Source organism: Centruroides vittatus, unplaced genomic scaffold (assembly GCF_030686945.1).
Source record: "Centruroides vittatus isolate TY-2023 unplaced genomic scaffold, ASM3068694v2 scaffold_3315, whole genome shotgun sequence".
In the NCBI taxonomy this organism is placed as follows: Eukaryota; Metazoa; Arthropoda; class Arachnida; order Scorpiones; family Buthidae; genus Centruroides; species Centruroides vittatus.
The window spans coordinates 498,162-566,383 of record NW_027122703.1 but is presented as its reverse complement, the minus strand read 5'-3'; the positions used below and the strand labels follow the sequence as shown (position 1 = coordinate 566,383).

Below are 68,222 nucleotides of genomic sequence, written 5' to 3'. Positions count from 1 at the left end.
TCAGATGTTAAATTTGAATTGTCATTCCATTAAGTATTCTACTGGAAGAATGTTGTTAAAAGTTTACTTACTATAATATTCCAAAAACATTATAGTAAGTAAATTTTTTGCTGGTTTCAAGGTTATTTTTGTGTGAATTTATTAATAGCATAATATCCTATAAATAATACAGTAGAGCATCGATTATCCGACTTAATTGGGGACTGGGGTTGGTCGGATAACTGAAAAGTCGGATAACCCAAAAGTATGAAAAAAATACATTATTAGTATAGTGTATTAGGCCTGGTTTAAATACTAGCCTCCCTTTCATGGTCAAGCCAGTGCTGCCAGCTAAAACATGCAAAAATTTAACAAAAATAATATTAAAGTAGTCAAGACATAACCAAATATTGTAGCGCCACATCACTAGCGGACATTTGAATTTGCTGACTAGAACGCGGTCGGTTAATCGGGGATCGGATAATCAATGCTCTACTGTATATATTTTTAACTAATTTTAATAAAAATATGAAATTTCAAATTTGGAAAAAACAGTTTTTGAATGTTGAATTACTTTTAAACATTCATTTTATGGAAGTTTTTTAATTGATTTAACTTAAAGAAAAACAGCCTAGATTGGTCAACAAATCGACTCCTATCTTATTACACGATAATGCTAGACCACACACTGCACAAATGACTGTGGCAAAACTACAGGAATTGGAGTTGGAACTTCTTCATCATCATCCTCCATACTCACCAGACCTATCCCCACTGACCACCACTTCTTCCGCAACTTGGACAACTTTTTAACAGGAAAGCAATTTAATTCCGACAATGCTGTAAAACTGGCTTTCCAGGAATTCATTGACTCTCGTCCACCAGGATTTTGCGCCACCGGCCCGAACAACCTGCCTCTTAAATGGCAAAAGTGTATAGACAATATGGGTGCATACTTTGATGAATAAAATAATTCCTTATATTTGTAAGTTATCAACCAACTTTGCCTTTTTTCAAACAAATTTCATCCTTGACAACCTGATATTTGCATTTTTGTGTACAATCACCTGTGGATATGGATAACTTTTTTAAATTCTGTTTTTCTGGTTTGCCATATAAATAAAAAAAATTATAGTAATAATAATCAGAAAAATAATACATAGATGACTTTTTATTTATATTGCATTTCAGATTTTCAAACAAATAAAAACTGTTGAAACAGTAATAATATTGAAGCACTTGAACGAGAAATCTTTTCAACCTACTGAAAATAAAGATATTTTAAAAATAAAGACGTGGATTTATATGATTCTGATCAAGATCCTAATTTGTGTCCTCATTTTCTATTAATTTTCTGATTTTCTTCTAATGATGGGGCAATGATATGGACAAAGGTTATTGGCTGATTTGACCTTGATGAGTTTAGAAGAATAAAATGATCATCAAGATTTCTGTATATATATTGTCTACTTGGGCCTTGTTTATTAATAGGACTTATATGTTATTTTGTAGTTTTATGAAAAATCATTATGGCAGTTGAATGTGTGTGCAGTACACAAAGAATTTTTTGTATTTTCCTAAAGATGCTTTTAGTGAGTTTAGACAAAGCTAATTTGACGAGTTCAAGTTACGGTTTAAAATTGGTAAATAACTCACCTCATCACATAACTTGCACCATTTCAAAAATTGTCTTTTAACATAGTTACCCTTCAGATTCTCCATGTTACATCACAATACTCAAATATTTTATATTTATAGTTTTGCTTCATTAAAACATTGTGTTAGTGAATTTAATAAATTATGAAATTGCAAGCTATCATGTATAAATTAATTAATGTTTCTTGTCCTATCTTTTTAAATTGTTATTTATTATCACTAGTTTACTATAACTATAATTTATTAAAAGGACTTATTAGTGATGTAACCTCTGGATGACAGAGAGAATAGCTAGTCAATTGGTTTAAATAAAACAGTTGTGATTCAAAATAGTTTTATTTACATGGGCTGCAATTTTTACTCATATTTTTCATTTATTTAATTTAAAATATATTCTCTCCACCTCAAATTAGTAGTGGCTTGCCCCTCTACATCATACTTTTCCTTTAACAGAGTCATGCCTATCATCTATCTAACACCTTTCGGGGGAAATTTTTTGAATTGAAATACCATAATTTCCTGTTTGCATCATATAGTTAATTGGAGTAACCTGTCCCTAAGATTTCCACATCTGTTTCATCTTTCATCTATCTAACTCCGTTCTCGAGATTAAGGAAAGACAGACAGACAAACAACAGTGGAAATTTATAGGTCTACAATTTTTTCAAATTGCAGCCCAACGAATAAACTAGTTAATCTCTCTGCCATCCAGAAGTTAATAGGACTTATTACAGTGATCTATCTAATAGACTATAATCTTACTTGTTAGTACACTAATGATAGTAAATATGTATAAAATTTATAAAAATGACTTTTACTTTCCAGCTTACAAAAATGTAAAAACACATTTTTAAACTCAGGGAACCTTGAAACATTGAGAAATGTAAAAAAATTCAGGGATAATTTCTATATGTATGGATGTTTGTTTGTGTGCACGCGTGGCAGGATTTCGTTAACTCCCTTTGAACCTTAATAACTCCTGTGCCTTTTGTCAAAAATTTCTGAAATTTTGCAGGTTGATTTATTTATTAGGGGAATCAATACTATTAAATTTGATTATAAATTATTTCCCCTTTTTAAGAGCGGCATACATACATACAGGCATACATAAGAAAGCGGCCAGAACTAATAATCTCCAGATTGTATATCGACACAACCCAAGAATATTCACAATTTTACGGAACAATAAAAAACCGTATAACCATAATTTGAATGCGGAAATTTACTCCATCCTGATAATCGACCAACATTTCGAATCAAAACTGGTGTACATGAGTGCCACTAGTTGCAACTTATAGCAATGGCTCAAAGAACATCAACATACAATTGATAAAAATCTCGATAGCATGATGCTGGCAGCTTACGCATAACATTATGACATTCAAGTGCAATGGGAGCAGGCTTCTATCATCAAACCAACATCAAATATAAATACTATGAGATATCTAGAAAGATTGGAGATTTTTAAAGTGCACCAAAAAACTGGTTGCATCAACCATAGAGACGTAGACAACTTGGCTACTGCATGGCAGTCTTTTTATGAATGTTAATTTATTAAGGGACTTTTATTTGTCTATTTTTATTATTTATTGTTTAATTTATTTCTGTAGTTATTTATTTATTATTCACAACTACAATTTCAGTTATGTATTTATATACAGTAGAGCATCGATTATCCGACCCCCGAATAACCGGCTTATCGGTTAACCGACCGCATTCTAGTCGGCAAATTCAAATGTCCGCTAGTGATGTGGCGCTACAGTATTTGGTTATGTCTTGGCTACTTTAATATTATTTTTGTTAAATTTTTGCATGTTTTAGCTGGCAGCACTGGCTCGACCATGAAAGGGAGGCTAGTATTTAAACCAAGCCTAATACACTATACTAATAATGTATTTTTTCATACTTTTCTATTATCCGACTTTTCAGTTATCCAACCAACCACTGTCCCCAATTAAGTCGGATAATCAATGCTCTACTGTATTTATTTTAGAATTCTGATTAACATTTATTTTTAAATTTACGTTCTATTTTCACAATCTATTTCATCTTAACTGAGGAAGATCAGTAAAACTGTTCGAAAACGTTTTTATCAGTAAAATTATTTGCTGGATTTTTAAACGTGTGTTTTTCTTATTTTTTATAAAACTCATCCCTACCTTCAAAATTAAGCTTTTTGCCATTTTATAATAGTTATATTTTCATTAAAAACTTTTTATTTAACAGATGGCACGACCAAATGTTGCCAGAAAAGTTAAGCAATTTGTTGCTGGATTTTTTATAGTTTTGCTCTGTAGTATTTTAATTACTTAAGAAAGAAAATAAATTACAGTTTATTGTTTTATTTGCAAAAAAGTAACTTATATAATCACTAATTCAATTTAATTAACATATTCTGACATTTACACATCAAACGAAACCTGGTAACATAAGCAAATACACCAACAACTGCTGTAAATCATTTACGGCAGTTGTTGGTGTATTTGCATATTCTGACATTTATAATTAAACCTCAATTTCAAAAATCAGTTCTTGACTATTAAAACATTACATGAAAAATTTATTAAATATCTGCTACTTGACAGTATCTTCTTTTATTTCTATAAAAGTGATTCAGATGGTGTAATTTGAGCTTCTAAACCTTTTCAAACTTATACACTTTTTTCTATAACTAAATTTATCGTTTCTGTAAAGATTATATATCTTGAAACGTCTTGTTTAATGTTTTTTCTATAGTAAATAAATTGAGAGACGTTTCTCTTCTTTTTGACTTCTCATACCATTTTAGTTATTCCTATCAATTAGCTCTTCAGTTCTAAATTCAATGTCATATAGCTATATAAATTTATCAATATTTGTTGCAACATATCCTCAAAATTTTTATCTCAAGTAATGACAACTTGTTAAAATTTCAACATTGATATCACTTCAACATTTGGATTAAATATCCATCCATAAAACATTCATAGTTGGATCTTTAATAACAAACAATCACTTTTTGATATTTTTTCTAATTGCAATATATAATCATTATAATAATTTTACCAAAATTTACAAGATGTAAATTCTTTTTGGTCTAAAATGCATCAAAAATCTGTTTAAATATATTTAATATTTTTGTCTTGCTGTATTTTTGGTAATTTTATCATCATAATAACTAGAATTTGATGATTTAATAATTAAAAACTATTATATATCAATACATAATAATACAATCTAAATATATAAAATTACTTGTCCTGACTGACTGACTGATTTATCATCACCCAGGGCAAACTACTGGACCTAAAGAGGTGAAATTTGGTACACAGTTGGGGTACGTCATGAAAAAGCACACTAAGAAGGGATTTTTCGAAATTCCCTGTGGGGGAGAGAGGGAGAGCATTAAGGCTTAACCTGAAGAATGGCTTCTACTGTACTATTTTAGATGCAATTTTTTGTTTTAAACTTTAAGTAGGGTACGCCATGGGAATGCACACTAAGGGTCGATTTACACACAACAATGACGTGCCGGCACAGAGACCGTTTGGTACATAAACATCGATAAATATCATACATAGCCAATCAGAGTTTCATCTACGACACGTGATCTGTATTCTGTCAATCCTACAAGTGTTGTACATGAAACACTGATTGGCTATGTGTGATATTTATCAATGCTTACTGCACTGTGCTGGCACGTCACTGTTGTGTGTAAATCAACCCTAAGAAGGGATTTTTTGAAATTCCTCTGCGGGGGGGGGGGGGAGCATTAAGGCTTAACTGGAAGAACGGCTTCTACTGTACTATTTTAGATGCAATTTTTTGTTTTAAACTGCATTTAGTCTTCATTGAGCACTTAGGTATATTAAATTGATAACATTGTTATAAATATTTTTATGTATTTTGATTTTTTAACCAAATGTTCGAAACCATTTTAGATTCAAATTTGTTATTGCATATTGGTTCGATTATAGAACATTCCAGAAAATTGATCAAATTGAAAACAGTTCTGTTTGATTCTCAGCAATTCTCATCATTCTTAGCAGTAAGTGTTCCATAACAATTACTATGGTAATTGAAATACTGGATATAAATGGTGTTTGCTTGCAAAATCTGCACGGGCAAAGTCGTGGGTAACAGCTAGTTATCTATAAAGTTTTAACTATAATGCTCACTTCATTTAAATAAGGGAAAAGATATATAAAAGATTTGGTCATAATGCCATTTATGTAACTCATCAGTCATGTTCGAATTCATGTCAATAGACATAGAATCAATAGACAATCAAGATAGCACTATAATTTATTATTATACTTTAGCAAATATTCAGTTCACATGACAATCTGATATGACATCATCTTTAGTAATGACAACTCTTGGGAACAATCTATCATCATTTTCACATTGTGATCTAATATTATTACTATTTATAGTAGCAAGCTTCATATTATATATAGGAAATGAGGATTTATAAATTTTTATATTTACTGAAAACTATATAAGAACTTTTTTTAGTTTTTCATTGTATTCTTTAATTTAATTTATGGAACAAGAACAAATTTCAGTAAAAGTTTAATATTGCTATTAAATTACCAATGCTACTTTTTTTAATGTAATATTTACATTAAATACTTTACAGATTTTTGTTTGAAAATGTAACTATATAGAATGATTAGATATGAGAGAAGTCAATGCAGAACACAGAATAGTAAATGTTACAAACACACACGTGTATAAATGCAAATATTTTAAATTTTATTCAATTGAATTATATACAAGAAGCTTGGCACTAAAGCTAAATTCAAACTGTCATAAAAACCACAATAAACAAAAAAAAACAAACAGTAACCAAAGCAAAATTTTGTTCACATTTTGACATGTTTTTGAATACAAATTGAGTTAAACATGATTGATTGAAAAGATTTAACACTAGTTGTGAAAAATTGATTGGTTGAACAAACACAAGTTTGCCAACAGTCGAGATATTTTCAACTCTTAACGAACTGATGAATAGTCACGAAAAAGAAATAAAATGGCAGTTTGTATCTACTTTGTAGTGATTCATATGGAAATACAAATCTAACTTGCATATAAAAACATTATTGTAGATATCATGTGAAATTGAAACAAGAGACTAGCAGTACCTTTTATGAATACACTACTTATAGTAAGCATATACAGAATATATGAGTTATCTTTACAGCTCATTTACAGCCCTATCTTTTTTAATTCCGCACACTTAATATAAAATTATTACACAAGAAAAAAACTGATTTGTAAGTTGCTCTAATTATTGAAATCATAAAAATTCATTAATTACATTACATTTGCTATTACAAATTTATAACATTTACTTTAAACTTGACATTTAAACAAGTATAAATAACATCAGATCAGCAGAAAATGCAAGGCGAGACATTAATCACAATTAAAAATAAAATAATAATAAAGCAGAATTGGCCACGAAAAAGAGAGAATCTATTCTTTGCATAATACATCTGTTAATTCATAATGTCAAATTTATTTGAAAATATTTCATATATTTAATCAATCTCTAAACATAATAATTCCTAAATATTCTCCATACAGAATTAATCAGATAATTATATTTTCATATTTGTGTTTTTTACATAATGAACAAGCAATTTAATTGAGTAGTTTACTTTGTAATGGCATTGGCCATTATCAATAATAGTTTATGCATTTTGTGAATACACACACACACTGAATGCAATACATACATACACACTCATCAAAATTTTTATATATATATATATATATATAATTTATAATAAAAACTAACCTTTTTTCTTCATCTTTAATAGTTTAACTGTACAATTATATCACGATAAGATTTATTGCAGAAAAATATATTTTCAATTAAAACACACTCGGAATAGAATCACACACTACACGAATGATCATGTGATTCAAAACCCGAAGGAAATTTTGGTCACGTGAATCACATGATCGTATGCAGAATTATTATAAATGTCATTTATATATTACTGATAAATACCGTTAAAATTATATTAAAAATAATTTAAATTTTATAAAAATTATTAATATAGTAAGAAAATTCGTAATAGTTAATATAATTTTAACAGTATATATAGCATCGTCTTTAACGCCGGTTGTTCAGTCAAGGAGTTGGTTTGGTTTGGATTGTTTAGCGTCATGGCGTCCGGCGGTGATTCACCTCGTAAGTTTATTTTTCCATTATTTTTTGACGTTTATTTATTTATTAAATATTCAAATTAATCTCATGAAAGGTATTCTTAAGCAATTTATAATAATTTAAAATACGATTATATTTTTTAGTATATATATTTTATATATATATATTTTTTAAAGAATTTATTCAGTTTTTGTCATTTTCGTCGGGAAAATTTCCCATTATAATTTTTAAAATTGTCTAAGTAGATTTTTAGCGATTTACATTACAAAAATCTGGGTCTCCATTTAGTTTTATTGATTACCATAATAAGCGATAGGGCCTCGTGTGTTCCTCCGATATTTAAGGCACAGAAAATCAAATGGTGAATGCTTTTTCTAACAAGAAAAATGGAATATTTACGTTAATAAAACGTAAATTATAATTTAGAAATTCTTCGAAATGTCAAAAACTATTAATTTATATTTTTAAATGTCACTTAAAAGCTTATTGATGTGCGCGATTTTTGTTTTTCTAGTTTTTATCATCGGACTAACGGGACTTTTTTGTTTTGTTTTTTTTTTGAAGATTTGAGATGAAGTTCGTGACAAGAATTGTGGAGAAGAATCATTTGCCGGTTCGCGTCGATTTATACATAAATAAAAGAATTTATTTTCTTAAGGATCCGCTTGGGTACCTCTTAGACTAGCTTTATGTCGAGTATTGATTGAAGCTGTTTATTATGGATGATATTCAGACGCCATCAATACATAAAAATGATCGCGTTAGGGTACATTTGGGTCCTGATAGTATCGGGAAGTCGGTATGATTCAGGATGAGATAGAAGTCACGGGTTAGTGACCGTTCACACAATCTCATATCTAGCACAGAGTCGAAATGGTAAAGATCGATAGTTCCGTGCTTTGGCGCCACATGCCAGCTACTGGGGCGGCTCCAAATCCAAAAAGCTGGTCGAAAATACCATGGTGATATAATATACATACAAAACACGCTGTTACAACCTTTTCTCAACGATCTTCCCAATCCACCAATAACGTTACCGATTACTAAATGGGTCAGGCCATCTCGCTTTCTGTATGGCAGAACCGATTAATCAGGGAATTCGCTAGGAAGTTGGACTACATGTTAGTCCGCACGAATTTATAGTTCCCCACCCTTGCGGCAGCGGTGACCTTGACAGAGATAGGGTGGTCTTAAAAACCGCCTAGTAACAGAGGGATCGGACGTTTTTACAGATGTTTCGCCCTTTTAATCTTATCGAGAGTCGGCCGGCTACGAAATACTTTAATATTGATTTATTTCATTGTGCGGTCAGCACACGATGACTAATGCTAAACTACGGTCACGTGACGGGGGTAAACTGTCACATCCCGCCTCTGGTCGTTACAGAAAACTCGCAGAATTTCTGGCGCCTGCGATTGGGAACACGTCGATACGACATGCAATTTTCTAGAACTATTATTGCGACGATACACGAATTCCGAGAAATAATAATAATGAAAAGGGCTAATATAGAATTCTTAATTTCGCAGAAAAATTTTTTTAATATATTTGGAAAAAAAAATCCCAACTTTAACTCATAGGTGTCGCTATGGTTACCGTTTCTTAATGGAGAGCGGATTATCTAAGATGCGATCTTCTTCCTCCCCTATTACAACATCATTGGTCGTTGCGAAAAACAAACCCTGAGCATTTGGTCTCTCGGGAATATTCTAGCAGTCAGCCATGACTCACTCGGATCCTGGAAATCGGATCTTTCCCGGATCAATGTTTATTCACGGACTCCAATTTCCAAAGAAATCAGAAACTTATTCGGATAGATTTTTTTTCTTTTACGAGGGTTTACGTTTTGACCGTAAACGATAATTTAATTGATAGTTAATCAATACAGTTGCTTTTAAAGGTCATCAATCAGGTGTGAAACAATGAACATTACAAGAGAAGATAGCGCGAAGGCAATTGGATGAACGCGATCGATAATGAAGTAGCGCTGCTCCGTTGAACTCGGTTGCTTTGCAGTGAAAGTAGGTCGAGCCGTCTGCTGGTCTGAGCTCTCTGCCATTGTCTAGACTACACTCGCTGCTGTTGCCAGGGCGACATATAGAATCCTGGACAAATGTCACGTGTTTATTGGATACTTTCCTTATCTTATCCCCACCCAATTGAATTAGTTTAATATCTATGCATAATTTTATTTTTCCTTTGTAAATTGAATTGGTTTCTTCTGTGCTAATTTTCTCCCCTTCCTCCTTTTTTCCATATTCAATTCATTCTGCTTTATTTGGTATTAGTCATATGTGAATTTTTATTATGCACTATTTATTAAGTGGTGTGTGTGTGTATATATATATATATAGTAACCTATATATTAACTGGTTTAATCTCTTATTTCTAGCAGTACATTGGAAAAATATAATAGATATTTTTTAGGAATTAATGTATTTAAAAATTGGCTGTGTATTACAATATAGTACTGCTAAATATATTAATATCCCAATTTCTTTAAAGGATACGTGCTAATAACATTTAAACGAAAGTAAAATTGTAAATTATTGTATCTAAGAACAAACTTTTATTGATTTATTTCTAAATCTTGTTGAATTTCTTTCCAATACTGCAAATTTCATATTAAATTTGATTATATTATATATTAAATTTAATGACAAAATTGTCTTACGATATAAAATATTAGCTTGAATACACGATATTAAATTATGTTTGTCAACAAAATTATCTTAGGGCTAAGAAATGTTTCTTGGATATGTTCCAGCAGTCTCGTCTAATAAATCACTAAAAATTAGTTCGGTAGACATTTGTATGCACGTTGGTTGAGTCGAACATATTTAAATTAATAATGAATTATTATATACAGTTATTTGATAAAGTATGATTTTTTTTTAAATGAATTTAGACATTTTTTAATACTTTTATTTAGAGAGTGTAATGTTTCAATGAAATAGTTTTATATAAAAAATATTAACTTTTATTCGTTTTAAATAAACATATTGATTATTTCTGATGAATCTAATTTGTGGAAAACTTAAATATTTTAATCTAAAAATAGAGAAAAATGATTTTTTACTGTGTTCTAGTTAAATTATTGATGACTTTGTTTTATTCATATAATGTTTACCTATAATGATTGATAATTTAAGCAAATTGTTTGTTTATAAATTTTATCGTGCATTAAATTCCCAATTTAATAAATTCAATGTTATTTTTAAATAATAATGTTGCATCTCAATGGAGTATATATTACATAAACATCTTTGTTCATAATAATCAGTTATGATGTTTCTAATATTTTAGGTAGTGATGAAAAAAATAATAGAAATTTGAATGACAGTTACACTTTTTGAACATAAATATCCAAACTAATGTCATTTTTTTTTAACTTTGAATAGTCAGAATGTAAGATTAGATTGACTTTGTCTAATAGTATGGATACTATGGACTGGATACTATGATAATTTTACTTTTGGAAAATTATATATCTTTAGTTATTTTATTTCAAAATTAACAAAGTACAGTAATATCTCGACTTACGCGAACCCGGAGTTACACAATTTTCAAATCTTGACGATTCGTCTTTTGTTTGCGCGCCACACAACTCTTGATTACTCACCCCCCAACTATTGTTCAGCCTCATGTTTAGACCTATCGCATGGAATCGACGCATAGCTACAATTTATTTTGTGTTATTTATTTCTGTGTTTGTTATATCTATGGAGACTTGAGAGACTACTATGTCATCCAAACGAAGTAGAACTGATTCTTCTGCATCAAACAAGAAAAGAGAAACTTTAATAATGTTAACTTTACATTCCAAAGATAAAGACTTCAATACAAAAATGAAAATTTGTGAATTGGCAAAACTTGATCCTTTAGACCCAGTTCAATCAGATGATTGAATGACTGTTGGAAACTTGACAAAAGGCCTCAGTTTAATTGAAAAGGGGTTACAAATTTTAGAAAATATAGAATCCAACGAAGAGCGCATTTCTTCTACAAAACGAGAAATAAAAAAATTATTAGCATGCTACGAGGAAATTTTGTGGGAGAAAATAAAATCTTTGAGCCATCAGACAAATTTTAGATTTTATGAAGACTTCTACATCAAAATAACTTCGATTTACGATTTTAATAGTATAATTTGTTATACATATGTATTATCTAAGATTTTATTAAACATTTTTTTCTAAATTATTGTTTTCTTTAATCTCCGGCCCCAATTAAAAATAATTTGTATATGTATTTATATGCGAAGTTATACCCCGACTTGCATGAATTCGACTTACGCGGTTATCACTTGGTCCCACCTATCGCACAAGTTCGGGGTATTACTGTACTCAGGTTTAGTTCTATAAAAATTAGTTGAGTTTAATAAATGTAATTTTTTTTTCCTGATGATTAAAATAATCAAAATCTAAATACTGTTTCAACTTTAAATTAAGCATATTTTATCATATCAAATCTTTAAGATTCACAATAGAATAGAATTTATTTACAAAGCTTTCAAAATGTAGTTCAGGTTTTATTTTACTTAATGTAATCAATGGGTACATGGAGCAAAGTTATTTGACAATGAGATTAAAATACAGAGCAAAATTTTACAGTAAACTTTGTTCTGTGTGCCCAGTTGATTGAATTTTAAGAAAAATAAAACCAAAATTGCAGTTTTAAAATTAAATAAATTCTATTGTCATAAAAATTTGACTTTGTTACTGATTTATAAAGTCACTTTCTAAAAATATTAGAAATGAAGATCTTTAGTATAAAGTATTCTGAGAAAAACTTATCAAACTCTCAGAATAGTCAGTACTAAGATTTCAAATTAACGTATCCCTAAATATATTTGTTTTTAGTAGTATTTAAGACTTTTTTCAGATCAACTCTAAATTATTTTGTATTGATATATGCATAATTAAGACCACCCTGTCAACAAATATTGACAGGATGGACTTAGTTATTGACAATTTTTTCAACATGTGAACAGGTCTTTCAACATTAACAAAATGTTGAAAGAATTGTCCCTATGTCACTTTAGTGTAGTAGCCTGTAACTTTTCCAATAAACTTACATTTTTTCATTTAAGATATTGACATATTTTACCAGAGTAAGATATTTATGTAGACTATTTTAATGCTATTAATAATATAAAAATGATGTTAACTCTTCAATATTTTATTATATATTGGAATTATTCTGTTGTTATTTTTTGTGCACTACTTGAAGAATGTTGGTTAAATACAGCACAAAATGTTAGAATCAAAGTTTTTGCTGTGATTTATGGTTTCCATGTGGTTTGATTTTATTCTAAAGATTACAGAAATTATGAAAATAATTTAGTTTTTCAATTCTTATTCATTTTTTCACTTTAAAATATTCTGAAATCATTTCAAGTTTTGTTTTATATTAAATGAAATTTATTACAATGGAAATAAAAATTTTATTTGACATTTAAAAACTTAGATGTTTTCAACACTATTACAATTATTTTTTTGTTCAGTTCCAGAAGCTCGTGATAAGCATTGCAGAACTGCAGCATCCAAGAAAAATAAAATCACAAAATGTCTTGATTTTTATTACATACTAATCATATGAATTACTGTACACGATTAAAGTTGTTTTTTACTAATCAAAATCATCACCAATAAACACAAAAGAATCATTTTTATTTCATATATTAAGACAGTTTTGTTCCACATGCTTACCTATAAGAGTCTTTTTAAACAGTACAGTGCCATCTTATGTCATCTCCCATTCAGAGAACAGTTATTTGTGTGACCACAATGTCTCATGGTACAATAAAATGCTTGAAATAACACCTTTGAACAGTGAGACTGAAAACATTAGATCCAAATATTTCTCACTTGTGTAAAGATGTTTGTTTAATTAAAAAACACATTTTAAGAATCAAAGTACAATTCATTTTACTTTACATAATAGCATATATATACCTAGCAGCCAAGGGCACTGTATATTGGGACATGTGCCCTCCCTTTTCATCTTGGTTTGCTTTTCCTAATCTCCAAGAAGGACCCAAACAATAGAAAATTTGTGACTTCTAGCCTATTCTGCAAATATAAAATAAACTAATGAACAATATTTGTCCATTTACCCATGAAACTGTCGTATGTTGACACATTCCTTGTTTTCAAGGCCAAGTTAGCTCAAAGTGCAACCAGTGTCACCTTGTGAGAGCACTGACACAACATTGAATCATCGAATTTGAAGCTCCTTGTATAATTTATGGTGCCCTTTTTTAATAGCTTGTGCCCCCTTTTTCATAGTCTATGGGCACCACTGCTTGCAGAATTCCCATATTAAACAACAATGATATACTGTTCAGTTCTGTATACTGTAAACTAATTTCAAAAGTCTCAAATATACATATGAATTGCATGTCTTCATTTGATAATTGTTTGATATCTACCTAATAAAATATTGACTTTTTTTAGAATGTTAATTTTGTAATATATAGTATTTATAATACATAACCATTCTATAATTAAAGTATATATCTTAATAAACCAGTAAAATAGTCAAGTTTTGAAATTACTATACATGAATAGTAACAAGTTTGAATAATATCTGCATGTTTTGTTATGTGCATCACATATGTTTTTTTGATCTTAAATGTTAATAATAATCAAATAAGGAGTAAACATGAAGTTTTTGAAAAAAATTGGATAATAAAGTAGTGTTAATTACTATAGTTTGCAAATAAATGTTTTTTAGTATTATCACATTTAACATTAGCTTCTATTGATTTTTTTTAATCAATAAAATATCAAAATATTTTGAGCAAATATCAATAGAAGTAATAATAGCTTTATAGTTTAATAATGATTAAAGCTATTTTTGTATTTTTTGTTGAAAATTACATCACTAAACTACTAATGTATTTTTCTGTATATACCCCACAGAAAATTGCTGAAACAAAATAAAACTTTGCATAACAGTCTCATTGTATATTTTGTATCAAAAGAGCAACAGCTTCTTAAGTATGTGAGTTTGTAATAGTAACTTAAAATTCATGTATATAACCCATCCATTGTGTAACCAGCACTCTCAAATAGTCTTTTAAACAAACATAATGTGCAGGTTAGTAAAAAAAAATTTTGACATATATCTTACTCCAAAAATTTATTTTATTTTCCCATTTCGATTCAGTTTAATAATCTTCTATGTAAAGTTTCACAACATGTAAAAAAGGTTCAAACACCCATTAATGACACCTTACCAAAAAGTAAGGTGTCATTAATGAGTAGTGTTATCACCCAGACAGTCTGAGAATTGACTCACTGTCTGGGCGAACTATTAATTTTGTCCGGGAATTTTGTAGAAATTGTGAAATTACGACGAAACAAAGTTCTTACAAATATTGTTATAAATTTACACCATTTGAACAACGAAAGATCTCGCGCTCACCGAAACTCATTTGCCATTCCACCATGTTACTCTGTTTATGCTGATGTGTGACGTGCAACCTGCGTCTCAACGTTTTTTTTCTTTTGCTTGTATGTTACAGTTAGGGACTAGGGACTTGTATAGGAGTAACTGATTTAGAACCAGCATGCATGATATTCTTTGCATTGTAAAATGACACTGCACGTGCATCAGGAACTTCTGTTTGAACAAACCTGACCTCCCATCCGGATCAGCGATTTTTGTAAAGGTGGCAACACTATTAATGGGTGTGTTTCTTTCTCATCCTTTTCTGTTTTGTCATATTAAATTTCTATTTTCCTGTATAACTTAATGGTTAAGACTAGTTTGTAGCAGGGTGATCATAAAGTTATCAGTTAGTTGCATTTCAACAGCCACATTTAAGAACTGAAAATAAGCAAGATTTAGGAGAAATTTATATAATTATTGTAAGATAAAAATTTAAAACATTCAGGGTGGAGTATATCATAAAAATAGTAAAAAAATTCTTTTTGGTTTTTATTTTTGTAAAGTCTTCAAGTCCATTCCAACTGTTGGAACACAGTCTACACCAGCAGAGCAAATTTTTCTTTATAGGCTCTTCTTTGCATTATGCAAATATGTTTAAAAATCTTTCTGATATTGGATACTTATAAAAAATTTTAAAAATCCAGGATAGACTAATACAAAAACAAAATTTTATAATATATTCTTTATTTTTGTAATTGCATATGTACAATTATACAATATTCAAATGATGCAAATAAAATACATGAAATATTACCCCTTTTTTAATATTAAGCTTATTTACTAAAGACATTGTGTTATGATCTAATGGAACACTTAATATCAATACATCCTTGCAAAAGGATTTTAATTGAAATTTAAGTGAAAAGAACTGAAAACTATAAGTAAAAATTCAAAGATTTTAAGAACTGCATTTTGATTTCTGTTTTTATATGTAGATAGTCCTTGGTTAATGTGGTTGATACATACTTTTTCAATATAACATGGTCCAATTCTGTAAATTGTGTGTTGTAGTGAGAATAAGACTTAATGAACTATTTTCAAGTAACTTGTAATATGAAACTGCATTAACTGTAATTAATGAACTACATTAAAATGAAAATGCATCAATCTGTACATCAAGTATTGTTTTCCTATAGTACTTGCCTTAAAGCTGAACTTCCTTAGTTTTTTTGAATATAATCATTGGGTTTTGAGATGTTTATATATGTATCTAAGGAAGTTCAAACTTTTTCAATGCACTATTTGATATTATCACATAATCAGTTCAGTGGAACTTATGTACGATAACAATATGAAATAGTGTTCCAGTCACACACACTGATCTTATCTATTTAATGCTGATGAAATGAAATGAATCAGTCTGCGGTACTAAATCTATTAGTTGAATTGATTATATGTCAGTACTTGTGTGGAACATTTGAAACAAATCGACAATTTAATCATTGAATAATCATTGAATTTTTTACTTACTTATTAGACTATTTATTTTAAAATATTACAAGTATAATAAATTTTTAGTATAATACTGTGGATTAAAATTATTGAAGCACTTTATTTCTTTTTTTTTTTTTATGTAAAGAAAAGTATGGATGAAGCCGTTTAGAAATGAATATACAATGAATTAATAATACTATTTTAGCTTATTGAAAATAGTCAATAATAGTTTATTCCTTCACTTTGAGAACAGATTATTTTTAAACCTGTTGTTAGTTTATAAATATACTGAGTATCTTTGCACAACTATTTACTGGATGATGATAGTCTCATTTAAAAACTGGATAATTATGTCCCAAAAGCCCAGCTGATTATATATTTTAATCCCAGAAAATCCATATCTATTTGTTTCCTTCAAATGAAACAGACTCAGACATCCACTGTATGTGATTTATTATATGTAAAGATTTAGACACAGTAAATTTGCCATACAGCCCAAAGAATCTAAAAATAGTCCCATCCAACAGATATACACACCTCTCTCCACTTGTTTTATTTCTGAGTAGGTCACCACTCTACAACTTTCTTGCAGAATTACTGGGAATGATAATCTAGCCACCTATGCCACGGACCCCATAATATAAGCCGACCTCCATAAAGCCAAATTGGTAAGACGGTCACATCAAGTAGAGCACCTTTGCAACCTGGAAGCATTAGAAATATACAAGACTAGCCTGGCCAACAACTGTATTAACACAAAGGATGCCGCTAATATTTCTTATGCATAGAGGTGGTGCTATGAAAAAAACGAGCAACACTAGCATTTAGCTACCTTTTCTACACCATTAATTATATCTTATTATTTATTGTTTGTGGTGTAGGGATATTTTTATCACATAGAAAATAATTTTTAGTCGTATGTGCTAACATTTAAATGTTTCGGTATTTTAAAATAATTTTAAACATGTTTAATGCATTCCATATTTGAATTGTACTGGTCAAAAGCCGGGGAGACCATGATTATGGTTGAAAACGTTAGTTTTAATTAAAATTTAGTGTTACTGAGATATAATAAGGTTCTTGTGTGTAGGTGTCCTATTCTCCTTCAATATCATCAATGTTGCTATTACAGTCTGTTTCATTTGAAGGAACCAAATATATTATATATTTTTCTTCTATGAATTTTGATTTCTCACTTTGGATGGTTTACATTAGTGTTTATACCTTGGTTGTAATGTTAGTTAAAATGTGTTTTTTGTTTTGTGCTGCTATATCCATTTTTCTACATAATTATTTCTGACGACAATTAAATGATATTCTAAAAATTAAAGAATTGCAGTTGAAGTATGTAAGTAGACAACACAATTACCTTTTTTAAATAGATATTTTGAAGTGTTTTCCTGCAAGCTGTATATTGTGATGATCATAGTTAATTTGAAGAATGTAGCACAATTTATAAAAGGTAGATTATTATTATTTTGCAAAGATTAATTAAATTGATTATACAAAATAATAGAATGTCACCATAATATCATTAAAATAAAATTTAATTTGTGTTTGTGATGAAAAATAGTTAATAGAACAATGAAGATAATAATGCATTTATTATTATCAAGAAAATTTTTATCATGCATATGATCAGCTTGCTAAATTTTCAAATTTGTAGTTCAGCACAAAAATGCCAACATTGAGTTTGGCAATTTTATCATAAGCATACAAAACATCACAAAACAAATAATAATAATAAATGATACAACAGAATATTAACTAGAAATTTCTGAAGCTCCATATTAAGAATATGGATCCTCCAAAGTGACAATTGAACAAAGTTTATGCAGAGCTTAACAATACAGTAACTAGCTTTTCATGTGCTCTATGCAAGATTATATTTTTCTCTTAAAAAAGGAAGGCAAAAAATTTAAAACTGTAATAGAAATGGTCAGTTAATTTTAACATTAATCAAAAACATTATGGAATCAACCTCCATGGTAGAAAAATTCAACTTAGAAAATATAATACTGATAATTTTTTTGAAATTTCATTTCAGGGTCATGATTTTGAAATTAAATTTTAAGTTTTTTTTTTTTACAAGAAAAACAAAATCTTTAAAATAAATTTTATTAAATAACAATTTTGAAAAGCAATGCAAATGTCAAGAATTAGATATTGTTTGTTATTTTCACTCTTCTGTGCAAACAATAAACTTTGCTCTTTTAATCTTTACTGACTTTTCTTTTTACTTCATAATGTTGTTTTGAAGCCATATTTTTTAAATGCTTGTAACCAGCAAAACTTATTTGAACAGATGTAATTGTTAAGCAGTTTAGCTGAAAATGGTGTGTTATGCAATAATACTAATTTGTTTACAATGGCTGCTGATTTGTTTTGGATTGAAAATGTAAGATGCATTTCTATTTGAGACAAATAAATATGCATTTTTAAAAATCAATTTTAGAATTGAAGAAACATTTTTTAAAGAAATAAAGGTGTAATAAAACTTCACATAACAAAAATTCAAATATATTCAAAAGTCATAGCTTAAAAATTGATTAAACCAAAACGCCAGTATGAGAGAGAATTATTTAACTCATTTAAAGTATTTATTTCAAAAAATATTCTAAAATAATTAAAGATCAAATCAAATAATTTAACTTATTTTTTAAATCGATTCATCTAATTTACTTCCATATTTCCTGTTATTTGTACAGTACATCTGATCCAAATTCAATGCATCATCCAACAAGGAAAATTGGACTCTTATGAACTTGTCAGTGCAAAAAAGGAAAAAAAATCTATAGGAAAAATATTGTATTCAATCTTGATCAATGCTCCCTCTAAGCTGTGTGGCCGTGCAGGCGAGAATGCACACTGATTTGAATTGTTGTTTACTTATTTCTCACTCTGTCTGCAACATGATTATTGCTACGCACATTTCAATTAAATACATTAAATCATTGACAAAAGATGATAATTTGTATGCAAGTATGTTTTAAAATGAATTTTAATCTCTACTTTATAATTAATTATTTTAATTTTTATAGGAAAAAATAAGATTTTATATATATATGCTCAGAATCTGCTCAGCAAAAATTTTTTTTTGCTTGAGAAGTATAACGTTCCACTCATCTACAAAAAAAAATTGAGGGAACATTGATTTTGATACTTAATACACCTTTGTTCTAAGAGTTTGAGACAATATGTATAATATAGATCTATTACCAATTTTCAATTCAAATTTTTTAATTGAAAAATAAACATTTTTGTTCTAGACCAGGACAAAACCATTTCTAATTTTTCAATTAAAGATCTGGCTTCTTGAAGTAAACATTTTAATATTGATGATAGTATGGTGCTAGGGATCTATTTTTATTTACCAAATATGTATCAATTCTTTTAAAGAGATATTGAGAACTTTAGTTTGTTTTGGGACAAACAGTGATATCAATATAGCTTCTATATATTTTATTGACAATCATTTAAACATAGAAATATTCAACTGAAAATGCTATTGCATTTCTATATTATGGACTCTATTCCTCTATAGGACCTCTATTCCCAGGGTTGGATCACCTTGGTGATCCAACCCTGTCCTTTTGTTCATATTCATGTTGCAATTTTAATAATACTTTATATAAGCAATATTAGTTTTATATATATAGATTAATTGTTTACAGTTATTTAAAAATACTACAATTTGTAACAAATTCAAATTTTGCATCAACAGATCTTAAACTTCCATCAATAAATACTTTGAAAACATTAGTGCATGCTATTAATATTAGTCACTTTTAACCACCATGATCAGGTGAACTGAACCACAAATTAGAACAATTCATATGGAATGTATCAGGAAGGACATGTAAGTTGTTCTAATTTGTGGTTCAATTCACCTGATGATGGTTGTTTAAAATAACCTGAAAATATAAATGTATGCTGCTAAAGCTGTTTACTGCCAGAACTTTAAAAGTTTAGTGTTTACATGATACACCTTAATTGTTTTTTCTTTCCACTAATTATCTTACCCCATCACCTAATGCTAGCTGAGAAAAAATTTTATTTATTGAATGAATGCATTCAACCCATTAACATAGGTATAATTAAATTTTAAACCTGAAGATTAAACTGTTACAAAAATGGAATATTCAGATATTCAAATTTTACATTTGAACTTAAAATTCCAAATACAAATTTAAACTTAAACATACAAAATAAGTATATAGTGAACAAAACTAAGATTAACAAAATTTAATAAAAATTAAGAAATATTAAATAAAAATTTTAATGAAATACAGTATAATATAAAAATAAAAAACAAAATCAAAGTTGATGCAGGCCCTAAAGCATAAAAACCCTTAATTCATATATTTTCTATTGTGTATTTTCATGCTGAAATAATGCTTTTGCATTGGTCATTAATTATTAAGGACATGAATCCTACCAGACAAGATTACATCAGATGGAAAACAAGGTTTAGATCCGCAAATGAAAGAAATTCTAACTTAGAAGCAAGACGATTCCACAACTGCATTGAAAGGTCAAGGCAATGGCTACAAATGAATGATGTAGTACTTATTAAAGCGGATAAGTCTAAAGGTGTGGTCCTTATTAAGCGTGATTCCTACAACCATAAATTACTTGATTACATCAGAACCACCGAATGTCAACATGCTCCCGACAAATACATGGAATCGCTGCAACAAAGAGTCAAGAAATTCTCGTTAACCCCATTGGCTCGTATTTTGCGGTTGCATAACTCAGTGTTACAGGCTCCAAAAACGCCTAGAATTTTCGCTTTTGGTAAGACGCACAAGCCTAATTGCCAAATACGCCCGGTAATAGAGAAATGCGGGTCCCCTACATTTGCCCTTGAGAAGCAGCTTGTCAAGTTTATCCAGCCGAAGATTCAAGAATACCCCTTTGCTATACAAAACGCAGTACAACTAGTTGAAAAGCTCAACAGCATTACACTCAAGAATAACGAATATATGACAGTGATGGATTTTAAGTCCTTGTTTCCATCTATAAGACTACCACCGTGTTTTTGTGAACTGAGGGACTTTCTTTTTGCTAATATAGATAATGCAGCGAAATACCATACCAGCATTTTGGAACTTGCAGATTTAATATGTTACACGTCGTTTTTCGAATTTGAAGATGATACATATTTGCAAGAAAGAGGGGTGCCTATGGGGAGCCCTATGTCCTCTATTTTATGTGAACTTGTATTACGGCGTTTGGAAAGCAAGGTCATACCCATCTTTCAACATCAGATTGTTTTATATACAAGATATGTAGATGATGTTTTCATCCTTTGGAAAAATGATTGTAGCGCTCCGCATTTCCTGCACGAAATCAACAAAAACCCATATGGTTTGACCTTAGCGCTAGACCAAGAGAGTGCTTTTAACGTAAATTTCCTTGATCTTTCAATCACATGCAAGGAGGGTCAAATATGGACTGACATTTATAGAAAACCCACCTATCAGCCCATTATTATACCAAAAAATTCTGTCGATCCGATGAATTTTAAATACGCAGCGTTCCATGCCTGGATCAAGCGTGCTTACACGCATTGCACCAGTGTTATTGACACCTATAAGGAACTAAGTTACATTCGTGCTACAGCATTACAACATGGGTATCGGAGTAAGGAGATTGATGGACTTATCGACAGGTTTCAGAGGACAAAAAATCGGCAGCTTCCTCCTATGAATCAAGGGAGAAAAGTGATTCTCAATTATTTTCCTTTCTTACACACGATGATTAAGAAAGTGGCCAAAAATAACAACTTAAGATTGTTGTATCGACGTAATCCTACAATATATCGATTATTAAGAAATGACAAGAAAAAAGAAAACCATAGTTATAAAACAGGGGTATATTCTATACCTTTAAAGGATCGTCGGTTTAATTCGGATCTGGTATACGTTGGCGCAACCATGAGGCATTTAAAACAGAGGCTTAAGGAGCATAGATACTCCATTAATAAAAGCTTGGATACTACTGTGCTAGCAGCTTTCGCTAAACATCAAGATGTTGACATTTATTGGGATAAAGCGTCTATCATTAAGGCCACGACCAACAAACAAATGCTGAAATATTTAGAAAAACTAGAAATCTACAAAGCCCATGTTAACACCGGTTGTATTAACCATAGAGACGCTGATGCTTTGTCCACGGCTTGGAGATCGTTTTACCGCAGTACATAACGTTTTTTCTTGTAATAGACAAGTTTTTGCGGCAATATTTTGTTATTTGTTTTATTTTTTATTTTTATTCTCACTGCGATATATTGCGCATGCGCAATTTGTTAATTTCTTATTCAGAACGGCATTTTTACTGTGGAATTAATTTGAATTTTAAATATTTGCTTGAGTTCTTTTTCTGCATTCTTTTGTTTTTAAGTTCGTTTTAACTGATGAAGGCTGTTTAAAACAGTCGAAAACGTTTTTATTAAATATTTTTTGCTGGAATTATCAAGGTTTTTTGTTTTTTAATCATTAATTTTACTCTATACATTTCTATTTTTTTCCATTTTCATTGCAATAGATGGGGAATGTAATCTATTTGTCACACGAGTAGAAGGCTTGATACACAAAGAAACTTCACAATACATCTCAAAAACATAGTAAGGCCTTTTTCAACACTTTATTTAATACAATGCTTTTCCTCCCACCTACTCTTTATCTGTGGACTTTGCCAGAGCCACAAGCTCTAGTCAGGATACAAAAAGTTTAAATATAAAATGTAAATTTGTTACTTTATATTAAATTGGTTCATTTCACTGAAATTTATCATACAAAATTTCTTTAATTTTATCTAGAAGTTTATGAAAAATTTAAATAATAAAAAAATGAAATTTTTACAATAAATTTTTTTTTCAAATAGTGGTCCTAGTCACTGGTGCCTCAGGTTATATTGCTGCACATATTATTAAATTACTACTGGAAGAGGAATATCGTGTTAGAGGGACTGTCAGAAGTTTGCAAAATGAACAAAAAGTGAAACCTTTACAAGAACTTTGTCCTGATGCTCGATATCCATTAGAATTAGTGGAAGCTGATTTAACTAATCCTGATTGCTGGAAAGAGTAAGTATATATAAAGTCAGTTTTCAATAAGAAAAATACAGTGGAAACTCAATTACCCGAATGAGACCAAGGGTCTTTTGGATAAATGAAATTAGATAATCCCGCAACATGTTTTTGTGTTTTGGTTCCATTATGCACTGTGCATTTTAATGTTTCATGAACAGTAAATGCTATAATGAAATTACTATATTTGAAGATAACATTAAATTTTGAGTTCATTAATTTATGTACAGTACAGTACATGACCTAGTTTTGCAGTGCTGCAACTGACAGACGATGTGACTATTTCCAGACTATTTCCACTGTAGAGAGTGATGTGTGTGTATTTTCTGTGTACTCAGTTGTATGTACTGTACAACACTACATGTTCTGTTTTCCCTTCCCTTCTTACTGAAAACTGTTTTGAATAATTGAGTTTCCATTCTATATTTTCTAATTTATTTATAAAAAAAATAAGAAAGTTAAAATTTTCATAAATCTTTTTTCAATGTAGAAACTAGTTTTAAATTTTGATGTAGTAGACTTGTTTTATAGCAACCCTTGATTTAGCAACTTATGATGATAGTAAAATGATTTCTTACTTAGGTTTCAGTTTTCCTCCCATATCAATGTAATTATCTTATAAATAGAAATAGTCATAATCCCATCAGTGATCTTTCAGAACATTGAATCAACAAACCTGGGAGTAAAAATAAACCTCAGATGAAACTAATATTAAAAAAATTAATCAAAACTATATTTGGTACATTTTCTTTATTTATATACAATAATCTTATTGTGTTTTGCATGTAGTTTTGAAAGTTGTCATGTTACTAACATTTTCAGTCCACGTCTAGGACCTTCCTCAGGTAGATCTTTTTGAAAAAACGATCCCTTCTGGTGCCGGTGGTGTTCTATTTTGGAATGCATTTGACTCTGACCTATTCGAATTTCAAACATTTTCTTTTTTATGAATTTTTCTTTTGTTATCTGAACATGTGTGTCTGCATTGTTTGTTATAACGTCAGGTCATACATAGCTTACGATGCCTTTGAGATTTGTTTTTCATCTTTAAAATTGATAGAAAGCCCTTGTGGTCAGCTTTAAAAATCTCCAATGCCTCCAAATTCCTAAGTTTGTTTATATGACAGGTTTGTCATATTACCCAAATGAGACCAAGTGAAGTCTGCCACAACTTCGGAGTTGGTGGCGTAAGTGGAGAGCGAGGTGGTGCATCGATTGCATTGTATATTGGAGATATGCTCCTTTAACCTAACCCCCAATGAACGTTTAGTTGATCTTATGTATATTAAATCTCTATTAAACTGGTTATCCCTAAGCAGGATGCTATAGATGCCTGGTAGTCTTTCCATACTGGATCGGTCTTTCCCGTTACGTAAGGTGTCGAACAGAGTAGGGCATCTCCTGTAGGCAAGGGTACACATTACATTTCTTTATGATGGTACTGTATAAAGACCTCAAGAGGGGGTTGAAAGTAAGAGGTATCCTCACAATATCCATCCTCTGGTTACCGCTTTGTGTTACTGCAGTAATACTGGAAGAAGCCTGCATCCGTCTGTGGCACTCAGAGATTTTCCGTATGATATTGTGGAAACCATGGGTCCTGGCAATCTCTTTTAAATGTTTTAATTCTTCTGCGAGTGCCTGTTGCGTAGACGAGTGTGTAGGCTCTTTTAACCAACGCCCTGAAGGCTGCCATCTTGTATTGGAAGGGATCACAAGAGGTTATTGGTATGTATGTGGATATACTAGACGGTTTATGATATACAGATGTGTAGATGCCGGAATTCTGATATCCAAGTCAAGGAAATGGACCCTGCTGCTGCTATGTTTCTCCATCTCCAGGGACAGCCCATAAGGATTGTCGTTCATTTCGTCTAGAAAGCTGGTTAGGTTGGGAGTTGTCTTCCATAAAATAAATGTCTTGTTGTAAAGGATAATGTCTTGGAGTAAGTTTGGAACTTCCTTCAAAACATTATCTTTTACAACAAGACATTTATTGACATGTCATATACAGATGATAAGATGTCCCATTTTTCTTCATTTTGTCCTGCCAATGTTTCATGACAAATATAAAATAAAGAAATACAAGTGGTATGTTTTGCACAATTTAGTATGATAGTTTTAGTGACTTGTGTTTTCATGAAATCAGCTGCGAAAACTTCATGAAGACAATTATGCCTCTATAACCTCAAACCATTTTATGAAAATTTTTATTGATGACAAGTGTACTTTAAACAGTGTGCTACAACACCAAGTATGTATTACTGTATTAAAACTTTTATTGTTTTAGTTTATCTTAGCTTTATTACTTATAACCATGAGCAGGGGTGGATCTACATAGTGACTAATAGGGCTTTTAAGCCTTGGGCCCCCAATTGTAAAGGACCCACAAAAATTGAATTATCATCATAAATTTTTAATACAAATTTTTTCATTAACAATGAGCACTTATCATATAGTAATAAATATAATAATAATAATGATAATAATAATAGTTAATACTATAAATTATTATTTCTATTAACAAAAAATGGGGCCCCACTGGACTTCAATAAGCCCTAGGCTCCGAAAAACCTAGATCTGCCCCTGCCCACGAGAATATAAAAGTAAACTAATCACAATAAACATACTTACTGTAATCACCAGTTCAAAACAGTAAAATCCACTGCATTTTAGTTGTTTATTAGTATCATACTTTCAGATATTAGACCAGTGATTCTCAACCTTTTTCTCATCACTGTGCACTTTTAATAATTTAAAAATTTGGCAGCACACACGATTACTTTGGTAAGTACCACAAGACGATCAGTGATGTCATAACAGTGGTTTTTAAATGCAGTTGGTTATTTAGGTCACGTTTTCTATACGCCTTGGTAACTACTGGAAGTTACCGGTTACAATTTCCAAACGCACCCTAGGAAGTTAGAACTGATTGAACTACTTGTCCGATGTTGCTTATGTATGGGTATTTGCAGTGGCAGCACACTTCAAAAATCTCGTAGCACACTAAAGTGCCATGGCAAAGTGGTTGAGAATCACTGTATTAGACTTAGACGAATTTCAGATATTTTGGCATTTTCAAGGCAGGTGGTGGTGATATATTTTGTCTTGAAAATAAATGAATATTTTAAATATGTAATTTAATGTTCAATAAAAATTAGCCACAAAATGATATTTTCTTATTATAACTATTATTTTTCCCAAAAAACTTTGTCTCCCATTTTCATATTTTCAATATATGGTCACCCTAACCCTACAGCACAGAAAATTTTGTGACAAATATTGCAGTTTTATCCCTATGGGATATTACATAATCATGAGTTGCTTCTTGGTGATTATGCTCATTGAAATCATTTGTCATGATTTGATGAAGTCCAAGTTTACATGAATTGTGTTGTGAACACTCATAACTGCCATGTGTAGTGTCTCCGGTATAACAAAATATACAGAGTCGGTGTAGAATGGGTAATGAAATGAAGACCTTACAACCTTCTCTTTATAATTAACACAACAACACTCAGTTTATTAGATTCCTTGACTGTTAAATGCATCCGTTCTCTGTTACATGAATCATCATGACCAAATGGTACAGTTATACAACGAAGAGAACAAGCTAATCCGAATAACATCACAATTTCATGAAATAGGTAATTACAAATATATACAAGATAATAAATACACGTGCTCTTGCATGGCATCTCAACATTAACCATATTTTGAGTGTCCTATTCAGCTTATAATAGTCCATTGACCAAAGAGGTGGTCAAACACGTGTCCACTAAATTCTTTAATGACAAAATAATAGTCTTACTAATATCTCTTGGAGGTTCTCAGGCACGATGCACATATCCCAAATTAATATGTAGTGATTTCACAAAGATGGACTTGGATTCTTCATTCTAATAAAACTGTCCCTTCTCCAGCAACGATCTCGACGGTCATTTGTAATCCACTTTCTTTGTCTCTTGTCCAAACAGGAATCCAATGAAATGAAAAGGTCTGAACATGTGAACACACCTGCTGTTTTATAGCTCCCACTCACCAGAAGTACACTTTCTGCACGTGACCCCCTTCCTGACCAATTAGCAGGTTCTATTCGAATCACCACAGAAAGGGTGACATCAGGAAGCACAACAGAATTACAATGTGAAGTACCATACAAAAGTATAAAAACCCAATACAAAGTAACGGAAAAAGTTTGCATAATAAAATATAGAACCAAACAAAATTATATACATATAGTAGCATAGCACTACACATGTTTGGTCTGGAGAAAATCCACATGTTTAATCAACAGATTTCCTTGCATCAATCAAAAAATTAATGTAGTGCAGATTTACAACATTTTTTATCAATGTACTGTATTTTTGTAGTTTGTTCTTGAAATACATTTGCATGCCTAGCAACATTTGTACAATATACAAAGGCCTGACAATGCACCATAAGATTCCCAGCCTTCTTTTCTCATTTCTCAAGTGTTTATTTATATAACATTCTCTTGTGTTTTTTCAAAAAAATAAAGTATATCATTTGGGTTAGTGTCATGCCATTTAGGTATGGACACACCCTTCAAAAACTTTATCATCCCTGCAATTCAGCAACAAAATTGTTCAGATATCACAATCTTTATGCAAGATGGATCATCCTCTCATATCAGTGTTGATGTGCAAGGTTTACTGCATCAACATTTCACAAATGAAAAAATAATGAGTTGATTACTTCCAGCAGCAATGCTACCCAGTCACTTGACTTGCAAGTTTTGGTTAAGAAAATACTTGAAGAGTCTTTATTGTCATGATGTTCCTAATTAGTTGTCTTAGGGAAAATTTTGCTACATGTGAGACAACTGCACCCAAGTCTGTTTTATTCTGCCATCAAGTACGTTGTTCATTAAATGCATGCTTCAATGAACAATGCACAACAAATGAACAGAGATGGAAGGCACTTACAGTAGAACCATTAGTCTGGTTTAGTGGTTACTTGAACATTTCCATGTGTGCAATTTGATATGTGAAAAATTACCAATGTAACATTGTAATCTATGAAGAGTTACAACTCAGAATCTGTAATTACAATACTAAATTTCAGTAAAATGATTGAACTTTTTTGTTTCAAGTTCACTATTGCCTGAATTTTTTTACAACCTATCTAAAATCAAATTGTAATGACATTAGTGCAATTTCCCATTGGGAAATTTTGGAACAAATTTCTTATTTGCAAAATCAAAATCTCATGGTTGAGGAGGAGTACATACCAAATTTGGTTATATTTGGTCCAATAGTTCTTTTCACACAGAGCTCTAGCACTTCCTGTTTAATTATAACCACTCTATAGAATGGAATTGCCATTTTATTAGTTCAAATTTTTTCATAAGATAGGAAATTTATTAATTTTTCAACTTAAATTTTCTCCATACTCTTAATAAAATAAAAAAATTCAAAGTAACAAATGATTTTGAATGATGGATAATTCTGTTATTCAGTTGAATATTTTATATCTAAAAATTTTATATAATTTAAGTTTTTCAATGGTCTGAGGCCTAGTACCCAGTCTATGAAATGTACAGTACCAATCCACAGAAAAATTAAAGTGGTGCCTCATACTTTGAAATTAATTCCTTCCAGGAGGTCATTTTGTAAACAATTTTAAAATCTGCTACTCAAAAGAACCCCTCCCCATTAACTCCACATCTGCATTTGTCAAGAATTCAGAGAACTCTGGTCATGAAGGGAAAGGAATGGCTTAGTCTGGGGATAGAGGAGAGAGAGGTTCTCACATTTCACCCTAGACGTGTGTGGAATGGACGTAAAATTCATCTGCTCTTGTGGTCACCTTTCTTTTTAGTTCTATTATTGTATTCATAACCTTTGGTGATATTACAATTTGGTACAGTCGACAGGATTTCAGTACTCTGCTGCATTTATGTAGTCTTGAAGTAGAATCGTGCTTTTCAAATTCTTTGTTCAGAAGGTTGAAGACTCCTACATTATCTCCTGATATCAACTGGAAAGGGAAGACAAATAGATGGAAGTAGACCAAGAGTTTCAAAGAATAGTAAGTCATCCTGCAATTTTGTCCTCATTGGTTTTTCAGACTGTTATCTGGACAATGATGAATTATTGGACACTATCTATTTCTTTATTGAAGACAGAGCTCACCTTCTATCTTAATAAAACTTTGATACAATTGGCCGCCTCGGACAGTTTGCTGACCCAGAGTTGGATGTAACAGCGCAAATAGTTCAGTTGTAAAAGTTATACCTGAACCAACAAGCTGAGATGAAGTTCATGAACTCTTTTCAGCAAACCATCGAAAAAATCTCAGTAAACTCATTTTGCAGTATAATCAATATAGAAAAATATGATGATAAATTGGAGGAAGCGCATATTTGGATAATTTCATATGAACATGCATGTGAATCTCACAATTTGTTTACAGATGAACAAAAAAATCCATAACATTGGAATTATTTCGAAGGAATTGTTGTGAAATGGTACAATTCTTGAGTATTAGATAACAGTCGGTGATAATTGGGAAGAATGGAAAAACTCCTTTCTTTAGTGCATTCAGACAGAATCAGATCCAACTCTTCATATTAGAGGATATGTGGGAATATTGTGGTGTTCCACTATTAGAATATTATTTTGAAAAACAATGGCATATTCAACTTGCATATCCAGATATTGGGAAACAGCTTTACAACTGTGGCAATGCATGGGCTACCAGAAGATGGTCAAGCTGCTATTCTGCAGCAAAATTTAAATAACAAAGAGAACTTGTGTGTCGGATTGAGCAAATTCGTACCAACCAGCATCGAAGAAAATTGAAAAAAAAAGGGATAAAAATATTCATGGTAACCGAAGTTTCACCACTGTCAATGAAATTGATAATGGTGCCCCTTTCAGTAGTAACTATTTGGATGAGAAGTTGGGAAATATGGAAGATTCAAAAAATGAGTAAGGAAGGGTTTACTGATCCCTCTGACAAATTCGGACCATTGCTTAGTCACGGTTCTTAATGATCCCCAAATTTTCTCAATGGAAATGAATAACGTGCATTGCTTGGCTTTTCTAGATCTGGGATCCACGGTCAACCTAATTAGCCAATCCATGGTCAACCTAGACTTGTGAATAAATGCAAAATAAAATCACATCAGATACATATAGTTTTAAAATCATTTAATTGAACACTTACTCTATAAAAAGGTGTTTTGGTTTCTGTAAAGTTTAGAGATCGTATCCAACACACAGAAGCTATTATTGTTAAGGAAATGGACTACACTCTTTTGATAGGAATTCACACATTGGAAAAACTTAATATATTCTGGAATTTTAGTAAGCAGGAAGTATTACTAGTTAAAATGGAGAGAGTTATATTATAAAAAGAAGACATTTTGTGGCATTTTCTGGGCATTCATCAACTTGATTATACAAGAACCTCTAAGTTCATTGTTGATTTCAGTATAATGGACACGAAGGTGCTTGCTTAAATGTAAACCCTATTGGTTGTATCATGATAAATATCAGTGGTTAAGGGCCAAAATAAAATACCTGTTAGCCCAAGGCATAATTGAAGAATCATCATCCCCTTATGCTTCCCCTCGTGTTGTTCTTTCTGAAGGGAATGGAGATTACAGATTTGCTCATAACTATATATAAAAATCAACAAAGTGACTGAATTGATCCTTATCTCTTTTCTTTAATATTCATCTATTAAAGAAAAGGGAAAGAAAGAGGAAGTAAATGTTTTATAAAATTGGACTTAAAAGATGGATTTTGGGAGATTGGAATTAGTGAGGAGACTAGAAAGTATGATTTTTGTCACTCCATTTGGATACTATCAGTACACTGTTTACCTCAAGATTGGAAGAATTTACCAAAGAATTATTCCAAAAAGTTATGAATAAGGTACTGGGAGATCTCTTAGAAAATGAAAAAGTCCAGAATTATATTGACGATATAAGCACAAGGGGCAGACAATGAAATAAGTAATGGAAAGCTTATTTATCAAGTATTAGAGAGGTTATACAACACAAACTTTGTTTAAATTCTGATTTATTTAGATTTAAATGTAAATAAAATCAAATTCCCGGAAAGAGTTATAGACAGTTTTAGCAAAGCTATGGCAAAGTGCCAATCGAAAAAGTTCATAATATGCCTCAGCCCCATGATCTTCACATGGTAAGATGTTTCACAAGACTGAATGGACACTTCTGTGCCTTTATTTCGAATTATGCTGCAATTTTTTGTCCTTTAGATCAAAGGGAATATCTTTCTGTTTAAGTTGAGTGGACAAGAGAATGAGCAAGCATATCAGAATTGATTCAAAGAATTAAATCGAATCCTATATTACAAACTTCTGATTGGAGATTGATCTTAAAGCTTTGTACCGATGCATCCTATTATGGCAGCTGCTCTATATTATATTAGTGGAACTCCAATGAGATTCGGGAAAGGCAACTACGAGTTATAGGATATCAATCATATACTTCTACACCAGCAGAGGTTAATTACAGCACAATTGAAAAGGAATGCTTAGCCATGATCAAGGTGATTAAATATTTTCAAAGTTTCCTGGAGGGAAAGAAATTCCACTGTGCATACCAAACACTAAGCGCTTACCTTCTTAATGGGTTTAAAAGAACCTAAAAGAAAGTTAGGTTGGTGGCAAGTCTTTCTACAAATATATGATATGAAAATTAGTCATTGCACTGGAAAGGAATTAATAGATGCAGATGGCATTTCCAGATTATGTCCCCACCTAAGGCCTATGCTAGTCCACCAAATCAACAAGCACAAGTGGCAGAAAACCAAGAATGGCCGGATGATTGTCCCAAAAGATATTCAAAACACCATCATTACCCCCCATTGTCCAGATAATCATGAAGCAGTATCATGATTATCTGGACAGTGGGGTAATGATGGGTTTTGGAAGACCTATTACAAGTTAAGGGAATGGTTCTGGTGGCCTAACATGAGACAAAGTATCCAACTTTACATTCAATGTCTGATATGTCAATCCATCAAGTTTAAATACTGATCCCATCAAGACCTATGCTATTTGCCCCACAATCAAAAATACCCTTCGACACAGTACACATTGATTTTGTGGAGCTTCAGAAATGCAGCAAAGGAGTAGGAACGAATAAATCATTTCTGGTGGTCATAGACTAAGCTATGAAAGATGTTCATAGTGGCATTCGTTATTTGGATAATTTACCATTATTCAGTAAGGTAGCCATGATCATCAGTGATTGTGGATCTATCTTTAAATCTGACAGTTTCAAGCAATGGGCCAGAGACAGGAATATTACAATAAAAATCATGTCACCTTATCATGCTGCCAGGAATAGTGTGTGTGAGACAGACAGACAGACAAAATAAGCTTTATTTTATCTGACACTGCTAGGCACAGTTGGGGTAGAAATATAAGGAGTACAATGGTGTTACATGCCGAGCAACAGAACCAACAATGTGTATAAGAATGAAATAAAATAAAAGTAAAAGAAACATGAAAATACACATTAACTAGAAAACATGTCAGTCAAATGAGTCAGTGAGAGCATGTGAGAGAAAGATATGGGATCTCAAGAAATTCCTTAATTACTATCCAGATTTCGACAGTGGATGAAAAAGTTGCTTGGATGCTGCAGTCTGCCACAGAAATTGTAGTTACAACTCTTATTTAGGTTGTTGTCCCCATTATTCAAATGACAACATACAGTTGTTAAGCTGGAGGCTGACAGTGAATTCGGTATTATAGATTTACACTCATATGAAAAGGAGCATACCTAAGAACAACAAAGGAAATATCAAGACTTCAAAAAATATGATAGGAAACTTATAGGACCCCTGGTAAACATTAAAGCTGGATCCTGGATTTTAGTTCAAAGTGGCATGAGGAAAAAACATCCAAACATTAAAGCACTTAATTGGGTCAATAAAGTAATATGCTATGACAACATGCCTAAAAATGTGATGTATGGAATGGAAAATGGTACTAAGAGGATAGCTCACCTCTCCAATATAAAGTTGTATCATCAAAAGGGTGATGACAAGACTAAGAAAGTTGGTGAAAGCAGAGTTTAAAATCTGCTACTCGAAAGAACCCCTCCCCATTAACTCCACATCTGTGCTCACCAGGAATTCGGAAAACTCAGGTCACAAAGAGGAAGGAATTACTTGGTTTGGGGATAGAAGAGAGAAATCTTTCACCCTAGATGTGTGTGGAATGGATGTAAAATTCATCTGCTCTCGTGGTCGCCTTTTTTTTTAGTTCTATTATTGTATTCATAACCTTCGAAGTCTGAAGCAATTTTTCTCATTAGAAATAATGGAAAGTGAATCAATTCATTCCCCAGACTCTAAACAATACCCATTTCAATAAACTTAAAATAGCAAATACATATAATTTAAGGTATAAATAACACAATTAAATGCCTTAAATATGAAATTAAAACAAAAATAATACATAAAATACATACAGTATTGTAAAATAAAATTCCATTTACTGGTTGCACACCATTGACTTTGGCATCTTAAACTTGACTGACATATCCACCATGTGTGTACTGCTTTCAACGTTTGCAATAAGTTCGTTTTTCATCTCATTCATTGATATTCCAACCTTCCTCTCAGGCTTCGTTGCTTCCACACATTTTTCGGATGCCATGGTTAATAAGTAAAGATTATGTTGGCAAAAGTGTGTATGCTAAGTATTTTACATATTGAATGGAATATTGCAATAAGTGACAAAAAACAATATATATAAAAACACAATTTTTGTGAAATATAATATATTATTGCTAATTTGAGATTGTATTCTTTGGACTCACAAATGCAAGTCGTGTTACCATTTCAACACTTGGCGGGCGGTATACCGCCAAGTGTTGAAATGGTAACATGACTTGTGTTTGTGAGTCCAAGAATAAATTAAGAAAACACTGTTTTGGAAGATTAAGAATTGTATTCTTTGTTTAGAAGCTTATTTTACACTTCAAGTGCATTTTTCACTGCATGCAGTTCAAACTTTGAGGCATCATTCAAACTCCAAAGTGAAATTTTGTCAAATTGAGTTTTAAAACTCTGAAGTGTTTGTAGTTAGTCATTTGAAGTACAAGGTACCACTATAAAAATATTGAGAAAGTAATAAAATTGTATTAAAACTAAACTTGATTTCTCAAGCTTTATTAGAATGTTAAGTTTCCATTTTATTTAAATTATGATGCCTTTTAATATTTTTTAGTATTATTAATTATTAGTTGTCATAAAAATTACCTTGTATGTGCAACATATTTATATATTTGATGGAATCTCAAAAATTCTAGAAAGTTACTGTAGTCTGTGCAGTGAAAGAGTAGACATGAGTCATTCTGAGTGGGAAGGGCCTATTCAGATGAAAAGAGACATATGGGGGTTGGCATGTGGATCACAGAAATAAAATTTGCAGATAAAATGTAAAACAATAAAATTATTTATGCAAAGATAGTATAAAAACATTTTAAAACGAAAAAAACCAAACAGCTGAAAGATATCAAATCCACATGGTCAACTTTCACATGTCTCCTTCCATTTTTTTTCATCTGATATCGATCCTTCCAGCTAAGGCCAACTCCTATCTACTTTTTTGCTGTGCAGACTATAGTCCCTATCTAGAAATGTTTACTGTATAACATCATAAATAAGTCAGTTTATGTTTGTTTGTTATGAATTTGAAATGAAATTCTGGTTACAATAAATGTTTATATTAGATACAATAGGAAAAATACCATATTAATTCTGATTTTTTTTTTTTTATTCTTGGGCTGCAATTTGAAAAATTTGTAGACCTATAAATTCCCACTGTCATCCATCTTTCCTTAATCTCAAACAGAATTAGATAGATGAAAGGTGAGACTAGATATGGAAACCTTTGGGGCAGGAAGTCATGTTATTTCTGAAAGCAGTTAAAAGATGACCAGCATGACACTATTCTTAAAGGGAAAGTATGATGTACATGGGCAAGCCACTACTAATTTGAGGTGGAGAGCGTATATTTTAAATTAAATAAATTAAAAAATATGACTGTCACAATGCTGGGCTCCAACTTTTAATGTCACAATAAATAATTGTTTGTTATTGTTTTATCAAAAATAATGACAAAAATTAATATTAACATGAATATTCACATATATGTGTAAAATATGCAAAAGCTCATACAGGATATTTCAGGTAGTGTTACAAGTTAATAACTTTACAATAACTTGACTGTCGACCGATTTAAACCATTAAACAAAAAGAAATGGTTTGTAAGGAGCTTTGTAATAATGATGAAATTACATTACTTATCCTCTTTCAAGGGGGCAAGAAAACTTTGAAATTTCAAGTGGAACCCTAGTATTTCTTTTTATAACATGCACCTATTAAAAGTTATGGACAGTTGAAGAACTGAAGCTTTGAGTTGATTCAAACTATTGATCAGATTTAACTGATGATAATGTAATTATTATATATTCAAAATTATAATTATTCAAATTGTTGATCATTTATTTCTAAATATTTGTTTTTTTTTTACAAATCTGTCTAATTTTGCACAACATTTTGGTGGTCATTATAGCACAACTTCATATACAGGTATTTCTTGTTTAATGTCGGATTTGATTAACATGTGAAATTAATTGCAGCAATCTCTTTATATATGCAGAAGAAGTTTTAATTAATATGGCTTTACAAGCTGTCTTTACTTAACATAGATACTGTATTTCATTAACACGATTTTGATATATGCAATAGCATTGAGGGATTAATTAACTGCATTAATCAAGGGATAACTTGTATTCTGTTTTATAACTTCTTCTCTTGTAGTTGGTGGTAGGAACATCTTTTTTTTCTTACTTATTTCTACAGAAAGTAATCAAAAGACTATATATCAGGCAAACAAGTTCTCTACAACTATTCACCTTGAAATCCTGGCTTAATAGCATATGCAAATCTCTGACAAAATATGAAAATTGGTGCCAAACAATTGCCAGATTATATCAGACTACATTACTACTATTGATAATTAAATGCTAAGTAATCTTGCACTAGAGGTAGGCATTAGGTGACATTTCTTGCTAAATTTAATAATTATAATTAAATTAATATTTTAATAATTAATTTAGAAGGTTATGGAAGAAAAGAATCGGCCCAAAGTGGGACTTGAACCCACAACTCCTGCATTTCCAGTTATTCTACCCAGACCTTCGTCTGATCTTTGTTTACAGAACTATTAATTTAGATATAACTATACTTAGTTACTTATGGCATCGACTGGAGATGACTTAGCACCCACAGCCTATAACTCCCACTAGTAATTGTTTGGCTTTAATATATAACTATCAGGTTTTAGATATTGATTATTTGAAAATTGGTGGACCTTCATCTTGCTGAAATCATCTCTGTTCAGATTTAGTGGTATCTCTATGTTGTGTGATTGGAAGGGACAGACTGAACAATTTGAATCAATTCAAAGCTTCAATTGTTCATAACTTCTAATGGATGTATGTTATAAAAAGGTGTGTGTATACAAAAGTTTTTTGCCATTTTTTTCCATAGAATCCAAAAATATAAACTTTTTTCTAGGATTTCATTTTATAGTTGTCACCTGTCCCTTAGGACCGAGACTAGAAGTGACATAATTATGTCATTTTTATGAAATTTATTTTGAAACTACAAATTGAAAAAAGACAGCTGACATGACCAGCTTTTCAAATTATTAACTTATAACACTTTACATGAGACAGTCTGTATATACAAAAATGCTTAAGTATTTTGTAGAACAATTTAAATTTTTTTTCTACTTTTTTTATTGTAATTAATTGAATTATTTGTCCCATAGTATTAGTTATGGGACAAATACTGTTTTGATGCTTCTAATATTTTTGTCATTTAAATTAATATCAGATTTACAAAGTTAAACAAAATGCTTTTCACATATACTGTATAATGCTTATTGGTTAATGTTACCTATGGTTCCAAGATGGCGGCTCATCTCTGATTCCAGCAAATAGAAGAAGGGAAACAGTAGGGGCGCACGTTCTAACCTAACCTATTCTAATAAATTACCATAATTATTACCAACCAAATTATTAGAATAGGTTAGGTTAGGTTAGAATGTGCGTCCCCACCGTTTCCTTGTTGGAATCAGACGAGCCGCCATCTTGGAACCATAGGTAACATTAACCTGATCATTGTGTGTTAAATGCTCAAATAATCAGAAATATTACTCAATGTAAACAAGTCTATAAGGTTTATATAATAATATAGATAAAAAGTTTTAACTTAAAATTTAAAAAGATATATTTAAAAAAAATGATTGAAGATTATTAATAAACATAAAAATTTGTTTATTTTTAGTGTTGTAAAAGATTGCACATATGTTATTCATGTTGCCTCACCATTTCCAAATGCTCCTCCATCTAACGAGGAAGATGTAGTTAAACCAGCAGTTGAAGGTACAAAGAATGTACTTCAAGCATGTGCTGATGCAGGGACAGTGAAGCGGGTAGTTTTAACAAGTTCCATTGTTGCTATTCATGGTATGTGTTCTTTACTTATAAATTTTAAATATTTCTGAAATGTCTTCTAGAAAGAGGAAATTTGGCTTGAATGCAAAACCTGATGTCTGAAGCTATTCATTTATGTTTATATTCATTAATTTTTTTTAAAGATTAAATAATTCATGTAAAGTTACCTCTAATTAGATATTTGGGAGTTTATATATCATTTTTTAATTTTAAAGATAGGATAATAAAAAAAAAGGCAGAAAATATTCAATGAGAATAAATGTTGGATCTGTTTCCATGAATATAAATTAACATTAAACATCCAGCTGTTCCTATTTTAAAGTGATAAACATATCAGCCTACCATCCTGGGGCTTAATTTTTTGGGTAATTTGACCCAGATAATTCAGTCCCTGTTCATCATCATCTGGATGCCTTGTTTTGAACTTGACAATCTCTAATGTCATGCAGAGAGACACTCTTAGTGTTCATCAGACTAAAGTAAAAGAAAATATATAGAAAATTCTCATTTAAGAGTTTATTTAAATCGTGTAAAGTATTTGAAAACAATAAATTTAAACTTAAAACATGTAATTCAGTATTATGCTGCAAAACAAATATTTCTTTTATTTTTAGGAAAAAGGTCTTAATGGAAAAGAAAGTTGCATAAATAACTGTAATACTATCATTCAATTTATTCACATAAATTTAGATAAAAATTGATAGGTAATATGTGAAATTGCTATCCAGGTATGTCATGTACTCCTCACTTTACGACCTATCTGCTTAACGACCACGCGCACTTACAACCAATCGAGTTTCGACCTGCAATTCGAGGAATCCCCTTTCTCAGCTTGAGTGTCGATCAGTGGCGAATGGTGACATGTGCACTAAGCATACTATAATTGTCTTATAGTACTATAATAGGCTAATAGCATACTATAATAGTCTTTTTATGAATAAATTTTAAGTTTGTTGCATAATTTGTATAATTTTACAATGATCCTATATTCCTGGTGCAAGTTCCTCGCTTATCGACCAATTTGCTTAATGACGTAGTCATCGGAACGGAACTCGGTCGTAAAGTGAGGAGTACCTGTATAAAAACTTGATAAGAATGAAATTAGAAATATTTACATTTTATACAAAGACAGTAAAAAAGATTGCAGGTAAAAAGTGAAAGGATAGGCTTTCTATATTTCAAGAAAATACTATAAAAATAGTTTTTATCTTTATCAATTTAGTTTAGTTGTTTTTACCTTGAAGCTAAATAATCACATTATACAGTGAAACCTCCATTAATGGACTCTCCCAAATAGCAGACACTTCCACTAGTTACAAATAGGATATCTATAACTAAAACAAAGAATCAGTTCAAATACTCTTTCAGAGGATGAATTTTGACCATAGGCATGGAATAAAGACTGGATTAAAATAGGAATAGGGATGGAGGGAAGGTTGTAGAAAGCCAAACAATATTTTATCTGTTACAGGAGACTAATTTAACCAGATTAGTCTCCTGTAAGTTGTCAATTACCATTTATCATCATACATATTAATGTTAAACTTTGGTCTTATTGTTGGAATTAAGCTTATGGTATCAAGAAACCTTAAACCTTTTCAAAGTTATTCATTCATTCAACATGAACCATAGTACAGTAGTAATGAAAAAATAAAAGGTTTTTAAGGTCAAGACGACAGCACTTATTTGCTGAAAGTTCAAAGGTTGTGTTATGAAGGCAATTTGCTGACCACTGTAAAATGTAGGAAGATATTCAGTTTTCTTGCATTTATGACTTTAATTATGATCTTAACAGCTTTATTAAAAATTACTTTAGCCATCACAAAGCATTTATTGAAAAAAACAAAAATGCCGGAAAAATTACACCTACTCAATAACTACAAAGTAGACAAATCCACTATATTGATATATATTCTTCAATATAAAAAAGAAAAATGGACAACAGATTGGCAAAAGTTACGAAGACGGCAGAAATGTTAGAGCATGACATGAATTATTTAAAGTGTTTCCTAAGGGAGGAATGTATTGTAAGTTTCTCTCCGGATGTTTGTAAACTTGTCGTAGTTATACATTGATGTCATTTTTAGTTAAACATATTACTTTTTTGTTATCATTTTTAGCACTGAAGAGGGGCTGGAAAACATTAGACCAGCCCGAAATGCATATGATGTAGTCTTTATAAAATAAAATCAATTTGCCAATGAGATTGCTGTGGGATTGGTCTACCAATAATAATTTGGATTACAGAGGCTAAATTCGTCATATTATCATATTATCACTATATCGATTTTTATTAGTTGCTTAGATCATAAATGACATTATAAATGCAAGAATACTGAATATATTTTTTACCCCTTGAAGTGGCTAGCAAATCATCTTAGTAACTCGACATTCAAACTCTCACCACCTAAACCGACCTTCGTCCACCCTTCTGTTCATAATAACAGTTTCATTTTTCTTTTTTGTTACTTCTGCTCAGGTCATTTTTGATGAATTAATAATAAATCAACATTTATATTTTGTCATAATTTTTATGATTCATTTAAAGTATCCTATACAATATGTGTGCTAATTAGAATAAAATTAAACTGTTACTTTTACAGCTGAAATGATAAATAATATACTGTATTTCAATTATATATGCTACATACACTTTTTGGTATTTTCACATTCCAAACACAAATTTGATGTTTTTGTAATCCATCGTATTCTTCACTTTATAATGACCAGGTTAAAATACAATATGGTCACCAACATGTACAGTACTTTTGAATAGCAGACAAACTTCTCAGTCCCAACAATGTCCAGTATTCGGAGGTTATACGTATTTAAAAATAAAATCAAATATAAAGCAAAACTAAAGCTATCAAATCAACACAAACAAGCATTACAGACTACAGACTAACAAAATCAATGATGAATTTGTCAGAAAAAATTGAAAACTTTGATATTTTCTGATAAGAAGAAATAAACAAATATTAATAATATGACTATATCAGAAAATAATGAAAAAAATTCTTCAGTTGACAATTGGAGAAACTGGTTCTCTTGAAATGCAAAAACATTTTGATCATGATTATTACAAGCTTGTCTTAATTTGATAAGAAAATGAATGTAATAGCAATCAAAATTTCTTTACACAATCTTATTTCATTTTAATATCTTGTTAAAATTGAAAATTTACTAATCCAATAAGATTGTGGAAAATTTACTTTGTACAAACACTATGATTTCAATGAAAAAGTTTAAAGTGTAAACTAGTTACCAAGAAGTCCTGATTTCTGAAAAATACGTATTGAATTAGCAAGACATCTACAATAACAATAAAATTGTTTTTTGCATAACTGTTTATACAATTTTAAGAGCATGAACTGAAATGAAATCAAATAAGCTAAGAAAATATTACAGAAATGAATGGAAATTGTCATTTAATCTAATAGTATTTGCACTGGTGAATCAAAGGCAAAAGCATTAACATTTCTCCTTAAGTAAATTGAATGATTTTTTTAAAAATATTAGTTTTACATTTTAAATTGCATCTTAATTAGTTTTTGATAAATATGCATTTTATTTACATTGAATTTGATGATAATCTACCAATTCCATTGGTAGATAATCATCGAACCTGAAGCAGATCTTGATAGAGATATAATAATATTTACTTGCTGAACAAATGTTTTCATAACACTTTCCGGAACCTTTTACTGGTGTTAGATGCAAATCAAAAAAATTTCCGTTAATGTTTTCGAACTTGGTAGTTCTTCTTCAGACGGTAAAAAACGAGGAACGCAGAACGAATAATCGAACGAGTTATTTTTAAACCAAAATCGAATGCTTCACGATGCAGCTGGTCGGACATGCGCATACGGTGCGAGTAGATGGCGATTAAAGGTCCGCGTCGATGAGGGTCTGCCAGGCGGAGGACAAATTGAGTTCCTCTTTATAGTTAATGCAGGTGGTGGTGCGGCTGTGTTTGTAAATGGAGATAGCCTCCAACCATCTCAGATGTTCAGGGTGAGGCAATGCGATGATTGTCCTCCGCCTGGCAGACCCTCATCGACGCGGACCTTTAATCGCCATCTACTCGCACCGTATGCGCATGTCCGACCAGCTGCATCGTAAAGCATTCGATTTCGGTTTAAAAATAACTTGTTCGATTATTCGTTCTGCGTTCCTCGTTTTTTACCATCTGAAGAAGAACTACCAAGTTCGAAAACGTTAACGGAAATTTTTTCGATTTGCGTCTAACACCGGTAAAAGGTTCCGGAAAGTGTTGTTTACATCTCCGGTGTTCCTTGATGTATGTAAATATTATTATATTTTACTGGAAATAAAAAAGGTTTTGAAACGGTTAGTTAATGAAATGTAATCTAAATTCTAGAATGTTATCAAATTTTTCGTGTGGGCAATTATCGACAAGTAGTTAGATGAATATTGATATGATTTTAAATTGTCTCAAAGACATCCATCTTATATTTTAATGAGATTAAGCAGTTAGCTTGATGGATAATGAATGAGATTTAATCATTTGGAAACATCCCAAGATCTCATTCAAATCACATTTTTTTTTCATTCTGAATCTTTTTTTATTTAAGGAAAATAAGTTATTCATTAAACTATATTTTAAATATAATGTATTTTTTACTATATGGTTTATTTACCTCACTCTTTTTAATATACTTTGGCAATTTGGTAAGTCAAACCTTGTGACAACATGAACTAGTTGTGTTTGTAGCACTGCTAGCCATGTCACCAAATCTGGCTTGCAGTGTTGTCAAACTTTATTCTCATGTTTGTTTCATACCCCTGTATTTTGGTAATTACTATTAATGATTTAATTTTAATAATCATAATTGATGTGAATGCAATTATTGTGACAAATAATAATTAAGTTTTTCCAAAACTGAAATCTATTTCTAGAAATGTTTTTGCATTCATTTTTATTGTATCCATTTTGTAACTTACTTAAATATCTTATTTGTAAGAAGCTAAATGGTTGTCATTGAATACAGTAAGACCTTATCTAACACTACTTACTAGGTTCGATATAATGCGGTCTGCTAGAAGCCTTAAAAAAAATCTCAAAATTTACACTTATTCAAATTATCACTGCATTTCATTAATTCGTATATAATAAGATAATTCCTGGACATGAACCAATATACAAAAGGTGGCAATTTATTGTAGCATTATACTTCCCTAAATCTATGATTGTTTGGTGCAATTTTGGAAAAAATATAATATCATGGATGCCATAGACAATATCGACTTCACTTGGCAAGAATTAACTGATAAATGCATGAATGAAAGTGTGGAAGAAGGTATGGCTGGGGGTATCCAAGAATTATCAACAAGAAGAGCCTATCGCTGTAGCATTAGGTTGACCAAATTGTCAACCTAATCAATACAGCAGGATTAAGAGATGTCAACAAGCAGAATATTGAGTTACTGCAGGTTTCTGATGAGAGCCTTACCAACGATGACCTTCAAGAACTGGCAGAACAAGGAATTTGTGTAGAACTGGAAAATAGTGATTCTGAAAACAAAGAATTTGTCTACAGACTTCCTTAGTAAAAGTTTGGTAACAATAACTGAAATTGTTGATCAAATTGTAGCAAATGATCCAGATTTTGAAAGGAGTGAAAAAGCAAGATGAGACGTTTTGAATATGATCTCTTGCTACTGACATTTGTTTAAGGAAAGAAAAAAGCGACAAATGAAACAACACGACTTTATTGCAAAAAAAAACAAGAATTTCAGAAAAGCCAGGACCTTCATTGCAAAAAAATGAACTTTACATTTCTGTGTGCATATGTTTGTTAAATAACAAACATATGCACACAGAGCATATGTTTGAGCATATGCAAACATATATTATTATGCAAATTAATATAAAAAATAATTTAAAGTCTGTGTTTATTTTTGGTTGTGTGTTCCCCTTTTCCTATTTACTCTGCATTAAAATGACCTTGTTTAATGCTGTTTCATTTAGTGCTTTGTCATCTAGGAACATATCCCCCCACGTTAAGCAGGGTTTTGCTGTATTTGGTTATTGCTATTGGTGAGTGAGATTGACTAAATAAGACTATAGTTATTGGAAATTCTGCTTTATTGATTCTGACATAAAGGGCATATTAAAAAAATTAAAAAACCATAAATTTATTAGTTAGTAGCAATCATCCAATATTGGTTTGCTTGCAGTACTGCTTTTAACGACAGCTAGCTTACAGTTGAAGCAAGAAATACAGTAATTTAAACTAGTATACTTTGGCCATGTAATTATTAAAATAATTAATGTACATATTGGTTGAGTTAGGTTGAAAACTGCATGCAATTTTCAGTTTTTCTGCTATCAATCAGCTGATTATATTCTTTTTTTAAGCTGTCTTTTTTACTGTTTACCTGAACAAAATAAATACAACTAAATTTAAACTGCAGTAATCAAAGTTTTTATAGTGTATATTTTAACTTAGATTTTGAAACAGTAATTTTGATAATATTAAATGATTGATAATCTGATTTTGCAATAAGCAGAATCTACTGTGTATATGGTATGAGAGTAACACATGAACCATAGATTATTAAAAAGTAAATTATATTAGATCTTAATTATGAATTTTTACTGAATATTAATGAATCCTAAAATAAAATGATGACTAATAAACTTTTTATCATTTATTAGGAGAAACAGTTACTGAAGATGGAAAAGTGTATACTGAAGGAGACTGGAGTAATCCAGATTCTCCTACAATTGATGCATACAGTAAAAGCAAAACTTTGGCAGAGAGAGAGGCTTGGGATTTTGTAAAAGAATTACCAGGTAGCTTTTCTTTTTTCATTAAAGTATCTTTTTATGTTATATATATAAATTTATAAACAAAACATACATCTTTTGGAATGTGAGATCTTTTGGAAAACAATTCTTTCTGAAGAATTGTTTTCCAAAAGATCTTGCATTCTGACAGATCTTAGAAAAATTCTTCAGAAAGAATTGTTTCTAAGATCTGTCTGAAGAAGGTCCTAGATGCGGACTGAAAATGTTAGTAACTTTCAAAACTATGTGCACAGTGCAATAAGGTTTGTATGTTTTTTTTATAATTAATGTTTTGTTTAATGGATTGTTATAAAAAAATTTCAAGTTATTTATATTAATGTTACATGCATTTTTAGGAATGTAATGAACATTTTTAAGCAATATTCTTAAATTTTTTATTAATTTATGATTCTGATACTATGATACATTTGAGTTTTAATATAAACAGTGATGTGTTATATCCTGTATAAGGCAAATTTCACATACTTATAAGGTTTCTCTGGTTATTCAAAAGCATGTCAAATTTGGCTTACAGAGAATATAACACTTTAATATTATGGTTTCCCATAGAGAAGATAAACAGTAATTATTTCAATTAATATAAATTTTATTTTTTATTGTTAAGTCTTAGTATATCTTATAAGTTAATACAGGCAGCCCTTGACTTTCAGAAATAACTGTTATGTCCAATTTTAGGAGTACATTGAGTCCAAAAGTTAAGCAATAGGGTTGAATAGGATTGCATGTTATAAATGGGTTCTATTCCCAGAGAGCTAAAAAGAACTAAAAATAAAAATCAGGCTATTTTAAAACTAATTAATTATTAAGGAATTTGGCTAGAGGTAGGTTGGTAAGCTGTCATCTTGTGTTAAATTTAATTTAAAATATTATGGAAGAAAAGATTGGTCCAGAGTGGGATTCAAACTTGAAACTCCTGCTTACCATAAAGATTCATTGCTAGTTAGACCAGTTAATTCTGATAAGCTGATCACTCAGTGCTGACTGTACATGACTTAGTGCCTACAGCCCTCCACAGCTTTCAGCCTGCTTACACTTTTACTCCATCATGGCATCATGAGTGATCATTAACTAATTGATTTGGAAGTAAAGCTGGACAGAAATCTGGGATAGTGTAATTGGTAATGCATCTGCATAGTAAGCAGGAATTGTGAATTTGAGTCTTGTTCTGGGCTGATCTTTTCTTCCAGAATATTCTAAATTAAACTTATTTATTTCTAATTATTAAATTCAACACAAGATGGCCATTTACCCACCTACCTCTAGACAAATTAAGGTTAATTATTAAAGAATTAAGAAGTTACTCAATAAAGAATTTGGCTTCAGTTTTACTATCTCTATGACAGCTTTTCTTTTCCGCTAGACTTATTACACCATCAATTAGAAACAGGACATGCTTTAGAAAATCACATTTTTATTTCCTAGAGTACACATTTTGGACTTTGAGTCCCTTATCAACTCTTTGTGATGTAAATGATTATGAGAAGCACAGAAATGGCGACGATTGATAAAATACGGATGATAATTATTAATTTACAGGTATTTGAGTAGATATGACGGTACGATACATAAAGTAGTAATAGCAGTGAGAGGCAAACAATATACATAATAAAGTACTGTTAAAGCCGTAACATTTAAAACCGCCCTGTTTCTAATTGATGGTGTAATAAGTCTAGCAGAAAAGAAAAGCCATCATAGAACTTGTAAAACTGAATACAAGACTAGACAAGAAGCATATTACAAAAAGAATTTGGCTGTTAGTTTGAGGAGAAAAGTCTTTTCTTTTTCATGAAAAATGTATTAGTGTTATGTATTGTATTATTTAAAATGTTAAAACCATACAAAAAAAAAGTAAACAAACAATAAAAAATTTTTTTGCAAATGATTTTCATGTTACCAAAACCAAAATTGGTGGAGAGCACCAACTCACACATTAGCTCAATTTTTATTTTCAGTTGAAAATTTTCAAAACTTGTGACTATTGCATATGAAAAATATGGCTAATTAATTGATATCAAGCAATTTGGATTAGAGAGAGGAATTTAAGTCATCATCATCTCTTGTTAAATTTTAATAATTAGGAATAAATTAATATAATGTATATTTGGCTATAGCATATGTAATGTGATTTAAGAGAATCAAATTATGTACTATACAAAAGAGTGAATTGTCTAAAAATCAAGGATTGCCTGTTTCTAGTTAAAATTTACTATTGTAATTCAAAGTAGAATGTCAAATACTATTTTGTAACTCATATTCTATTGAGTCTTTAGTCTTTTGTTATATTACAATTATCTTTAAAAAATCATAAATGTCTCTAGAATTTATCAAAATTTCATCACTCCAAGAACCACAATTTCCAAATAACAAATAAGGAAATAATGTTCTCATACATATAATAGTACAGTAAATTTTCAATTATGCCATTTGCTATCCTTATAAACAAAAGTGATGACATAAAATATAACAATTGCTTTTTTGTATAGCTAACCAAATATTAAGACAAATTGCAAATGTAGGTAAAAAGTTGAAAAGTGATATAAAAATAATGCTTTACAGATAGATAATACTGTATTTAAATATTAGAAGTATATTTTACATTGTTCAAATTAACAGAGAAATGAAATTATGTTGCTGTTTAAAAAATAAAGATGAGATGAGAGAAAAAATAAAGAAAATTACAAAAATTGTTTTGAAAAGAAAGTTATAAAAACTGTCTTTTTGTGTTTGCTATTAATTTTGAATTTTATTATTATAAGGGATGATATCTGACTATCTCTCTATTGATTAAATTCCCTTCTTGCTCTTGTAATAAAAGTTAAATAGTTGAAAATTATGTTTTCTATCTTAAAATAAGCCTTTAAGGTGCTGTCCATAAATTATGTAAGGACGATTTCGGTCATTCTAAACACCCACCCATGTAAGAAATCGTAATATTTTCTTCGATCCCCCCTCCCCTTCCCTATCTTACGTAATATTTAGGCATAATTTTATAGAAAGATTTATTTTTGTTAAAATATTTTTAATGAAACCCAAAAAACCTTAGGTCCAAAATATATTATTATTTAGTTAATTAATATGTACTATTATTTATAAAAGACTATGTGAACAAATTTAAAAATACAAAAATTTAATGAATTCAAATGAACAATTTATTTTAAGAACTTTATTTTTTAATTATTAACAATCTTTTTATCATCATCATCATTAATCAACATCATAATATTCATTTTTATATTAATTTTAATTTTCACAGAAGGACGCAAAATACTTTGACAGATCGACTAGCACATGTAAACAGAAACGTCATACAAAATAAAACGAGAGAGAATAGAAACCACATTCCATTGCCATATTAATTACATCTTGGCTAAGGCCAAGAAAATAAACTACATGCTGATAAAATGTGCTAGGTGCACCAGGGGACTAAATCATAAAGCTTATAAAACTCTATATAATGGGGCAATACAATCAATGCTACTTTACGCAGCCTCTAGCTGGGTCACATAACTAGTAAAAATTCAGTAGCAAGTAAATTACTCTCTCTTCATGGACAGTTTGCCATCAGAATTTCAAAGTGCTGCAGAACCATTTCCATAAGCGTAGCCAGGAAGGGGCATGGGTGGGCACAGCCCCCCAGTTAACCTGGTGCCCCTCTCCAGAAAATTACAGCCTCTATTAGGTCCCTCCCATAACAAAATCCTGGCTACACCAATGACAGTTTCTACTAATGCCTCTCTGATACTAGCAGAGCTCCTTTCTTTGCCACTATGTATTGTAGAAAAGGTTCTAAACTACTACATCAGAACTACAGACATCAAGGCTCAACAACAGTCTCTACTCCTACCTATGGCTGTTCGAATGCTACCATATTGCAATTACCCTATCTCTGATCATCACCCTGTAAACAAGGTTATCCACAGGGTACTGTACATTTGGTGTCATCTGCTTCCTCCATGGATTATCATGCAGACATTAATATCTACACAGATGGGTCCAAAAGCCCCCTTCATGTCTGCTCAAGTATCTGTGTCTTGATCAGACATGAAGGGACAAGTATCTGTATTCTTCAGCTTGATATATGGGGGTATCTGTACCTTCTAACATATTTTGCCCAAAATATGTTAGAAGGTACAGATACCCCCACATATCAACCTGAAGAAGATGCTGTCTACCAAACTGTTCAGTGGGCCACTTCACTACCAAACAAAACTCTATCAACATTTACAGTGATTCTTAGTCTGTCCTAAAAGCTCTATTAAATCCCAATTGCAACAGCAATAAAATCACATATATCCAGCACCATATTAAAAATCCTGTAAATAAGATAACGTTTATGTTTGTTTGTGGCCATTCTGCCATACTAGGAAGTGAAAAAGCCGAGGCTAAGTCAGCTGCAAAGGACTTAGCCTCACTCACATCCCTCTCTCATGCAGCAGCCTTAAAAATTATATTTATTTCAATGCTATGCAAAAGTGGAATCAACAATAGTTGAGTAGTAAAACTGGTAGAATAACTTTAGAAGACTTTATTTTCCTAGTGTTGAATGCAGGTTCTCATCACCACTTAGAGATTTAACGTTTGCGACCGCTCAACTATTTACTGAGCATGTATAACCGGGCAGAAATTGCCTCTTGCTTTTGCTCTACAGAAAACCTAGACACCATCGACCATATGATCTATCATTGTCCAATTTACGATCAAGATAGACTTATTCTGAAATTAGAAATCTTTATGCTTGGTTTCAGGTGGCCATATCCATTCGATAAGCTTGTTCAGAAGCCAATGTTTGATGATTTTTACAATTATGTTCAAAAAATATGGAAGATAAGACTCTATAATTTCTAGTTTTACATTTTAGTTTTCACTAAAAACAGAGTACTAATTTATGGTTACTTTGTATCATGTATTTTGGTTTATGTATTCTTAGTGTTATACACCCATAGGAATAATGCACTTATTCAAATAAAAAAAAAAGAGAGAGAGAGAGAACTACATGGCCTTTCTCCCATGATAAAGAAAATGTGTCTGCTAGCATTATAATTCTATTATGTCACACTTGATGGCATTAGTACAACGAGCGGTCTTAATAGAAACCGCCAAATTGAAAACTCCACCACTAAACAAGATCAAAAAATAAGAATATTACGTAAGATGAGATCTATTACCCCCCTACCCGAGTAAGAAATTGTAAGAAATCCTTGACCCCCACCCACCCCAAAATACCTTACGTAATTTATGGACGGTCCCTAAGAGGGTGACAAATTTGAATTTCCTGTCTAAAGCTTTATCTGCTTTTTTTAAATCTGAATCTTGAATTTTGCAAATCAGAGGTTATTGTTATTACAATGGAGTGTATCATGCATACATACCGATATCTAGTACTGTTCTGGACCAAGGCATAACTACAGAAAACATGTCTTGTTTGTGTATGTATCTGTTTCTTGACTGTGATGTATGTACTGTAGCCCTAATGTTCCAAGATTTTTTGTAGTGTCTGTGGTATAATGCCTGTGCAAGAAAAGACTACAGTAATACTTTGGTTTTCGTTGACTTCGGTTATCATTGATTTTTTTCCATGAAAAATTTATCTTGGGTTTTGTTGATTGCCTCAGATTTCATCGGCGTGCCTACGTGACCTCACTGCTAATTTTGTCAAAACAAAAAGTGACCCACATGTTTTCATGCTTAGTGTGGCACTGTGTGAGCATTACTCCATGGGTCTAGCTAAACAATTGCATTGCTTTCTTTTCCTTTTAGCTTTATCGTGGAAACAAAGAAAGTTTACAAAGCTAGCAGCTCTTCGAAGGCCAGGAACACGATCGAATTGAAGGAAACCATTGAAAAATATGAGAGCGGCATTAAGATTGCTGAAATTAGCCTCATGTATGGGAAGTGGTCATCCACGATAAGTTACATTGTGGCAAAAAAATGAAGCAATAGAGGAGGCTAATGTAGCGAAAGGCGTGAATGTGCTAACAAAACAGAAATTGCAAACTTGAAGATGTCAAACAGTTATTAATTTGGATCAATCAAAAACAGTTAAATGGCAATTCTGTTTCGGAGGCCATTATATTAATTTCTTATTGTTTTTACTATTAAACACTATAAAATGTATTTTTGGTATTGTATTTTGGATTGTCTAGAACAAATTAATTGGATTTACATTGATTCATATAGAAATAATTGCCTCGATTTTCATCAGTTTCGGATTTTGCTGATTGTTTTCAGACGGATTATCGATGAAAACCAAGGTATCACTATACTGGCACAATACATACCTCATTCATTCTCCACAGATGCTTTATTTTGTGGGCAAGTTTTGGATATTTACTAATTTTTTTCAGTGTGTGTATTTGTTACGGATGTTTGATACAGCTGTAATCTATGATGTGTATGGACTGTTTTGCTTATCAATGTAATATCTGGTTTGTTGTGATGGATTGTTTTGTCTGTGGTTAAGGCACAGTCATAGTATATTTTGTGTGTGTTTTCTATGACTGAAGTGTATACTTGTGATATGGTTCTTGAGTGTGTGGAAGTTTTTGTTTGAGTGCAAAGTTTTGATATATTATATTTGCTATTTTGTTACATCGATGTATATAGTCAGTTTGTGTAAAAAGCTTACAATCCAGTGTGATGTGTTATGTTGTACAGTCTTGTATATGATATGGATTTCTTACAAGTGTTGTTTGTGAATGCTGTCTTTTATTATGTGCTTTCTGTAGTTTCTTGTATTTATGACCAGGTCTCAGGTGGCAATTATTATTATTATTATTTGTATGTGAGATGTGAGGGTAAATTTAAATTTTTGGTGATTCAAAAATAATGATTTTTATGGAGTAGCTTGATAGATCATTTATATTTCTTTTGAATCATGAATTAAATTGGAATGTTTCCATTTAAATTAGAGGAAATATTGCATCAATTTTAGAACATTGTAAAGCAGTTATGAAATTATTTTGGTGTATAGTTTAATTTTAACTGCCACTTAAATAGTTTTTTTTTAATAAAAACTTTTAGATGACAAGAAATTTGAATTATCGGTGATTAACCCTGGATACGTTTTGGGACCAACTGTTAATGGTGCAATTTCAACTAGTCTAGAGGTGAGTGTTTTTGATTTACAGCTGTAATTGTTCTTATAGAAGACAAGCAATCAATTTCATGAATTGAACATCTAAAATAGTTAATTATTATTAAAATAACAGAATTACTACTAATTTTGTATTGCAGTTATTATAGAAAATTATAAAATCAGGTGCTTTACAAAAAATATATTGGACTTAATTAATGAAAAGTCTTTAATTTTCAATATTTCTGTTTTCCTAGTATTGATGTAAGTATTTGTGTCTAAATATGCAAAATATCATTAAGTTAAATTGACATAATATTAATTCAATGACACAAAGTATTTTAAAATAATAATAAAAGTGGATTGTTTTTAATTGTGATTTTAAAAATGTACACACATCGCTTTGTATTACATTGTAAGGACATTTAATGTCCATGCAGAATGTATTTTATTGTTTTTTCTATCTGCGAGTCTAGAATGCATTTTCTTATCCAGGATTCATGGAAAATTGCCATCCTGGATAATACCATTTTAAATTCTGTATCCAGTAACTAGAGCAGGTAAATTTTCAAAAGAATGTAAAGAAAACAGCATGTATAATTATCTCATGGTTATTTGTAATAAATTGGACATTTTAGCAAAGTAGATGTCTCAAAGTGATTTGTGATGGACCTAATAGCCGAAGAGTTATAGACATTTTTTTGCATCCTTCTTGATTTATTTCCTGGTTAATGAAATCTCAGATAATTGAGTCTACTGTAATTTTATTAGTTGATGCAACATATTATTGATTTGACAACTACATTACAATTAATCACTTGATAATAAATAGAATATACAGTTTTTACAGAGTATACTTTGCAATAAATTTTTATATACACCTATCCCTCTTTTTACATGGTCTATTTTTATGCAATTTTGAATTAACAAAAGAAATCTAATCCTCTTTTCATGTGATCAATTTTATTTTACACAGATAAAAAAGATAAATTTGAAAATTTTCAAATTTAAGCACATTGCAGTATTGTATGTATATCAGAGAATACTGTATATTGATTTTGTTTCCTACTCTACCTTGTGTTTACTATATTTATGTACAAATAATGTTAATTTGTACTGGACTTTTTTTATGCAGTGTTCTTTGGAATGTATCCACTGCTCAAAAAGAGGGATATATAAATTACAGTATAAAATCTTCAAAAGGAATTTAGAGAGAGATTTTCAATAAATACGAAAAGTTGTTCGGTTGACTGTAAAATTGCTATTTTCTGATACAACACTATATTTTTATAGATTTAATTAATTTATAATTGTATAAATAAAACTTTTTAGGTTATTGATTTGTTTTTTACATTCCTGTAGAATTCATATTTTTGAAAAAATTGCTTAAATATACTATATAAAAGAAATTTTTATATTTTACTACTACAGTAGAATCTCATTTCAACAGATCACTCAGGCCACCAAAAATCATCTGTTGTTCTGAGAATCCGTTATATCGCAAACAACGGATTTCTAGGCACCCAAGAAAATATCCGTTATTTAACCCTGTACATATAAGAAATAACTGTACTTAAAATTATTCATTCTCTTGATATTTCTATTCTATAAAAATATGTATGTTACAAGATTGCATATTATGCTGTATGTGTATATGACAAAGCTGATGGAAACTGTATATACCGTAAGCACAAAAAGACAAATTATGTACGCTCATTAGCATTTCGCTTGACTTTAATTTGTTAAAAACTTGTCCATCTTGGTTTGATTTGATGCCAATTTTCTGACTATTGAATAGAACAACCACTTGATATTAGCAATGTCATGTACAGTCCAACCTATTTGTTTATGCTGAAACTCATCAGGAAGGTTTTCATGACTTGGAAATACTCCATGGTCTCAAATTTCAACACTGCACTTACTTGGACCAGCATAAGAACGTTCACCAGGTGGTTCTTCCTTAATTGTATCATCCTGATGACTCTATACAGTTCTTTGATTGTATATAAGATATCCCAGATGTAACAAGTGCGTCATTGATCTCTACAAATTTCTGGAAACACCCAAATATTTACTAAACATTGAAAAAACAAAAATGGGGCTAGAAAAAAAATCCATTATTCCGAGTTCAGATCTACTGAAAGGAGCTAAAATTGCATTGATTTGGCAGGATGTGGGAAAAAAAATCCCTTATTCTAGTATTATTATTATTCATGAGAAATCTATTAAAACGAGGTTTTACTGTATAAATTCTGTAGAAATCATTTTTTAAAATATTCTTAAAATAAATTATAAAAAATTTTAAATATTACAGATAGTAAAGCGGTTGATGGAACGTTCCATTCCTATGGTACCTAAGCTTAATATGTGTGTCTGTGATGTTAGAGATGTTGCCCAGGGCCATTTAAAAGCTATGACATTGCCAGAAGCAGCAGATCATCGTCATATTATAAGCACACAAACAGTTTGGATGAAAGACATTGCTCTGGTATTAGCCAAAGAATTCAAATCTCATGGTTAGTTCTTGTTTATTATATAATATAGCTTTTAAAGTATAATTATTTAATTTTCCAAAGAATCATTCATTCTTGTAAAAATTCAATTTATTCATTAGTTTTTGTGTTGTGTAAAGAATTTAAGGATGTGTAAACAAAAAATCTGCACAAAAATCAAACTTTATTTTTACAATAATACCTAGGGATACAAAATTGACAAAATTGGTTTCTTCTGTCTCTAAATTATGGAATCTGGTCTGCAGTATATGGCTTTTTGGTTAATGTTACCTATGGTTCCAAAATGGTGGCTCATCTCCTTTCTTCTATTTGCTGAAATCAGAAACAGTGGGGATGCACATTCTAACCTAACCTATTGTAATAAATTACCATAATTATTACCAACAAAATTATTAGAATAGGTTAGGTTAGAACATGCGCCCTCACTATTTCCTTTCTTCTATTTGCTGGAATCAGAGACGAGCCGCCATTTTGGAACCATAGGTAACATTAACAGGCTTTTCTGATTTTAGTCTTGACACTGGCCACCACACTGGTTGTTTCAAGTTTTACTTTGTTTTTGTACATCTTTTGTTTCAGCTGGTACCAGAATTGTTGAACTGGATGTAGTGAGGAACATTTGCAACACTGTTCTCTTTGTTGACTTAATACTCCACATTCCTCTAGCACAGTGGTTCTCAACCTGTGGGTTGCAACCCCTTTGGGGGTCGAATGACCCTTTCACAGGGGTCGCCTAAGACCATCGGAAAACAGACATTTCTGACGGTCTTAGGAACAGAGATATCACTCCTCTCTCCATTTCCAGGCGGGTCTGCCCACATGCAGACACACCCACATACTTGTACCCAGAATGATCACATCATCGCGCCAACCCCATCACACACACTCCATACAAATACAGGTGTATATGACAGGGTTGGCACCATAATGTACTTATGTGGACCAGTTACACATGTGTAGAAAGCAGCTAATGTGTTGAAATCAGCAGTATTGAAGATAAAATGACACTTCATGAATTATAATTACTGGGTAAATTAAAACCATGTACTGTAAAATCATCAACTACTGCAAAAAAAAAAAAATATATCTGTACCACAGGAACTTAATCTGGATCCTGATCAGTCTTTTTATATTCAGCTGTGGTTGATGTGAATATTGTGATAGTAACAGGTATGTAAAAGAATAACACAGAGAATGGTAAATCATAGGAAACTTTAATGAACTGTATTGACTGAATTATGCCTTGTATCATCTTTTGTATTATTAAAGCTATTGTTATATATTATTTTCATTAGCAAACCATTCCATGACAATGGCGTGTAGAGAAGAACATTAAGAAAAGAAAGTATAGTGAGGATTTTTTACAGTATTGTTTTACCTCAATAATTACAGCAGGAATTGAGAAACTGCAATGTGTTATTTGTTGTGAGCTTTGTGATGAACTCAAAATTTCTCTATAAAATTTTGTTGGTCCCAGACCATGTAGGTATAAGAGGAAATGAAGAAGCTGATGCAGCTGCAAAGTCAGCAAGTCCTTCTCAGCATACAATGTTTATTGAAGGAGGTGACTTGAAGCTAGTCATTAAAAAACAACTAGCAGAGAGATGGCAAAGTGTGTGGAAAGCACAAGTTTACAACAAACTACACGAGATCACAATCTATGATAGAAAATTGGACACACAAACCCTATGACAGGAGATCTGAGGTTATTCTTACCCGTTTGAGAATTGGACATACTCAACTGACTCATCAATACCTTTTGAAGGGGGGTGACCAGCCTGTACAGTACATCAGTATTGCAACTGTACTGTAAGTGTTAAGCACATACTGAGCAATTGCATTGCCTCAGAGAGGATTCGTAGACAGCATTTTGGAAATGCAAGTTTTAAAGAGATCCTGGGCCAGAGGCCAAACCTTGATAAATTATTGAACTTTCTAAAAGTCACAAATATTTATAAACAGATTTATTTATTTATTTTCATATACATCTTGTTGTTATACACATTTTAACTATTATATATTTTCATTATTGGTTCTTTGCTTTTTGTTCCTTTCTGTTTTTTTATTTTACTTTATTTATTATTGTTATTTATTTATACCAATGTTGTGGTGCAGCTTGGCCTGTGTGGCTCTTGCACCAAAAATCCTTAACCAACCAACCAAAACATTTTTTAATCAGAAAGTAAGACCATAGTTCGAAGCACTTTTCAGTGATAAAAGTGAACTGAAGAAAATAGCTTACTTGGTTGATACCTTTGACATCTGTTGCCAAATGCAACAGGTCTCGACTTGTCTGAAAAAAATCGCCAAGTGTCTTAATTTGTAACACTCAATTGTGTTTGAAGCAATAAAGTACGAAGCGCAGTTTTAGATTATAAAAATAAAAAGATCCAATCATTTCAAATGAAACTTAAGCTTTGGCAAAAAGATTGGATGAAAATAAAATTTACATGTTGCCTACCTTATCTGCTTTCTTTGAGGAACATGACATTGAACCAGATAAAAGGATTACGGTGATAATTTCCATGAAATAACACTTGCATATTTGCAGACAAAATTTTATCGTACATTCCAAATCTTCTTGACACCCCATTTGCACTTGCCAAAAGCCCATTCACAGTCCAAAGTTGAAGATGTTCCTGAGACAGTACAAGAGGAGTTCATTGAAGTTATTAACAGCGATGCAGCGAGAACTGATTTCTCTACAATGCCAGTTACAAAATTCTGGATCAAGTGTTTGCAGTCATATCCTGTTCTATCTGAGACTGTGTTGTGCCTTCTTCCATTTCCAACAACATATCTTTGTGATACAGGGTTTTCCAGCTTGTTGGTTATCAAGTCTAAATACAAAAGCAGACTTGTTGAGGAAAATGATCTTTGTTGTGCTCTTGCAAAGATTACCCCCGAGAATTTCTGATCTGGCGAGAAAGAAGCAATCTCAACCATCACAATGACGTTGGCTTTTACGCATACTGTCGCAAAATATAGCAATGTAGTTTACTGTTGTTATATTAAGACTGTTACCCATGCTACACCATGCTTCAAGACAAAATTTCATTTATTTGTAATTAGAAATAAATATTTCACAATATATAATTACATATCATTTTTGTGATTGATCACTATGCTTTAATTATGCTTCAATTTGTAACAATGAAAATACATCCTTCATATCAGATATTTACATTACGATTCATAACAGTAGCAAAATTACAGTTATGAAGTAGCAATGAAAATAATTTTATGGTTCGGGGTCACCACAACATGAGGAACTGTATTAAAGGATTGTGGCATTAGGAAAGTTGAGAACCACTACTCTAGCACACAAATTTTATCTTTTCTATAATGTGCAGCTACAATATCAGGCCAGAAAACATACAGGCCATCCAAGTGGTTTATCTTGAGGAATTGTGTCAGCCTCTCTTAATACTCCTTTATGTACACTTCTTTGTTGATGGAGAGGTGAGAGAGTGCTATGAATGCTTAATCTTAATTTTGGACTGATGCTACCCAAACCAACACTTTCAGAGAAATTTTTTTATGGTGTTTTAAGTTTTAAATAATTTTTTTATAAAATATAATGGAATGAGTTTGTAAGAAAGTATATACGTAAAAAGAAAGATAAATTTCTGGAAAACATTAAGAGAAAAGAAAACAGAATTCAACTACTACATCAACTACTTCTATTACTACGCCGCTTTGCTGTAAGCCTAGAAGTTTGACAATGGCATTTGGAATGTCGCGCATGATTCCACTGACTTTCCAAACACCATTGTCAAACTTCTAGGCTTACAAGAAAGTGCCGCTGAAAGTCAGACATACACGTTTTCGTGTTGAAAACTTTGGTCTCAACCTTGCTAATATTACAACAAATTCAGTGAATGATGGATTATCTTGAATTCAATATGATGTAAATTTTTAAAGTTCAGAATTAACAGCTGAACAATTTGTTTTTGCATCACCACAAAAGAGGAAATATCTCAATCCCACTTTATTTAAAAGCCAAAGACCTGGAGATAGTTACTGTATTTCAAGTTAATGTTGATAGCTATGAAACTCCAATACTCAATTTAAACTATATTATAAAATTAAGGCATTTTATAATTGTGTTATGATTAAAATAGAAAATTATATCTAGAAAATCAAAGGAGAAATTAAAACTTGTGCAGAAAATGGAGGGGGAGAGCTTGTATATATTATTTTCTTATTTTTAAATCATATATTTCATAATGAGTCAATAAAATTTGTTAAGTTTTTGTTAATTGTAAGGGTGACCAACTTTTTTACAATGAAAAGGAAGACACAAATAAATTGAAGGAAAAATATCATAAATAAAAGAAGCATTTTATTCATTGCAATAATAATCTGTGCTGCATGCATGTGTGTCGTGTTTTGGTAAGAAGTAAACAAAGCCACTTGCGTGCGGCACTCTCTCTCAAGGTTTCCCATGCAGACTGCATGCATCTCATAATCACATCTCACCACACTGTACCGAGCCTTGATGATTCGTCATGTCAAATACAAACACATCACATCACATGCAACAGATCGGCTCAGCATCAATTGTATATGGAGATTTACAGATTAGTCCTCAAATATTGAAAAGGAGGACATGTAGGAGGGCACTTTTTGAGGGAGAACAGAACTTACAAAAGAAGGACTGTCCTCCTCAAAGGAGGATGACATTTCCTCCTTAAAGTTGATGCTCTTATTTTAAGGACTTTAAGGAGGAAATGTCCCTTTCTAAAGCATGGCAATTCTTAATGGAAGATAACATGTAATTATATTTATTGTCTCTGTTTTTACCGTTAGGAGGTCAAGCTGTTATACGGGTTGAAGATTTATAGTACGGAGAAATGCATGCACTTAGGGAATTAGGTAATCGAACACCTTCGAAAGGGAGGTTTGAAGGTCAATATACAGCTCGCAACGGTCTTTTATCGAATGCCTGAGGAAGCACCCAGAAGGGGCAACGAAAATGTTAGCGAATTTTAGAACAAATTTTACTCCGGTTAATAGGTTAGAGATAGCGTTAATTTTTTTACATCTCTTTCATTACTAAATTATGGTACGTTCAGTGAAATTCAGCATGCTGGGAACAGTTGCAATACAATTGGCATGAGCTTTCTAATGTGAAAACTATCATGGATAAAGAGCAGATTCTGAGCACAGTCATACTGAACAATGAAGATAACACAATGTTCACAATTTATAAATCAAAGAAGGATAAAAATGTAATTGTCACAAGTTCACTTCATGACTCTCGAGATTTTTGAGAGAAGAACAAGACAAAAAGAGGTAACCAGAAACTATAAGCTGTGATAATCAAGACAAAGTTGGTGTCAACATGCTCAATCAGATGGCACAATTTTATAGTACATGAAGCTTGTCAAGATGTGGCCTGTAACAGTGTTTTATGTCATCCTGGATTTAATGACTATCAAATCACATATATTATAACAAAGAGATAATTCAAAAACACATTTTTAGGTACGGATATCTTCAAAAGCAAAAGCTATCAGAGAACTGCATCAAGAGTATCTAGAGAAAAAAAAAATCGGCCAAACTAAATCTTCTACCATAAGCTGGAATTTTTATAAAATGATATATATAAAAAGCCCACTCCAACCATTCCAAATTTTGAAAAGTGAAAATTCAGCTGTTTTTTTTCTTCTAATAAGTAGAAATTGTAAGGGGAATCTACTACCAAAATAATGGTAATTGCACAATGCAATTCTGTAATTCTTGCAAAGTTCCTGTTTATGGAAAATGCAAAGCAGAGATTCAGATAGTGTGTTTGATGCACAGTAAAAAATACTGACAGAAAAAATTAATTTTCGGTTATTTATGAATTTTGGTAGCAAAAGAATACACCATATTTTCCGGCGTATAAGACGACTTTTTAACCCAGGAAAATCTTCTCAAAAGTCGGGGGTCGTCTTATAAGGCGAGTATATCCCAAACCATATATTTTAACTGTAAAAGTCAGGGGTCGTCTTGTATGCCGGAAAATACGGTATTCAGAAATATGTATAATAAAAATACATGTCAAAATAAATACATCAGACACTTTAATTACAATTTTTCTACTACATGTCAAAATGTTCTGTATTGGCAGTTCTTGGTATAAACAAATTCTGGCATTCCTACTGTTAATACTATCTGTATATACAAGATATATACATACATGTGTACACAAATTAATTAATACACTAAAAAAAATTTGCTTTTTATTATGGCATTATTGATATTCATGTCACATAGAAACTAAATGTTGAAATTTTAATCACATGTATTTGCAACTTAAATTTTAATTAATCACAAAAATTGAAAATTGAGGCTCACAAGAGTACAAAGAATGCTGAAATTTGTCTAGTTTCAGAATATGCTGACTAAGTGGAAATAAAAATAAAAATATACCAACGTTAAACTGATTGTAGGAGACAAAATTTTATTGGATTGAACATTTTTCCAGACTCCTCGGTCCCATTATCAGATTTCTGTAATGTTGGCATATTTTTACTTACTATTGTGCTTTCATAAATTTGATTTTTCTCAACTTTTTTTCTTACGTGAAAGAACACAAAGATAATTTAATTGTAGATTTACATTAATTTCAAATTTCTTGAATCTTATAAAAATTTTTATATTAAAATTTGTCTTGTATTAAATTTTTTTAGGCTATTGTATTCCAACAATGATGGCACCATACATTGCTCTATGGTTAAACAGTTTTTTTGACAAGAGTGTACGTTGGCTATTGCCTCGTGTGGGTAGAGAATTTAAATTTGACAATAAGAGAGTAAGTATTTAATAACTTGGTTGAAATTTTAAATTAGTTTTTATATATTTTAACTTTTTAAACTTCTTTCCACTCTATGATCATCAGAGTCTTTTTCCATGTCTGTCATGGGTTAATATGTCTGAGTCAAATCATACATGAAAATTTGAGATTGATTGATGAAATCTTCATGTAGCAGCAGACTGATATTTCTGCAGCATTGGCCATGTTGCTGCTAAATCAAATTTCACTTATTATATATGGTAGACAGTCAAAACTGGAACTACTACAGTAAATAAAGTCACTGAACACACTTTACACACTTTACCAGCAATTAACTTTAAAACAAATCTTTTTGGCCTATTTGATAGCCTTTGTCAGGTTTTTAAATAGAGATTCTACTTTTGGAACATAAGTTCAGGCTAAAAATGTTTATTTTAATTAAAGTTAATTGCTAGAAACATGTGTAAGGTTCAGTGCCTTTATATTTTGATATATATACAGTAGAATTTGGTTATTATAATCATGGATATGGTTATCAACCATTTAATGTTTTCAGAATTAGTATGTCCCAAAACATATAATTTAAAATATATTTACAAAATTTTTGCTTATTGTAATCAACGTATGAATATAGTGTCATAATCAGGTAAATAGGTTTTTATTTACAGTAGAGCATCAATTATCCGAATACCGATCAACCAAAACGTCGGTTAACCGATAGCATTCCAGTCGGCAAATTCAAATTTCTGCTAGGGCTGTAGCGCTGCACCACTCTCCCTCTCCCTGCCTACTTTAATGTACTACTTTATGTAACACATGTATTTGTAAGATGTGTGATACAAAATATACACAGTACAGTTTTGTGTTTAATATATTTTTTGTAAGTGATCAGTTATCCAAACAACCCCAGTCCCGAATTGTTTCATATAATTGATGCTCTACTGTATTAGTATATGGTTGGTAACATGCAATCAGTATCAGTTCAGTCTTTACATTAAACATTTATTTTCTCACAATAAAATAGTTTAAAATAATTAAATAAATTTTTTTTCTGTAGAAATTAAAGACAAAGTTGCTCTAAAAATATTTCAGACGATCACCATTTTTATTGTGTTCTAGAACAAAATTATAGACAGCTGGACCTTCCTTTTTAGGCTACACAACTGCCCACATTTAAAATAGTTCCTTAAAAAACACAGAAAAAAACCAATAAAAATTAAAAGAATTACCATTCCAATTGAAATTGGAATGGTAATTCTTTTAATTTTTATTGGTTTTTTTCTGTGTTTTTTAAGGAACTGTTTTAAATGTGGGCAGTTGTGTAGCCTAAAAAGGAAGGTCCAGCTGTCTATAATTTTGTTCTAGAACACAATAAAAATGGTGATCGTCTGAAATATGTTTAGAGCGACTTTGTCTTTAATTTCTACAAAAATAATTTATTCATCCGACGAAAAATCAAATTTTTTTTTTTGTTTTACCTTTATGCATGCAGCATTTTGTACATTTTAAATTGTCTGATCTATTAAATTATTTCATTTTTGTTTTAACTTGAGGGTGACCTTTAAACAAGGTTGAAAAGGTTTGTTCTACTAATAAATTGGTGTTACTGAATTAAGGTGATTTCGACTTAATTATGTAATGAACATTTAATTATTGCAGTATTTTATTTGTAGTTTTAAGTACTGGATGAATTACAATTAAATATTTACTAATTATAAGTTATACATTTTTTAATTGTTTAACGTGTCTTTTTAATGTCCATTAAAAAAAACAATTGTCCATTAATTCTACACTTGTTTACTTGTTTCACTAAATAATATGTCAGTTATCACTATAAGCAAGTCCCAAAATGAGTACAATAAATGGATTCTGCTGTATATGAGAAAGAACATACATATCTACTGATATATATGTTCTTTGTCATATGTTCTCTACTGATGTATGTAATTTATACATTACTTATAAAAATTTTTTAAAAAGGTATTACTTATTACAAAGTCATGTGCATTACAATTAACACATTAATCTGACCATTCTTATAGATGAAAGAAGTATTGGAAATTACACCAAGAGAATTGAACCAAACCATTATTGATTCAGCTTATAGTTTATTGGATAGTGGATTAGTTAAGAAATCAAAGAAATCTAAAAAAGAAAAAACTCAACCTCAAACAGAAGGTAAATTAAATTTGTTATATTTTTATTAATTTAGTAAGAAATTTTTAGCTATAAATTTTGGTAATGTCCTGTTATATGATTAGGTGGATTACTACTTTATTACGTATACAGTAATACCTTGACTTACGCAAACCCAGAGTTACACGATTTTCAAATCTTGTCGATTCATCTTTTGTTTGAGCGCCACGCAACTCTTGATTACTCACTCACTCCCCCCACATTATTGTTCAGCTTACATGTTCGGATGTGTCATGCGGAATCGACGCATAGCTACAGTTTATTTTGTGTTTGTCGGGGTAGAATCATGCAGAAACACGATTCCCTTTTTTTTTTTTTTTTTTTTTTTTTTTTAACTGGTAACGGTCGCTGTTACAAAAAGACTGTTGAGGAAGCGACCGTTAGAGTTTGAATGCGTATCCGCTGATTGGTCATCAGACCATCACAACACCTACGGAGCTCAGATAAAGCTCCGACCATCGGGAATCGCTGATTGGTCGGCCGAGATTGATCGAGAATCGCTGATTTTATGAGGCCTTCTACATCAAAATAACTTTGGTTTACGATTTTAATAATATAATTTGTTATACATATGTATTATCTAAGATTTTATTAAACATTTTTTTCTAAATTATTGTTTTCTTTAGTCTCCGGCCCCAATTAAAAATAATTTGTACGTGTTTATATGCGAAATTATACCCCGACTTACGCGAATTCAACTTACACGGTTATTGCTCGGTTCCACCTATCGTGTAAGTTTGGGGTATTACTGTAAAGAAATTAATAACTTGTTTCATACAATATTTTTTGTGAAATGTATAAGAATTTAAATAGCAGTTATTATAACAAATTGATTAATAGTAATCTAAGTTATAAGTTTTTCGAAATAAGTTTGGGAAAGAAAAATTGTCATGACTAAACTTCGAATATAACCATAATCCAAATCAATAGTCAAATCTAAATATAGTCTAATTTTGATAATTAATTTAATTTCAATGATTTAGATTATTGCTAGATGATATTTACAAAATATCAAAATATACATGCATGTGTGATGAAGTTACGATTAGAAATATTTTAAAAAAATAATAAATGTTTATTTAATGCCTATTTTTTCAGGACAACAAGAAGAGGGTCAGCAAGAAACAGAGAACAAGGAAGAGGGAGAAAAGAAGGAAGAATCAGATGAAAAAGAAGCTGAAAAAGAAAAGAATGAAGAAGAGAAACCAAAGGAATTGGAACCAGAAGACAAACCTGAAAAGCTTGACACAAATGAGAAAGTAGAAATAGAAGCTGTTGAATGCAAGTAAATGTTTTCCAATGTGCAGATCGATACTACTGCCCTCAGACAACATGAAGCTGCTCCAGGTGCTTTTTTTATCACCGATTTGTCTGTCGGGTGCTAAATCTTGACATTGTGCCTTGTTTTGTTGTAGTTGCAAATTGCTTTCCAAACAATTTTTTAAAATCAAGTTATATATATATATTTATATATATATATATATATATATATACTGGGTGATCAAATGAAAAGTTTACATGTGAAGAGTAGACTTGATAATTCCATGAGCTGGATGCAGTAGCTGTCCTGCTGCATGTCAAGAGAAATACTTAATTATTTGCTATAGACTTGTGGGATGACATTTTGAAACTCAATAAATAAAAATACTCCCTATTATAAGATTTAAATTTGATTTTCTTAGTTATATGAACAGACTCTTAAGATAATCTTGAGATAAATGCCTTAAACATTTTGAGATCTGCTTCTAAGTGTACCCAAATGACAAACTCTTTGTCAGATAACTTTTTAATTGTAACTCTTTTTGTTACGCATCGATGATAAATTTATGAATTTTAGTATTGCTGATACAAATTACACATGTAACTCTTCAGTGAGTCAAAGCTACAATGTTTAATTTGTTACGCACAGATCCTGTGAACTGCCTCTTATTTAAAGTTTGTAAACATGGACCTTAAAGGCTGTGGTTTACGAAAAATAACCAGAGTCATCCGTGCCTACAATTTTTGATAACTTTTCTTCTTTATGTAACTTTATACTATGAAAATTCTATTCTCTAATGTAAGGTATTTCCAGTTATACAACACTTACTTGAAGTAACAATAATGAGCTAACACTACACGTGGGAACCAGTGGATGTGATGAGTTAGTCAGGTATCGCTGACTCCTGATGTCACCAAGTCTACTCCTCATAAGTAAACTTTTCATTTTATCACCTGGTATAATACAAATTTTTGCATTTTTTTTTTTTTTTTAACTAGGTAAATGATTAGTGGCACTTCATATATATATTTATTAGTGAAACTTTTAAGTTGTAGGATTTTTGAAAGCAATTTTAAAAAGAAGAAATATTAATATTTCTATGAATTTTAACAAATATTTGTATTTTGCTACCAAAGTTTTTTATATTATATTTGCAAATTTGGGGGATAAAAAAATCATTATGTTGTCTACAAATGAACAAATTTATCCATTTTATTTAATAACACAATACCTTCATTTTACATTAAATTATATGAATGCCGTATATTAACCTCATGCTCATCACATTTGGACAGTATTAATTCATAGAGCATTTTGAATTCTGAGGAACTATTTTTTCCTATTCCACTTTATATACACTAATCATTCCAATGTCAAAACATCTTTGCTCTAATCTATACACAGTCTCCTTTCTGCCGAAGGATCTCCTTCATGATAGTATAACATTATTATAGCTTAAGATTAAAAAAAAATTGCATTTAATATTTTGCACAATTATTAAATTTTTACATATTTGCTCAAGTTAAGAGATTCTGTTTTCTGTCAAATGCCTAGATCTTTTTTGTAAATCTGGCAGGCAGAAGTATTCTAGTCTGTGGTACAAAACGAGAAGGGGAAAAAAACTGAAAACGTTCATCCTGTGATTACATTGAGGTTGTCTTCACGATTTTTTTTTTATTTCCTACTTAAATTTATCAATTGTTGTGATGTTTTATTTTATTAAAGACTTACATCTTTTGTGTAAATGCTCATGTATGCCAATCTGCAACTTCATAAATTTTATATTATTGTCATGTAGTGTTCTTCATGTGAACAAACTATCATAGGTGTTTCCAGTGTGTAGTTTCGTACCATACTGAATGTCTTTGTAACGTAGAAAACATATCTCTGTGCACAATTGCAATTTATAAATGCTTTTGCTAAAATTTGGTGCCATTGAATTAGGATGAATTTCACAAAAGCCACCTGTACTGTGTCCTTAATCTGTTTAATAAACTTTCCTGTCAAAACAATGGTGTCTTTAAAATATTAAGTTAGTATAAATCAATGGTGCCCAAACTAGTATGGCCCTGGGCCAAATCTAGCTCATGTTACATATTAATCCAGCCTAAAAACATATTTGATTCATCACTTACAGACTGTTCAAGTATTAGAGGAAAAGGGATTTGTTTTTATCTGATGATTGCTATTGACAGGGGAGGGAGAACAAATCTTTGAAAATGAAAGATTGCACCCAGCATTTATTTTTCTCCCAGTCATCATGAAATTATTGAAAATAATTCCTATATAAAAGGTTTAAATATCTGGGCTGATGGCATAATTAAGAGAAAAGCAGTACTATACCTTAATTTCCAATAACTGGTGGTGACAGAAGGGAGATCAAGAAGTTTTTTCCTGATGTAATACTTGAATTGCCTCTTGTAAGTGATTGATAGAAATAGGCATACTTTATATATATATAGGCCACAAATCATTTTGTTCATTCTATGTACGACTTATGTGTAATTTGACCCATCAATTGAAAAGTTTGGGCACCACTGGTTATAAATCATAATCGTGTTCTGATATAATCTCATTAAAAATTTATAAATATGTTAATTTTTACTTTAAAGATATAATATTACTCAGGCACACAGTAATGGCTAGTCTTCACTGAATACAAATCATGAAAGACAAGATGGTATTCCTATTAGATGTCATAAATTATTGTGTGTTGTTGTCAACCACACAGAGCTTGATAGTAGATCCAAGTATGGATTAAAAGAAGACTTGGAAACAAGAAGAGCATCCAGTTATAAAAGAAATAACAAATCTACATAGTAGAACTAATAATGAGGAAAGAATATAGTATTTTACTTATTATAGATAAATTATACAGAGAAATATTTAAAATTGAGACTAACAATGAAATCATTGTTTTTTTTTTACATATAGAATTATATGTACACAATGTTATTAATGCCATTATTTCCCATGTTAACAATATTTCTCACAACAAGTCTCAAATTAAATGGCAAAAGCCAAATGTTCTCCCAGTTATTTCACTGTTTTATCATCTTTGTATGTTTGTTTATTTGTTTTGTTTTCATATGTTACTCCAAACATACATTTTGAGCTAAAATGGCTTAAAGAAAGACTCAATGCTCATTTGTTGACATCAGTTAGAGTTTGTAGAGCAGTGATTAAAACTACTGGACACAAGTCTGATCTCGCTGCCAAATTGAATCCAGGAGCTG

The 68,222-nt window shown here is 30.9% G+C and overlaps 1 protein-coding gene across 1 annotated transcript; it reads left to right on the top strand.

Annotated features, from left to right (window-relative positions):
- The first annotated feature begins 7,724 nt into the window (after nucleotides 1-7,724).
- LOC136988565 (uncharacterized) lies at nucleotides 7,725-66,998 on the top strand. Its single transcript, XM_067286467.1, has 9 exons — nucleotides 7,725-7,819; nucleotides 23,576-23,777; nucleotides 38,156-38,337; nucleotides 45,008-45,145; nucleotides 52,181-52,266; nucleotides 54,547-54,748; nucleotides 61,426-61,547; nucleotides 63,572-63,707; nucleotides 64,824-66,998. The coding sequence occupies exons 1-9, from the start codon at nucleotides 7,795-7,797 to the stop codon at nucleotides 65,012-65,014; spliced, it is 1,284 nt and encodes a 427-aa protein (XP_067142568.1). The 5' UTR covers nucleotides 7,725-7,794; the 3' UTR covers nucleotides 65,015-66,998.
- The last annotated feature ends 1,224 nt before the right edge of the window (nucleotides 66,999-68,222 follow it).

Excerpts from the sequence above, each read along its gene's own strand:
- LOC136988565 (XM_067286467.1), top strand. The coding sequence starts at position 7,795 with ATGGCGTCCGGCGGTGATTCACCTC. Across the intron at positions 45,146-52,180 it reads TTTTGTAAAAGAATTACCAG|ATGACAAGAAATTTGAATTA; the intron begins GTAGCTTTTCTT and ends AAAAACTTTTAG. Across the intron at positions 61,548-63,571 it reads TTAAATTTGACAATAAGAGA|ATGAAAGAAGTATTGGAAAT; the intron begins GTAAGTATTTAA and ends CCATTCTTATAG.